Raw genomic sequence first — 70,674 nt, forward strand, 5'->3', positions numbered from 1 at the left:
CCCGTGCTGCCCAGCGCTGAATAAACATACCTACTTTACAATCTTACAGATTGTGGAGTCTGCTTTCCGCACGTCAGTTCTGGCGAGCCAGCCAGGAGGATCTCCACTCGGCTGCGGGACCGACTGCGGAGCGGACGCTCCTAGGCGCGCCCCGAGCATTTTACTCGGAGGAGTCTCCGCTGCTGGCTGATCACCGCGGGAGTGGACAACAGCCTCTTGAAGCTGCGGATTTAACGGTATGTTTAACGAAGGGACTTGAGTGTACGCACATTCGGGGCTGCTGATAAATCGCGCAGAGACGTCTGGCGTGCAGCATAGTGCCCGTGGGTTGGGTACCTATAGGGTTTGGGACTGCAATTGGGAAACTCGCTGGCCAATAGAGCGGCCGGTAGCGATCTCGGGGATAGATCGACTGAGTTCGAGGTAACCAGGAGAAGCAGGAGAGGGGTAAGCGGACCTCTGGTAATTCACAAAATATTTACAGCTGCTAAAAGGTTGTTAACTGGAGCGATGCTATGTTGATTTCTTTTGGTATTGATTTTGGTTATGGCAATAAGGCATTTGGAATAGACTACCAATTTGAATTTGTCGAACCATAGTGTTTGTGTGAAGTGATGTGTGTGTGATTTTCTCTGAGTGCATGGACGTCCGTGAGAGTGGAATTGAGTGAGAATAAGTGAGAGTGTGGCTGACAGGCGTGAAAAGAGAATTTAAAAGTCAGTTTAAATTCCTTAAGAGTATATTGAAAATGGGTAACACCCAAGGAGGGATACTAAAAAAGAGTCCTCTGGGTTGTATACTCGCCCATTGGAAGGATATTGTTGGGAAGGGAAGCACAGAAAGTAAAAAGACCCTCATTAAATATTGTAATCAGTGGTGGCCATTGTATAAGTTAGAGGGCGAAGTTAAGTGGCCATTTAATGGAACATTGGATTATAATACTTTGTTACATGCAGGAGCGGGCTGGAAACTAGGACCATGCGTGGCAATCGGTTAGCTGAGGGGAATGTGCTCGAGCTTGTCTAGACAACAATTAACATGAGGCACGTTTGCAGAGCACAGGGGAGGGGGAGACGGATGGCGCCAAGGAAAGGTAACACCTTGCTGTTAATTGCTGGTAGTTAACCACCAATCAGGGATTGCCTAGTATGCAAGGCTTAGCTTCAAAACCAATCTGTTTCAAACGCGCAGCTTCTGAAAACCTCGTGCTTCTGTACAATAAATTGACATTTGCTTGCATCAAGCTGCGTCCCGTCTCTTCATTCGCCGCAAATTGGTGACCCCGACGTGATGCGTTTAAGGATCTGACGTGAAGGGCTCTCGAATCGCCTATCTGAGCGACATGCAGCGAATCCCACAGAACTTTGAATGATCTGCTGAAAGGAAGCAGGAGCCGGCCAGAAATCCCTCCGGAGTTGAGAGGTGAGCTGTGGGAAATCCGTAACGGGGAATCAGGCTTCGTCCCCAGAAAGACGTATATGGACTCATGAAGGGTCTTCTAGTCAGATCAGGGAGTCCGTGCCTCAGTCTCCTCAAATGGTGACCCCTATGGTGGTGTTCCGAAGCCTTGGAAGAATAAGGACGGAACTGGTCGATAAAAAAGACAGCTCGTGGAAGAGGGCTGCGTTCCGGAGGAGACGGCTTGGCTGAACGATCGTCTGGCTGGCTGGACCAGGCGGACAACCTAAACCCCGAGGATAACACCTGTATTCATCGAGACAGGTGAGCAGCCAAGAAACTTTAGAGACTCTGAAAGAATGAAAGTGTGTACATACAGCAGCCAATTGTATGATGCTGCCGCGGAGGGGAACTCCGTGTTGGGAATGCATTTAGCACCTTGGTGGCAAATTCTGACTACTCTTTGTGAAGTGTGGACTAATTCCACTAATGGTGCTAAACCAGAGGAAGCTGTAAATTCCACCGACAGCGCGACTCTTCTCAAGACACCGTCAGTGATGGCGATTCCGTCCACACCTCCTCTGCCCCCAAAGCTTCTGTCACTGATTGCAGCGACCCTCACAACACAGGACCAAGCATGGGAACAGGACAACTCGGACAATGATTTTATTGACACTGATAAACCTTTTGATCCAGGTCCTATAGATCTGGAAAAGGAGCTAGACCTTTCCCCCACCCCCTTGTCTCTCCTGATGCATTGATTGTATTTTTGAGGAGGGTGAAAGGGAGTCTGAGGGATTGGTGGCAGGAATGCAAGTGGGAAACACTTCAGTGATGGGTTTTGGGAGTCGCTATGGCATGTTCAGTATTTTGTCAGACAAATCAACCTGCAGAGTGGCAGCCTGTGCAATACGAGGCTGTTAAAGAGTTAAGCAAAGCAGTGCGGGAAGGGAGGATTCATAATACATTTGCTATGTTCCTTCTTGAAGTGATGGCAGAGCCTTATACGCTCACACTGCATGATTGGAAGTTATTGCTTTGTATGGTACTAACTGATACAGTATATGATGTGGTTATCTGATTTTTGTGAGCTACGTGTAGTGGCCTTGACTGAAAACCTTAATCGGGGAATTGCTGTTAACTATGAGCAGTTGGCTGGAGAAATTAATTGTGCCGATTCTGTGACTCAGGCAAGGTATCCCAGGGACAACTGTTTGCAAATGAAGGAATGGCTATTAAGGCAGTCCGGATGCGGGAGTCTTGCCACAGTCTTGCCGGGTCCTAGAGAGTCACTAACTTTAATACTAACTTGATTGATTGGCTTCAGAATATTTTGCAGCAAGTTGAACATCAGGAAGCTCAAGGGTTGCTTTTAAAACAACTAGCTGTGATAATGTCAATGAAAATTGTAAACGGACAACTTTCACAATTGCAACCCCAACATGTGTCAAATGATTGTAACGCAGAGCTCACAGCAGACTGTAATTCTCAGGCTGAGTTCTGGAATGCAGCATAACAGATTTTTGCTTCTCTAATCTCTTCTGTAAGAATAGTACACGCTTTTAACTTGCTTAGTAAATTAGGCTGCTAGCTTGCTAAACAAAGTAATACTACAAATACTGTTCTTTTTTTTCTGGCTTATTAACAGATGTTGATTCTGTCCATCATACGTTGCTACAGAACCGAGTTGCTATTGATTTTTATTATTAGCACAGGGACACAAGTGGGAAGACTTTGATAGGATGTGTTACGTGAATCTGAGTGACCACTGTGAATTAATTTACAAAAGTATACAAAACTCAAAAGCCTTAAAACAAAGATCTGCAACAGAGCCAGGGGCGGGATGCCTTTGGTCTCTTCTCACGGCTGGGAAACTTTGGGCCATGACTCAAAAGTATTACACGATTTATTATAATTACCTTTAACCACCTTATTGATGTTTGCCTTATGTCTCCCATATGGGGTTTTTTTTTCTGTATTCAGTGTTTAGTTGACTGTAAAATAAAGCAGGTCATGGTCACCCAGCTACACACCCCCTTTGCCTCCTCGCAATTAACTAGCAAAAAAGAAGTTAGAGAATATCTGAAGAGAGAGACAGGAGAGGAAACTGGAGAATATTTTGACCTAACAAGAGATGAGAGAACAGCTAGGTATTGTGAAGGAGGATAGGAAAGATAAACATGGTTATTTAGTGTTTAATAGGTGTCTGCACGCTTGTAGAGATATATAGCTGTGTAACGGCATGAATGATTCCTGCCCTGAGCCTGGTGGCGCATACAGCTGCGGTTTGTGTCCGGGCTCAGAGATGTAAATAGGGGCTTCTCTGTTTTGGTGGAAGTGTTTCTCTTTGCATAAAAAAAGAGGGAACGAAGGGAATGACCCCAGAGGTATGTTCAGAGAAGGCATGCTATGTTTCGAACTTTTTGACTGAACCAGTTCTTGTTTGGTGTGCCCTTCCACCTACGTATAATGTTAATCCAAAAGAAGATGATACTGTTTACACTTTGAATGTCGATCATTGTCTTTCTGTAGATGCTAATGTAGTAGGAGGCTATGATGGGAACGTGTCGCAGCGGTTCTTCTCTTATCCGGAATAACAGCAGGGAAAGCATTAAAGAGTTAAATCACCTTGTTTGGTAGGCAGTTAAGCATGTGAGTCAAAATTGCCACTGCTTTTTGTTGTTGGTTCAAGGACATGGCTGTGAGGATTTGGATGGTATGTGCTGCGTGGATTTTAGGCGCCCCATTGCAGCAACACGGTATCAAAATCTGAGAAAATTTCAGTCTTTTTTGGCATCCATTCACTCAACTGGCAGTATTGTTTGTTTGCTGTTACCTTGGTTGCTGTCATGTTTGCAAGGGCCCTGCAGAACATGGCAAACCTGGTCCTAGCTGTTCAAAAACAAAAAGGGGAAATTGTAAAATGGTATGGAACAGAGACAGTGGGATATTTTGACATTGATAATATGTCTCAGTTGGTTTTTTATTTGTTCTATTACTTATACCTTGTTTTTACTCGTTCGGTTTCAAAGGTTCTTTTTGTGCAACAGGAAGGGGGAGATGCAGGAGCGGGCTGGAAACTAGGACCATGCGTGGCAATCCGTTTGCTGAGGGGAATGTGCTCGAGCTTGTCTGGACAACAATTAACATGATGAGATGTTTACAGAGCACAGGGGAGTGGGGGGCGGATGGCGCCAAGGAAAGGTAACACCTTGCTGTTAATTGATGGCAGCTAACCACCAATCAGGGATTGCCTAGTATGCAAGGCTTAGCTTCAAGAACCAATCTGTTTCAAACGCGCAGCTTCTGAAAGTCTATAAAACCTCGTGCTTCTGTACAATAAATTGACATTGGCTTGCATCAAGCTGCGTCCCGTCTCTTCATTCGCCGCAGTTACAGCTTATGCTGTTCTTGAGAAGAGAAGGGAAATGGGATGAAGTGTCATATGCAGATATGTTTTTCACGCTGCGAAACCATCCGGAGTGGCAAAGGGACTGTGGGGTAACACCCCCACAGGACCCTATGGTACTCGCATTGGAGCGAGAAAATAAAGGGGGTAGAAGTAAACTGAAAAGATGCTGTTCTTCCTGCAGCATTGGGCAGAGGTGTACAAAGGCAGACAAAGTCCACCAAGCCCCAGAACAAGACTTAAATGACTTGTTTAAACCTCCCCCCCGGGCACGGGACCAGGATGCAGACTCGGAAGGAGCTTCAAATCCTCCTGATAGCCCTGTATCTTCCCACACTCGGCAGAAGTCTATTTTACAAGCACCCCTCCGAGAGGCGGTGGGGCCAGATGGTGGAACAATGCTAATTAAAGTGCCTTTCTCCACTGCTGATTTGGGAGAGTGGAGAAAGATTGCAAAGGATTATAGAAGTGACCCGATAAGTGTAGCCAGGCATTTCCAATTTATCGTAAAACAACACAATCCCGATTGGAATGATATACAATTAGTATTGGAATATTTGACTGAAACTGAAAAACAGCTAGTTTTGAAAACAGCAGGAAATTTGGCCGAAGACCATTATAAAATTACAGGAGGGGATGTTAAGGAACATTTCCCCCTCCAAGACCCAAAGTGGGATGCTAATAGATCGGCACATATGCAAAGATTACAGGAATATCAGGAATGGATTTCGAAGGGAATGGAGAGAGCAATTCCCAAAACTTTAAACTGGTCAGCTTTATATGCAGTTAAGCAAACTCCTTCTGAGTCCCCGTCTGAGTTCTTGGATCGGCTGAGGGATGTGATGCGCCGTAACACGCCGCTGGACCCTGGGTCTGAGGTAGGGATCCAGCAATTAGTTTCTTTATTCCTGGGTCAATCTGCAGGGGACATAAGGCGAAAACTTCAAAAGCTGCGTTCTACAGAAGGTAGAAATTTGGAAATATTGTTGGATGAAGCATGGAGGGTGTTTAGAAATAGAGAAGAAGAATATCGGCGGGGACAAAAGAAATTGATAGCTGCCATTCAAGAAAAAGGGGAACGGAGAGGTGGTAGGCGAGATTCGTCTCGATTAGAAAAGGATCAGTGCGCTATATGCAGGGGCTTTGGTCATTGGAAAAGGGAATGTCCTAGAAACAGGGAAGGGGGTCGGAAAACCTCGGCGAATGTGAAGATAGCCAATGCAATAGAAGACTGACGGGAACCTGGGGAATCTACTCTAGCGGATCCACTGGTTATAATTAAGCTAGGGGAAAAGCAGCAACAAGTGGAGTTTTTGATAGATACAGGAGCGACATATTCGGTTTTGAATCAAGCCTTAATGCCTTTAGGAGATGATTACGTTGTAGTACAAGGAGCAACTGGTCAAAGTGAAAAGGCGTATTTTTGCAAACCTTTGAAGTATAAATTGGGAAAACAATGGGGCATCCACAAGTTCTTATACATGCCCAACTCCCCAAAGGCACTTTTGGGGAGAGATTTGTTGGAACAATTAGGAGCAAAGATCACGTTTGAAAAAGGGGAAATTACTCTGGAGGTAAAGGATCGACAATATACACAGGCATTAAGTCTAGTCCTAACTAGTCTCCCCTCGGAAGGGAAAATTGATGAGGAAATTCTGAACCAAGTGTATCCAGGAGTCTGGGCTACTGATGTGCCTGGAAGAGCGAAAAATGCTCCACCTGTTGAAGTTAAGATAAAGGAAGGTCAACGACCGGTAAGGATTAAACAATATCCTCTAAAGAAAGAGGACAGGGAGGGAATCCGGCCAGTGATAGAAAAATTTTTGCAGCTAGGACTATTAAAGGAATGTGAGTCTGAATTCAATACCCCTATATTACCTATTCAGAAGTCCGATGGGTCATATAGGGTGGTTCAAGACTTGCGCGCAGTGAACAGGATTACTGAGGATCTCTACCCAGTCGCGGCAAACCCGTATACCCTACTGACTGCATTGGCACCTGAATTAATCTGGTTTACTGTTCTAGATTTAAGGGATGCTTTCTTTTGCCTCCCTCTCCACGAAGCCAGTCAAAAGTTGTTTGCATTCGAGTGGGAAAATCCTAAAAGAGGTCGAAAGACCCAGCTCACTTGGACGGTGTTGCCGCAAGGATTTAAGAATAGTCCTACCATCTTCGGCAATCAGCTTGCGAGAGACCTGGAATCCTGGGAAGCCCCGTCCGAGAAAGGAAAATCGTTACAGTATGTGGATGACACCCTGATCGCTACCAACACAGGAAGATTGTATGGCGTGGACGGTGAGTCTGTTGAATTTCTTAGGGCTTCAAGGATACAGGGTGTCCAAGAAGAAGGCCCAGGTAATGCAGCGTAAAGTGAATTATTTGGGCTATGAGATCAGTGCGGGACAGAGAACTTTGGGGCAGGCCCGCAAAGAGGTGATATGACAAACTAAAAAACCCCAGACGGTAAAGGAATTGCGAACCTTTCTGGGAATGACAGGGTGGTGTCGATTGTGGATCTACAATTATGGACTGCTTGTTAAACCATTATATGCGCTGACAGCGACTGAGCAGAAACACCTCGAATGGAATAAAGAGGCTGAACAAGCTTTTGAACAACTAAAGAAGGCTCTGATGTCAGCCCCGGCTTTAGGACTCCCGGATGTGGGTAAGCCGTTCCTCCTTTTTTCTCACGAGAAACAGGGCATTGCCCTAGGAATATTGGTACAGGAGCTAGGTCCGTATCGTCGGGCAGGTGGCTACCTCTCTAAACAGTTAGACGCGACTGCAAAGGGCTGGCCTGGATGCCTAAGGGCAGTTGCGGCTGTGATACTAAATATACAGGAAGCCCGAAAATTCACCCTGGGCCAGAAAATGACTGGTTTTGTGTCCCATGCAGTGTCGGCAGTATTGGAAGCAAAGGGTGGACACTGGCTATCTCCACAAAGATTCCTGCGATATCAAGCTGTAATAGTGGAACAGGATGATGTGGAAATCGTGGTTACTAACATTGTCAACCCAGCTTCTTTTCTCAGCGGAAACACAGGAGAACCAGTGCATCATGACTGCTTGGAAACTATTGAAGCGACATACGCAAGTCGCCCAGACTTAAAGGATAGCCCCATAGAAAACGGAGAAAACTGGTTCACAGACGGGAGCAGCTATGTCCCGAATGGCAATCGACACGCAGGACACGCCATCACCACCAGTCAAGAGGTAATAGAGTCAGGACCTTTGCCCATGAACACCCCCGCACAAAAGGCAGAAATAATTGCCCTAACTCGAACCCTGGAGTTGGCTCAGAGCAAAACTGTAAACATTTACACAGACACAAAATATGCCTTTGGAGTTGTACACGCACATGGAGCAATTTGAAAAGAAAGACGTTTATTGAACTCCCAAGGAAAGAATATCAAACATGCAGAAGAAATTCTGAAGTTACTAGAAGCTGTCCAACTCCCTGAGAAAGTGGCAATTATGCATATTAAGGCACACCAGAAAGTGAGCTCAGATTTGGAAAAAGGGAATGAACTGGCGGACAGAGAGGCAAAACAAGTAGCCAAAACAAAAATAAAAGTAGCAGGGGCTTTAATCCCCGATAGGCATATTTCCCTACAAGATAAACCAAAATACACTAGGGAAGATCAGAAACTTATTTCAGACTTAGAAGGATCATATAATAAAGAGGGATGGGCTTATACCCCACAGGGAAAGTTAATTGTCCCCTCATATTTACTGTGGCACTTAATACGGGAAGAACATAGGAAGAGACATTGGGGAATGGAGGCTCTGTATAAACATCTGATAAAAGATATTGTAGCTAGAAACTTATATACCACAGTGAGACAGGTGACTCAACAGTGTGACCTTTGCCTCCAGACTAATCCAAAGAATACTCCCAAATTAGAAATGGGCCAGATTGGAAAGGGTAATGGGCCTGGACAACAATGGCAGGTTGATTTCACAGAACTTCCAAGAAAAGGGGGGTATCGATACTTGCTGGTATTAACTGATACCTTTTCAGGTTGGCCAGAAGCATTCCCAACCAGAACTGCCAAGGCTCGGGAGGTAACTAAAATACTAATACAAGAAATAATACCGCGTTTTGGGGTTCCAGCAACCATATCCTCTGACAGAGGACCACACTTTGTTTCAAAAATAGTGCAACAAACCAGCCACCATTTAGGTATAGATTGGCAACTTCACACCCCATATCGCCCTCAGTCGAGTGGCCAAGTGGAGAAAATGAACCACTTAATCAAACAGCAAATTGTAAAGTTGGGACAAGAAGCAAACTTGCCATGACCTCAGTCTCTCCCTTTAGCCCTTTTGTGTATACGGACAAGACCGAGGGCGAGGGAAGGACTGAGCCCTTTTGAAATTCTGTATGGACGCCCCTATGGAATACAAAAGGGGACATCAATGCAAATTGGGGATGAAATTATGACTTCCTATATGGTGGCATTGAGCAAGCAGCTCAATACAACTGGAAAACATGTAACTGGGACCCGAGGAAGGGGTCTGGATGGGCCTGTACATGATATCCAACCTGGAGATTATGTATATGTAAAGTCTCTTGCAGAAAAAACCTTGAAACCACAGTGGGAAGGACCATACCAAGTACTCCTCACCTCCTTCACAGCAGTCAAAATTAAAGAACAGAATGCCTGGATTCATCATACCCGTGTAAAGAAGTCGCCACAAAAGCTTTGGACATCAGAAATTCAAGGGCCGTTAAAGCTCAAGCTAAAAAGATAGGATGTGGGTTAAATTTAATATGATTCTGATAATTTCACAGGTGATAGACACAGCGGCCTGGCGAGAGAACTGGTATGTTCAGGCGATTCAAAACATCACCAAAATTTTAAATAAGACAGATTGTTGGATCTGTACCCAAATGCCAAGACATTCTGGTTATGAGATACCGTTAATAGGCATCCCACTGCCAGTTCCCCTGACGAACCGCCAAGACGGCTCCTTTTGGGGAAATACAATCTGGAGCACAGACCCTCAGGTTAAGTGGGGACGAGAATTAAAAATCACTGTCGAAGAGACCAGCACACTGGGGGATAACTGCCTGGTAAGTTCGGGAAAAGGACTGTTCGTGGGAGAACACCCAAATTGTAACCAAAGTCATACATTAAATATGACAGGTAGAGATTTGGGATTTTTGAAATTGAACTATACCGGTCTCCCGACCCCACGAAGGACAGGGTGGTATTGGTTGTGCGGCACAATGGCTCGTAAAGTCTTGCCCATAGGATGGCGAGGAGCATGCACTCTGGGAGGTCTGGTCCCCAATATTACTATCATTGACGGGTCAACACGACCCCCCATAAGGAAAAAACGGAACATCGTAAATAACCCCCTCATAAACAGACCAACGAGTTTCCACAGTTTTGCGCGATGGTTCATTCCGTTTTTAGGGGTTAGTGAGTTGGAAAAGGCAATAATAAACATCTCAGCTATAATAGAAACAGTGGAAAATAGGACAGTTGATGCTCTCCTGGCACTTCAGAAGGAAGTTACTGACTTATCAAAAATAGTGTCACAGAATCGTATGGCTTTAGATTTGCTATTAGCCTTCCAAGGGGGGGTATGCACTGTGATCAATGTAGATTGTTGCATGTATGCAGATCAAAGCGGGCGAATTACAGAGGACCTCCAAGAAATTAGGAAACAAGTAAATATTCTACATAAAGTGACACAAGATAACACTTCTTGGGGCTTTTCTGAATTATGGGAGAAATTGACATCCTGGTTGCCCAATCTAACATGGTTAAAACAATTATTTGTAATGATCATTGTGATTGTCTTTCTACTTTTAATTATTGGTATAGCTATCCGTTGTGGATTTTGGTGGCTTAAGGGAACTGGAAATTCCTATAGTGAATGGAAGAGAAATCAACTGCGACAAAAATTAGAATCTAATCAATACTTCGAGTCTGAGTAAAAGAATTTACTAATTTCTTTGAAAAGGGGGGACTGAGAGAGAAGGGGTTAAGTGACAGAGTAAAGTTTAACGATTATTATGATAGTCTGCTTAGCTGTTTAGGGTAATGATAGTCTGCTTGGCCGTTTAGGGTAAAGTTTTAACGATTATAATAGTCTGCTTAGCTGTTTGCCAGATCTTACATGGTTTGTTTGGGTGTTGTGATAAGGTATACGGGAGTAAAGAGCCTTATGACCTTATAAGTCCAGCTTTATGACCATATAAGTCAGAAGAACAATTACAACCTTGCAAGAACAAGCTAAAGCCAGTTCTGCGGTTTGGACAAAAACCAGGACGCTACTGAGCCTGCGCCAGATGTGGGGGTAACTAGCAAGACTCGCCTGCCTTCATCCTCAGGACCCCTGACGACCACCACCAGGGGACACTGCGCAAACTCAGTCGAGAAAAAAATACGGAAATGGCTCGCAGAAATAATTTTAATATGAAGCGGGGATAGGTAATGCATATGTATAGGCGCATTACAACACATTATGAATATGTAATGAGATGCCTTTCAAAGGACACTACAAAAAAATAACATTTAAGACAAAAGGCAGTGTAGCAGCAAACGGAATTAAAAGGAGTCCTAGAAAGTAAATCTTTCAGTAATAAGCAAGCAAGGCTAATAACAATCTAGGGCATAGAAAAGATTAGCTCAGCACCAGGATGCACAGCAGACAGGAGAGCAAATTAGTTCCCTCTTACCAAAATGTAAATGGAGGGGGGGGGGGGGGAGGAATTCAGTACTTAGTGTTTCTCTTTATTTTTCCTGCATCTAATTTTTAACTGTTAAGAGAAATAACACAAAAGCTTTATTTTTGCTAATGCCAGGCAACCAGAATCTGGAATTTAAATTAATCCTTTACACACTGCCATCTGGGGATCATTTCTACCAGATCCAACAAGGATACAAGGGATAGGACAAGAGGAAATGGCCTCAGGTTGCCCCAGGGGAGGTTTAGATTGGACATTAGGAAAAAATTCTTCACTGAAAGGGTTGTCAAGGACTGGAACCAGCTGCCCAGGGAAGTTTCAGGGTGGCCTCACCATCCCTGGAGGCATTTCAAAGATGTGTAGATGTGGTGCTCAAGGACACAGTTTAGTGATGGACTTGGCAGTGTCAGGTTAATGGCTGGACTCAATGATCTTAAAGGACTTTTCCAACCTAAATGATTCTATGATTCTATGCTGTTCAAAACGACCTACAGTCTTCCTTCAAAAAAGAGGGGGTATACTGCTGTTTCAATTGTACTGGGTATCGGGTAATCCAGCCTCACAGCACTCTTTAAATTAAAGTTTACAAGCACCGAGATATTCCCCAGTGACTGCACTTTAGCTAGTTTGATATTAAGCTATACATTTTTCTTAACGTGATTAGAGCATATCTCAAGCTATGTTTGAACATATTCTTAGGTGAATGGGAGATACTACCAGCTTTTCATTAGACAGAACACATGAGTATTTTAAAAAGCCAAGCTCTAACAGAATACACAGCACAAGCATGTGTTTCTGCCAAGATATTTTCTATTAAGCAAATCAAATGCATATGTTCATTCTCTCCCTCTTCTGTCCATACTTAAAATCCAGGCAAATTTGCAGAACAGCGCAAAGAGCAAGGTGTTAGAACTTACAGAGAAGTCCCACAACCGCTCTCGCACACGCAAAGCTACGTGCTTACCTTTGCACTCCCATTTGTTACACAACACACTTTGGTGCCTGGGAATTTGATTGATTTAGATTCGCCCTGACAGAAGGAAGCCTTTTTTTTTAACCGTTTGACCTTGTTTCACTTCTAACTGGAAGATCAGTCCGGCCAGGAAGGAGAGGTGAAACCTCACGACAGCTAGAGGGTGAATAATCTCTCTTCAAACTCTCAAACTCTGCGTATGAAGTTTCCTTTACAATTTGTACTCCACCGGGCTATTAAAGATGTACGAAAAGCACAGCAAGAAATCAAGCCGCCCGTCAGTACAGAAGGTGCCAGCAGCTCCTCCTCGTTTCGCGAAAATCCAGCCCTCACACTGAGGCTGCGGGACCAAATCCTGTGCAGCTGGAAGCGGCAGCGAGCCCTGGCCCCGGGGAAGGGCAGCTCAGCACCCTGCAAGGACGAGGCGCATCGCTCCGCTCCCCGCCACCCCGGGATGCCACACAGCCCCGACGCCGGGCAGCGGCGGCAGCACGGGCTCGCTGACGGTAACGGCGACCCTCCTGCCTCCCCCGAACGCGTAACGAGAGGCGAAAGCACCGTCCGGGCCGGCGGGCAAAGCACCTGGAGCCGCATCTCCCACCCCGGCAGGCCCGCCACCCGCCGCGCCGCCACCCCCCTCGCACCCAGACGGGGGGCGAGCCCCGGGAAGGGACATGTCGCACCGGGACGTCGCGCAGCCCCTCCGAGCGCCGAGGCCGGCCGGGGCTGGCAGCGACCGTCTCCTCGGGACCTGATGCTGCTGTCGAATGGCCGGATCCCATCGCCCGCCGCGCAACGGATCGAGCACCCGCACGGCCGAGGGACCAGGCACGCGTCTCTGCGGGGACGGGAGCTGGGGGGCAAACCCACAAAGCTAGCACAGCTCGTCGCGACAGGAAAATACTTTATACACCTGGAAAAACCGTTTACGATGACCTTTAGTCACACTTAATCCTCACTGGGTCTTACGAGCCTCGTCCCCATTTAAAGGCACAGCGGTCTTAACTTTCACTCAAGTGTGATATGGAGAAATAGTGTGAAATGGGGACGCTTAACACCGACTGTGATTGTATATGTCTGCTCAAGGAATGTGGGTATGGTGACTAGTCATGGGTGCGGTGTCTGGTCACATAGGCACACAGCTCTGAGGAGACAACTACAGTTTTTGAGGAGACGCCTGCCCCTCTTCCTCTAACAAAGGGGAGATGGGGAGACGCCTGCCCTTCTTTCTCTAACAAAAGGGGCTATTTAAAAGAGAATGAGAGAAGATGAGAGACATTCAAATGCTATCTAGAGGAAGGGAGTGCCAAGTCTCCTTGCTGGAGAAGATCGGATGGTCACAAGAACATGAATCACCTACAAACCTGCAAGACCACCACATTCCAGGAAACGGACTGATAAGCTAATTAACATACGAAGCGGGGTTTAGGTAACGAATATGTATAGGCGTTAATTGAATATTCATTTGTTTCATTGTATAAATGTGGGATGGTTCCTCACTTCGGGTATGCACGCTTGTGGAGGAGCGATCCCCCGTGCATCTGCGCGCAATAAACATACCTACTTTATAACTTTCGAGTTATAGAGTCTAATTCCGCACGTCAGTTTTGGCGAGCCAGCCAGGAGGATTTCTGCTCGGCTGAGGGACCAGCTGCGGAGCGGACGCTCCTAGGCGCGCCCTGGGAGATTTCCTCGGAGGAGCCTCCTCTTCTCAGCTGTTCACCCGGGAGCAGAAGAGAACCCCTGGATCCGCGGATAAACGGTATGTTTAGTAACGGGGCGGCTGGTGAGACGCACGGAGACGTCCGGCGCGCAGCGTAGTCCCCAGGAGGAAAGGTACCTTGGGAGGGGGTTTGCTGACCAAGGGGTGGCCGCTAGCGATCTTGAGGGCAGATCGAGCAAACACGAGGTTACTGCCATTCCTAAAAGCCCGGAGGCCTTGTGACGGAAAGCGGGGGGCGGGACGGAATAAGGCGGAATCTCACAGGAACAAGAGGGACCTCATAGCAAAAGTAAAAGGGAAACTTTTGCGTAGGAAAAAAGGGGGAAGCTAAAAACTTCCATTGGGTTGTCTTAAGAATTGGGGAATTCCTAGAATATAACAACTGAAATAGCGCTCTGTGTCTTGTTTGTTCTGTGTGTTGCCTTGTTACATGTTCAAAACTTGGAGTTATGAAATGTATGTTGAAAAATAATAATATTCTGGTAATTTGTGGCAAATAGCGGAAAACTTAACACTCTGCTTAAGACCAGGAAAAATGTGGTTTTTTGTTTGTTGTTTGTTTTTTGGCAATTGTTCATTGAAATGCATACTTTGTGAACTGTCAGTGTTCCTAAAAGATGTACATAAGTGCACGGTACCGTATAACATACTGCTTGTGTGACTGAGGGCTGCCCGGAGAGTGTGAATGGTGTGATTGAGATGCGCATTTTGATTTTCCGTGTATAGCTTAATTATTTTGACTGAGTGTGAGTGCAAGAGTGCTTGAGACACGCGTTCGAGTGCAATACGAGTAAGGAGCTCTATCGGCGTTTCCGACCTTGGGTGGCTAAGGCGGCCGGAGAAAAACAAAGTAATTAAAATTGTAAAATGGGAAGTGGAAGGAGTAAGCCCTGTGAAAAATCGCCCTTGGGTTGTATATTAAAACATTGGAGTGATATCGTAGGATATGGTGGTACCGAAAATAGAAGAAAATTGATTAAATATTGTAATCAGTGGTGGCCTTTGTATAAATTGGAGAGTGATGCGAAATGGCCTCAGGAAGGAGGAACGTTAGATTATAACACTCTCCTGCAATTAATGTTGTTTTTGAGGAGAGAGGGAAAGTGGGATGAAGTATCGTATGCAGACATGTTCTTCGTTCTCCGGGACAAACCTGAGTGGCAAAAGGACTGCGGCTTAGTACCCCCTCGGGATCCTATGGTACTAGCACTAGAAAGAGAGGATAGGAGGGAGCGTAAAGGAAAGTTGAAAAGATGTTGCTCAGCATGTAGTATTGGACAAAGGTGTATCAAATTAAACGGAGAACAAGAGCCCGAATTAAATGATTTATTTAATCCATCTTATAGAGTGGAGAGACAAGGTTCGGCCGGGGCTCCCAGTCCACCCCCAGGCGAACAAGAGGAAGAAATTCCACAAGTTATTTATAAAGAAAGCCAAACACCCGCTGCCACACAAGGAAACACAAAAACTGCCATTACGGCTCCAAATAGTCCGGTGTCTTCACGCACCAGACAGAAGTCTGTTTTACAGGCACCCCTCCGAGAAGCCGTGAATCCGGACGGAGGAACAATGAAAATAAAAGTTCCATTCACGGGCGCTGATCTGAGAGAATGGAAAGAGGCTGCCCGAGAATACCGTAATGATCCAATAAAGACGGCACAGAATTTTAAATTTCTAATAAAACAGCACAATCCGGACTGGAGTGATATACAATTATTATTGGATTGTTTGACTGAAACTGAAAAGCAATTGGTCATAAAAACAGCGGGGGATCTCGCAAAGGAACACTATAATATAAAGGGAGATAATTATAGAGAATGGTTTCCTTTGTTGGACCCGGAATGGGACCCAAACCGCGCCGCTGAAATGGGAAGATTACAGGCATACCAGGAATGGATATTCAGAGGAATGGAGAAAGCAATTCCTAAAACAATAAATTGGGCAGCGTTATATGAGGTTAGACAGGGTCCCTCTGAAACACCTTCAGAATTCTTAGACAGGATAAGAGATGCAATGCGCCGGCACACGTCTCTGGACCCAAATTCGGAGGTGGGCGCACAGCAACTAATATCCCTCTTTTTAGGACAATCACAGGGGGATATTAGGCGCAAGCTGCAAAAATTGAGACCTCCTGAAAATAGAGACTTGGAAAAATTAGTAGAGGAAGCATGGAGAATATTTAGTAATCGAGAAGAAGGTTACAAGCAGGACCAAAAGAAAATATTAGCAGTAGTAAGAGAAAATGAGAATCAAAAATCTAAAGTTAAATCAAGGCGTGGGCTAACACCCCTGGGTAGGAATCAGTGTGCAATATGCAAAAGGACAGGACACTGGAAAAACGAATGCCCTGAACGCCGACATCAAGAAAATACTAAATGGCGCAGCAATCAAGGGAAAACAATAGCTCACATGGAAGAAGAAAATTGACTAGCCGACCCATTAGTAAAAATAAAATTAGGAGAAGAACAGGAGGAGGTGGAATTTTTAATAGACACAGGAGCTACCTATTCGGTTTTGAACCAAGCTTTAATGCCTTTGGATAATGATTATGTTTCAGTACAGGGTGCAACTGGCCAAACTGAAAAGGCTTATTTTTGTAAACCTTTAAAATATAAGTTGGGAAAACAAATGGGGATCCATAAATTTTTATTTATGCCAAATTCCCCAAAGGCCCTTCTTGGTAGGGACTTATTAGAACAATTGGAGGCAACAATCAAATTTAAAAAAGGGGAAGTTACTCTGGAGGTAAATGATCATCAATACATACAGGTTATGAGCCTATCTTTGGCCAGTACTCCTATAAAAAGGGAAATTGATACCAGAATTATTGATCAGGTATATCCCGGAGTATGGGCAACTGACATGCCGGGACGTGCCAAGAATGCATCACCTGTTATAGTAAAATTAAAGGAAGGACAGGGTGCGATAAGAATTAAACAATACCCACTGAAAAGGGAAGATAGGGAAGGAATTCGTCCAAATATAGAGCGATTCATAGAATTAAAACTACTAAAAGAATGTGAGTCAGAATTTAACACACCTATCCTCCCAGTTAAAAAACCTGATGGGTCTTATAGGATAGTTCAGGATTTAAGGGCCATTAACAAAATAACAGAGGATCTGTATCCTGTAGTAGCTAACCCCTATACCTTACTAACCACCCTGACACCTGACCTAGCTTGGTTCACAGTTTTAGACTTAAAAGATGCCTTCTTTTGCCTCCCTCTCCATGAAGCCAGCCAAAGAATTTTTGCTTTTGAATTGGAAAATCCCAGAAGCGGTCGAAAGACCCAGCTCACATGGACGGTGTTGCCACAGAGGTTTAAAATAGCCCCACAATTTTTGGAAACCAATTAGCAAAGGATTTGGAGTTATGGGAACCACCATCAGGAGAAGGGAAAGTGTTACAATATGTAGACGATCTTCTTATTGCAACCAGAACCGAAGAATCTTGTATTATTTGGACTGTGAGCCTGCTGAACTTTCTGGGACTACAAGGATATCGGGTTTCTAAGAAGAAGGCACAGGTGGTGTTACAACAAGTCACATACCTAGGGTACGAGATCAGTGCCGGACAACGGGTCCTAGGGAAGGCCCGAAAAGAAGCCATATGCCAAGCGCCCCGACCACGAACTGTAAAGGAACCGCAGACATTTCTGGGAATGACAGGATGGTGCAGGCTTTGGATATGTAATTATGGCTTGCTTGTTAAACCATTATATTCCCTGATAGCAGCTAATCAGAAGGATCTTCAGTGGGATGCTGAATCAGACAGAGCTTTCCATGAACTGAAGAAAGCCTTGATGTCGGCACCAGCACTAGGACTTCCTGATGTGAGTAAGCCATTTTTCCTATTTTCCCATGAGAAACAGGGAATGGCATTAGGAATACTGGCACAAGATTTGGGACCATACAGACGGGCAGTGGCATACTTCTCTGAACAGCTGGATGCCACTGCAAAAGGGTGGCCTGGTTGCCTGAGAGCAGTAGCAGCTGTCATCCTAAACATCCAGGAGGCCCGGAAGTTTACCTTGGGCCAGAAAATGACTGTCTTAGTATCCCACACAGTGTCTGCAGTCCTTGAAACAAAAGGGGGGCATTGGCTCTCCCCACAGAGATTCCTAAAATACCAGGCCATAATGGTGGAACAAGATGATGTTGAGATCGTGACTACAAACATCGTCAATCCGGCCTCGTTTCTTAATGGGAATGTTGGCGAATCAGTCGATCATGACTGTCTAGAAACAATCGAAGCCACTTATTCTAGTAGGACAGATCTCAAGGATGTTCCTATTAATGGAGCTGAACATTGGTTCACAGATGGGAGCAGCTATATGCTGAATGGAAAGCGACATTCCGGATATGCTGTTACAACCTCTGAAGAAGTGATAGAATCGGGACCGCTACCAGCTGACACTTTGGCACAGAAGGCTGAAATCATAACCCTTACTCGAGCTCTGGAGAGAGCTCAGGGAAAACCTATAAATATTTGGACTGATTCTAAATATGCCTTTGGAGTGGTACATGCTCATGGAGCAATATGGAAAGAAAGGGGACTATTAAACTCCCAAGGAAAAATCATCAAACATGCAGAAGAAATTTTGAAACTCCTAAATGCAGTCCAGCTTCCTGAAAGGGTGGCAATTATGCACATCAAGGCACACCAGAAAGTGAGCACAGAATTAGAAAGAGGAAATGAACTGGCGGACAGGGAAGCAAAACAGGCAGCCAGAAAAGCAATCAAGGTAGAGGGTGCGCTAATACCCGATGGACAAATATCTCTAGAAGGTAAACCAGACTATACTAAAGAAGATCGCAAACTGATTTCTGACCTAGAGGGATCATATAATGAGGAAGGGTGGGCTGTAATCTCACATGGGAGAATAGTGATTCCTTCCTACATGGTATGGTCAGTAGTTCGGGAAGAACATAGAAAAAGGCACTGGGGGGCAGAAGCTCTCACTAAAAACATAATAGCACGAAACTCGTATACTCCTATTAGACAAGTAACCCAACAATGTGATCTTTGTCTCCAGACTAATCCTAAGATTACCAAGGGGCCAAAGTTGGGAAAAATTGGGAAAGGAAATGTTCCAGGGCAACATTGGCAGATTGATTTCTCGGAACTTCCTAAAAAAGGGGGGTATCGATATTTGTTGGTACTAACAGATACCTTTTCAGGTTGGCCAGAAGCCTTCCCGTGCAGAACTGCTAAAGCCCGGGAAGTGACCAAAATACTGCTCCAAGAGATAATACCTAGGTTTGGAGTCCCAGCGGTAATGTCCTCTGATAGAGGACCACATTTTGTGTCCAGAATAGTGCAACAGATCACAATCAAGTGGCCAGGTGGAAAAGATGAACCATCTAATCAAACAACAGATTGTCAAGCTAGGCCAAGAAACGAATCTAACTTGGCCCCAGTCTTTGCCATTAGCTCTTACACGGATTCGAACTAGACCAAGAGCAAAAGAGGGGCTTAGCCCATTTGAAATTTTATATGGACGACCCTATGGGGTACAAAAGGGGACGTCTTCACAGATTGGTGAAGAAACAATGACTTCCTATATGGTGGCACTAAACAAACAATTAATAAGAATTGAGAAGCATGTGATGGGAACACGCAGTAGGGGTCTGGATGGACCTGTTCACGATATACGACAAGGGGACTATGTATACATTAAGTGTTTTGCAGATAAAACCCTGGAACCACAGTGGACCGGACCTTTTCAAGTCCTACTCACCACCTACACCGCAATCAAGGTTGAGGGACAGAATTCTTGGATTCACCATACCCGGATCAAGAAAGCCCCTGCAACTTCGTGGAGAGTAACCCCAGATAAAAAAGAACTGAAACTCAAATTTACTCGGACAAATGGGAACAATGTGGGTGGCAAGTAAGTGAACCTGAGCGGTTGTGGATCCACTATATGGGAAGGGCACCACAACAAACAATACAGAACAGAAGAGTCTGGGACTAAGCCAGTGGCCAGTCTTTCCCAACTTGTTATCGGTAAGCCCCAACTCAAACAAAGATATTTTTGATCAAAACAGATTTTATATGTATATGAGGAACGTTTAGATTCTTAAAATGATCAATAGTGGGTTTAAACCATTTGTGGTTTTTTGTACCCTCTCTCTCGCCTACAACCAAGAGCCTGATAACTGGCCTTGGAACCATGCCCAGAAAAAACACACTGGAATAATGGGAAAGGTGGACCCAAAGACGAAACTAGCTATGGTGGTTTTTTCTGAAAATGAGGTGTACCAAAAGAATCAATGGGATCGGGAGGATGTACACAAAGTCGACCGATTATGGGGAAAATTAGGAGATAGGATAAAAGTAGGGTGTCAAACATATAATGAAAAAGATAACACCAAGATTTCAGGAGACACCCTGATTAATGTCAGAAAGGTAGATAAGGAATTTACCCTTCTAAATACAACCATGTGCTTTAATTCACGGGAATGTTGGCACAATTTTACCCTAACCGAGCCCATCTTTATAATATGCCTAGGAAAGGAATCCCCAAGAACAGCTCTGACTTATAAGATCAAAATAACAATCATGCTAACCACTGTTCCTACCACCACCACAGTTACAACAACCCCATTAACGCTTGATCTTAAGTTAACTAAACCAAATCCAAAAATTTATACAATTGGACCATATGTAATCAGAAATACAGGTCAGCAACAACACTTCGGGTATGCACGCTTGTGGAGGAGCGATCCCCCGTGCATCTGCGCGCAATAAACATACCTACTTTATAACTTTCGAGTTATAGAGTCTAATTCCGCATGTCAAGTGTTCATGCACGGTTCAAGTCATTTCTGTTTGGTCCCATTAACCAACTGGTTCTCCTTGACCTTACCTTATGCCCCAGCTTGACCCATGGCGTCTGTTCCCCCTCCCGAGGCCGTGTGCTGCCAAGCGCCTGCAACACGCTCTGTCCTCCGGACCCTCTCCTGTGCTTCGCTGCAGACACATCTTTTCTCTACGTCGCCACTTAAGGCGCAGAGCTGCCTTCTGCTGACCACCGATGTGCAAGCCGTCGGTCCGCAGCGCCTCCCGGGGCGCCGGGGGCTGCCTGCGGCGCGGCGCGGCGCGGGGCCGGGGGCGGCTCTGCGGGGGCTGCCTGCGGCTGAGGCGGAGCCGCGAGTGCGGAGCCGCAGCGCAGCCCCCGGGCTCGCCCCTGCGGAGGGCTGCCCGCTCCCTTCCCTGCGCGCTCCCCGGCGCTCGCCGCCTCGCTCTGGCCTCTCCCGGAAAAGGGGTCCGGTCTCCGGCTGGCAAACGCCTGCCCCGAGCCGGGCACGGCCAGCGCCGCCGTCGCAGGAGCGTGCCGGGGCGAGGGGCGGCGGCGAAACGTCTCGAACCTCGGCAGCGACAGCCCCGACCGCGCGGAGACCCGGCAGCGAGCCCGGGCCCCCCGCGGGAGGCGGCTCCGGCTGACCGGCACCTTCACGCCGCACTCGCGGCCTCTGCCGCGGCCGTTCCCGTCCTCCGCAACCGCTCGGGGGGCGCCCGTCACCCGCAGCTCCCCCGGCTCGCCCGCGCCGCTCCCGCAGCCGCCCCCGGGCAGGGCGGGGGGGGACGGCGGAGCCCTTCCCGGCTGCCGTGCGGGGTCTGCGGCCCGGGCACAGCGGCCCCGCCGGCGCACCCCGCAGCGAGCGCACCGCGGCGCGGGGGGGCGGGGGGCGGCCACCGGGTTCCAGCCGCCGGCTGTCCCCGAGGGAGGGGCGGGCGGGGTCGCTCCAGCCCGCGGCACCGCCTGCCGGACCGCCCGCCGGCCGGGAGGGGTGTCCCCTCGCCCCGGGTGGCCCCCCGCCCCCCGAGCCGCCCCCCTCTCGCAGCCCGGGCTGCTGCCAAGCTCCTCTGCCGAGAGCCCGAGGGAGATCGCTGCCCTCCGGGCCCCGGTGCCCCCCCGGGGCTGGAAAAGCGCAGCCCCCTGCAGCGTGCTTACAGGCACCGGGGGCTGGGGGCTGCCTCTGCCTGCCTGTGCGGGTATGCACACCGCATAACCTAGCGCTGACCCGAACTGCATGCACACGTGTGTGCGGTGGGCATGCCCGCTCGGCACGCGTGTGCCCACTGGAACACACTTCCTTGGCCGCAGCCGGGGCGGGGGCTGCAGCAGCCTCCCCTCTCTCCTGGGCTGGTACTGTAATAAGTAACTCAAGGTAATTTGCTGATCGACCAAGGCAAGCAAGAGGAACGAACCCGTCGTGGTGGTCTTAAGAACTTCCTGTTTAACAAGAAGAGACATGTCCACAATGTGATCTTGCTACACCAAACATGGGAACGTCCTGTCTGACAAGAAACCACCACAACAGAAGCAGCAGAGGGGCTACTGAGGGTGTCAGAAGTGACCTCGGGGAAGACAAAAAGAGCTGCTCAGCTTGCTTGAATTTGCGCGCCGTTGGTGGAGCAGGAGACTCCCCGGCTGCCCAGCGCTGTTTTGCTTACTTGTCGCTTGCTTTAATAAATCACATTTTCTAATTGGCCAGTCTCTGGCATTTCACTGGACAGCTAAACTATAACAATTTTGGTGCCGTGACTCGGATAAGGGCAATCTGCCCTGAGGTCCGTGGCAGGGGAGGCGCCCCGCTGGATAAGCGGCCCTTGTCGGGGTGCTTCTACGCCAAATCCTTTACCGACGAACCTCAAATGTGACAGTGAGCAAATAAAACCGGTTACCCCGTAATCTTTGTGCACGAAGCCCGAATGAAGACGCAGGACGCGTGAGTATAGGCCGGTGAACCGTTCGGTTGGGGTTGGGTATCCTGAAGCGTGCTTGTGTGAGACGCCCAGGGAGGGCGAAGTGAGTGCGGACCCTCAGTAGTGCGGTTTCCAGACCCCGCGAGGGGCTGCGCCACGAACCAGGGGAAGCGAGTGCGTGAGTGAAAGAAGGCGCCTCGGAAGACGGGACAGAGGAAAAGCAAAGCCCTCTGATCCCATGGGTGGTTCTGGGGTCCAGATTAGGCTCCCACAGATACCACCGGAGAGTCCGCTAGGACTAACGATAAAATTTTGGGATGCGTACCCTTCTAGGCAGGGTAAGAGTAAAGTAAGATTGATACACTACTGTATGGAAGTTTGGGGTGGGAAACAAATTAGGGGCGACCACCTCTACTGACCGGTCTTCGGGGCATCTGAAGACTGGATATGCCAGGCTTTGAATATATATGTGAATTCAAAAGACCCGTTTGCCTGGAGGAAAGTGAGTATGCTTCCTTATGGGTAGGGTCTGAAACTAGGGCCCTCGTGTTCCCGTTAAAAGAAAACAAGGGGGGAAAAAGAAGAAGAATAGAAGTGAGGATGAGATCCCTACCTCTCCCCCTCCGTATACACCTCCACCGCCCTCCTCCCCCCCAGCTCTTACCACCTCCCTCTCTCCCCTCCCGCTGCTATCTAGACCCTGTGAAAGTGTTAAAGTATTGGGGTGAGTTTGTACAAAGCCCCGTATCCCCTCGAAGGTGCGGCTGAGTCACGCTGGATGCATGGCAGGGTGTTTGCTGTTTGCCTGCGAAGGCTGATATGTAATAACACAGACTTAAAGCAACAAGTAGCAGATGTGCATTCAGGGTAAGAAAGAGTTAAAATAGAAGTGCTGCTGCAGAGGCAGGCTTGTGTAACCTGCAGAGCAGGAAGAGCATCTCCTGCCCCGAATCCTCCTGATGGTGGGGAGGAGGGGGTTGCTGTTGCTGACGATTGAGCAGAAGGACCTGACAATGTCACCCCGATTGCTGCAGCATTTGCAGCACAACAGGACCGGTAACGGCCCCTCTAGGGCAGGCAGTGGGTCTGAGGAGAGTAAAGGTGAATCTCTGATGGGGAAATTTAGATGTTTGAAAGTCAGTTGTGAATAGGACTGGATAAAGGTTCGAGTAGATTTTTAATAAGGTAATCGTGATGTAGAAAAGTTGGTGAATACAAAACCAACTTACTTGGTGTTAAACTTCAGCGAAAAGAATTTGTTACAGTTGTGGGAGCTGCTGGCCACCAGGAAAACATCCTGAAACCTTTAAAGTACAAACTAAGAAAACAAGTAAGAATGCCAAATTCACCAAAATCTTTGTTGGGAAGAGATTTATTAGAACACCTAGACGTTTAAAGAAGGGGAAATGAAACCAAAAGTTAAAAATGATCAATTAACTAAGATGTTGAGCTTATCTTTAATTCAACAGAAAAGTGGAAGAGAGGACCTCCCTGAAGTAAAAGAAATCTTTAACCAGGTATATCTGAAAGTAAACTCCAAGTAAAGGGAAAAATGCTTTCCCTGTTACAGTAAAAATGATAAACAGGAGGCCTGCCTAGTTCAGGTAAAACAATATCCCTTGGTCAGCAAGGCTGTGGGGAATATTGCATAAAAACTAAAATAAAATACACTCTGTAGTAGTTCTACTAATGTAAATCTGTGTTTTACCATGACTGTGACTTGTTATGGGATGCGCAGATGAAACTCTGCATTGACAACGAAGTACAAGGAATAAGGTTGGTCAAGTGCCTCCTACCACAATCAAGGGCAAGACTGGGTTGGCCTCTGTGTTTGCCACCAAGAAGGATCTTGAGCTCTGCTGCTGGCTGCAACCCAGTAGGCGTTGAGCGGTGGGGACATATGCCATGCCAGACCTTGATGTGAGGAAGGGCCCCCTCTGTTATAAGAGGGTCGTCCAGGAAGGAAAACATAAGATGGACCATTAAGGCACTGATTTGGAAATTGGAAACCGCCTGGCCGACCATGAAGCCATACAAGTAGCAGAAGAGGTAGGAAAGAAGGAATTATCCTTAATACCAGATGGTAAAATCCAAACTGTAAGTACAGATCAGGAGCCAAATTATTCTAAAGAAAACTTAAAGGTCATTCAGGACATGAATGATAAAATAAATAAGTGGACTTATTTGAGGGATGGTCGTATAGTGGTACCATCCAATTTAATATGGACCACAGCCGTAATAGAACATAATAGGATGCATTGGGGAGCTGATAATTTATATAAAAGTCTAAATCAGAAATTGATAGGGCAGAACTTGTATACTGTAATAAAACAGGTGACTCAGCGATGTGAAATGTGTTTGAAAATTAGCCAGGGCAACAATGGCAAGTTGATTTTTCCAGACTCCCAAGAATTGAGGGGGTACCAATATTTATTAAATGAATGGACACTCCAACGTATCATACAGTATTATAAACCTGCAACTTGGAATCCTAATGAACTTATTAACGGTGCTCGAGAACCTATCTACAACCTGAATCATATCATTCTTCTACAGGCTGTCTTGGAAATTATTACTAATCAAACAGCTAAAGCTTTTGACGTGAAATGCAACTTATCAACACAGGATGGTTCTCGATTACCTGCTAGCCGAAGAAAGAGGTGTTTGTGATAAAGTAAATGTTTCCAATTGTTGTTTGAAAGGTGATGACAATGGTGAGGTAGTTAAACAAATCACATCAGAGACAGGGAAGTTAGCCCATGTTCCCGTCGGAACTTGGAAAGACGAATATTGACTTGTTTTCCTGGCTTCTCGGGAGCCCCTGGGTAAAACGAATCCTATTTTATTTGTTATGTGGATTAGCCACCTTATTGTTTTTGCCATGTGCTGTTCCATGTTTTATAAGATTAATTCAACACGTTATAACTAACATGCAATTTGCTATTATGGTTTCACCCGATGGCGTTAAACAAATGCGAGTAGTATGACAAAATGTACACACAAAATAACATTTTAATAGCCAACAAGAATTTGGAAACAATTGACTCTTAACAATTCAGATAACAATGTAAGCTGAGTAAAAAAAAAAAAATAGAATAGCAACAAAAACAAGCGCCAGGAACGCAAAGACGAGGATATGGAAATGCCTTTTATACTTTTTCACCTCCGCCATAAGTTCTTGACGTGAGACAACAGAAAAACGCACCCTCTGCCTAAACAGCAACAGGAAAAAAAAAAAAAATATATATACAATTTTGATCTTCTTTCTAATGAACCATATAGGTTAAACGTTTTGAGAACACTCACCTTACAGAATGTTCAGAGGGCGAAATGTCCACTCTAGACCCTTCTTCCCTGGCAGGTGACGTGGTGGTCTGGTGGTAAGAAAACCTTACATTGAAAACAGGGACCTGTCATTTGGCCATAGTGCCATAAATGTTACCATTAACAGACTTACCGGAGTGGTAAGCTCGGGAAATGGGTTTGGGACTTCATCTGGGCACGCAGTAGCCATTGTTGATCACGCGAATGGTCCGTGTATACCTTTGAACATGCGCATGCGCGATTTTAAAGCCCCACAGAATGTGTTGGAAAAATCTGGAAAGACCGCACATGCGAAATCCCTATAGTCTAGCCATGATAGTGACGCATGTTAAAAAAAAAAAAAAAAAAAGGAATGTGTTAAGAAAAAGTGTTATTTTTAAGTTTTGGTTTTGTATGTTATTATTATATGTATTACCCAACTATGCCTATTGTAATTGTGACGTATTACCTTGTGAGTGTTATGATAAATGTTGGGATTGTGGAAAAAGGTTTACTTGCAGTGCCGAGAATGAAAGTAGCGTCTAATAAACAATAGGATAAAAAGAAAAAGGGGGGATTGTGAGAAACTATGGACTAGGGTATTGTTTATTAAGATTTATGTTAAGCTCAATGTAAAGTTTAGGCAACAAAATATATGAAAACGCTTATGCAAACAGCTACCAGACACTGCTTGTGAAAGATAAGATAACCGCCAGATGTCCAGGAACCGACAGAAACAAGACAGACAACCCCACATAAGGATATATGAGTGAAGGGTCAATACCTCCACTACTTCATGAACACGGGTAAAGATGTATAAAAAGGGACTGTTTGAACTGCTCAGGGCGGCAGTTGGTGGAGCGCAGACTCCCCTGCCGTCCAGCGCTGTCTTTGCTCATATTCTACTTGCTATAATTAATAAAATTTTAATTGGATTATGATCCGTTGTGGTCTCAATTTATAACAACGGGGGGGCTGCCGGGGTCTCCTGCGCCCAGCCTGCTGTGCTCCACAGGGGGCTGGGCGCTGGGTGCCCCATGGCGGGGCTGGGGGCTGTAATCCCCCGGTGCCTGGCCTGGGGCTGGCTCCTTGTGCTCCCGCTGGTGCCCGGGGGTCTCGAAAGGAGGGCTGGCGTTGCTCCTTGTTGGCGCCAATTAACAACAATTAAACACCAGGCCAGGGCGTTAAAGCCCCGCTTTGTGCCAGGGCACGTGCTGGGGGTGGCCGGGGGCACCGCAGCCGCTCTCAGCCCCTCGTGCGGGGGGTGCAGCGCTGGGGGCACCCCCAGCTCCGGGGGCCCGGCGGGGACTACACATCCCATCGTCCCGCGGGGGGGAGGGGCCGGGCCGGGCCGTGCCGTGCCGGGTGAGCCGCGGCCTTCCGGGGGCGGGTGTCCGGCGTGCTACCGGTGCGGGCTGGGGGGCTGCGGGCTCGGGGGGCTGGGGGTGAGGGGGCTGCGGGTTCGGGGGGCTGCGGGCTCGGCCCTGGGGGGCTGCGGGCTCGGGGTCTGGCGGGCGCTGGCGCGGGGCGCCGGGGTCAGGGGGCAGCGGGCGCCATGGCAACGGGATGCGCAGAGGCGGAGCCGGGGGGCGGTTGAGCGGTAAGTGGGGGGCTCCGCGCCTCCGGGCCGCGCACCCCTCGCCTCCAGCAGCGCTTTGCTTGTCCCAGGTCCCCGCGGGTGCCCCGGACCCAAGGGGGGGTGGGTGGGGGGGTTTCCCTCCCTCTGCCCCTGGCTGCTCCGCAGGCTCTGGGCTAAGCGGGACCCCCCGGGCTGTGCTGGGGTCGGGGGCGGCCGGAACCTTCACCCTCCCTGGTTCCCTGGGGGGGGTGTGATGTCCCCCTCGGGCTGCAGGAGCACGAAGCCGGTTTGGGGAGCGGGGGGGGGGGTGTTTTTCAGACTCAAATGGAGCCTTGTTGAGAGGGGCTCGGGGGGTGGGCGCGGCGCGGAGCCAGCCTGGCAGGCTGCAGCCCCCCGAGCCGGAGAGGGACATCTCTGTGGGAGAGGTGCCTCCGGCCGTGGTGGCACATCGGGGAACCCTCCTCTCCCTTCAGGCAGGAGGTTGGTGTGGATGTGACCAGTGGTGCCGGGTGCCCCTGCAACGTGGAAGAAGAATCCGTAAACGGACGCTGATGGTGAGCGTGGCCCTGCGGTGCGGGGCTGAGGCGGGGCTGGGAAATCCGGATCTGATGCTCTGGCAGCTCTGCCTGGAGGCAGAAGTGATCCCAAGGGCTGGAGGGTCCTGCCCAGCTGGCAGTCGGGAGGGGCTGTGCTCACCCGTGTCTCTGAAGTTGGAAATACCTTTGTAGTTCTGCATTTCACGTGTCATTTCCCAAACAGCACGGGCAGGAGGAGGGCCTCGCTGCTGTTTATGGGATGCTCTGGAGAAACCTGCCTCTGGCTTTAGTGTGTTTTGAGAAAGTCCAGGACAGACTTGCTTCATTTTCTAATGAGGGAATTTTTCTTTCTCCCCAGGCTACAAAACCCAAGAAAAGTTTAAGAGGTACGTACATATGCTGCAGGCTTTCCTTTTGCTGTCCGTAGGTGCTTCAATCTGCTGGGAATGCCTGGGGCGGGGGGGGGACACTCTCAGGTGGCAGTCCTGGCTACTGAAATGTTTCATGATCCTTGTCTGAAAGCTGCAGATGGTTGAGTGCATCATCATGTCGTTCCTGAACCAGAAATTTTCACCTGCCTCTCACATCAAGCGGATTTGTTTATTGAGGTCCCACATTCCTTTCTTGTGGGCTTTCCCAAATTCAGGGGAGAATATAAGCATTTGTTTCAGTTCTTCCCATCACCTTATCCCTGTTTGGAGGGATACTGTTTGGAGGCCTCTTGCAGCCCCTGATACTGAAGCAGTGCTTTTGGGGTTGCCCAGGGACTCGAGATCCTGCGGGGTGAGAGCTCACAGGTTAAGTGCTGCTTGTGGCCAGTGACTAACTGAATACAAAGCAGCTGGTTCATTTGATAAAGATACCCCATTTCTGGCTAAGTGAAGCTAAATTTTTTATCCACAAAATACTGATCAGGTCCTGGCAGTTCTCTCTAGACTGACAAGGAAGGCCTGACGCTGATGATGCTTAAGACCAAAACTTTATTCTAGCAGATTTCCAAAGAGCAAGCCATACTGAAACTGGGAGCTTTCCTATGCCTGCTTGGTGAGCTCACCTGCCTCAACAGCTTAATTTGTCTCATTTCAGGCTCCATCGATGATGTGCTTGGTGACCTCCTGGGCTATGATGGTAAAACGAACCTTCTTCTCAGCTGAAAGGGCAGCGTCCTTCTATTCTTACTCCCCTCCTGGGAGCAGGAGGTGCTGGTGCAACAGCCATTGATCTGCAAGGGGGCTCCAGCTGTGAGGAGGGGATGGAGCAGGGAGCAGGGCTTCTCGGAGTCAGAGGCCATTGAATAGGCTGGACATCAGCTTTTGGGGAGGCAAAGTGAAGTTCACCTCTGATTAAAAGCCTCTGTGGCCCCGGGGTAGACAGCAGATCCCCCTTTGGAGTGCCTAGGTCAGGAATATGCCCGTGTCCATCATCCTCATCTCTCCCTGTCTTGTTTCCAGATGAAACCTCTGTTAAATCTGCCAAAGCTTCCCAGCCGGCTGTGGGCAGCAGTAGGAGAGCCCAGGACACTGGCTTGCAGGCCAGAAAGAAGTGAGTGCCTTTCAGACACAGCCTCTCCTGTGAGAGATCTCACTTGAAGATCTCTTTGTCCTCCCCAAATCCTTCTGATCTGCCCCATCCTTGGCTTTTCCACCTCCCTCCCTGCCCCAACAGTGATTGCCTGGGAAGGCGAGTTATCTTCTGCGATGCCTTTGGGAACTGGGAGCCCAGAGCCCGAAGCTTTCCAGCAAGAGTTGGGTGTCCCCCAGCCTTGTACATCTTCTGTAAATCTGCTTTGTAACAGTTGCTTAAATAGAGCAGTCCCAGCACTGCCGTCCTTTATCCCAGTGCTATTTTAGCCTCATTTTCTGCGTTGTACGATGCGGCTGGTGTGGCAGCCCTGTGTGGTCTCCTCTGCCTCCCGCTGCCTGGCCTGGCTTGGCTGTCCCTGGACACACTGGCCGAGCTCACGTGTGGTGCTGCTAACCCCCGGGCTTGTGTCATAGGTCCATTTTAGAAGATGATTTCTTCGACAGACTCCCTGCGAAGGACATAAATTCTGCAGAGGTGAGTCCAAGGTTCAGGAAAGAGCCTGGGAGTCCCGAGGGCTGGGGCTGAGCCGGGCCAAGGTTGCGGCGGTATCACCCCGGCCAGGTCAGCAGTGGCGTGCCAGCGATGAGCTGTGATGTCTGGCTGAAGAGGTAACCCCTCTCCAGCATCCCAGTGGGGTGGGGAAGACAGGACAGGGCGGGGGTGGTGGTGGAAGAAGGGCTTCCTGGTGCCTTGGGTGAGATGGAGCAAAGCTGGGGGGCACGTGCTGCTGCAGCCCAGCCTTCCTGCGTGCACTTTGGGTAAAGTGTTGTAGGAAGGACCTTCACCCAGAGCAACGGCCTTGGGTTTTCCTGATGCTTCTCCTAGAGGCAGCAGGATCTCAGCAAAGGAATTGGGGCACAGGGGGTTTCCAGAGAGGAGGACACCAGGAGGAGTTGGGCATGTATTCTTCTATCTCATAAAATGGATATCAAGGGATATGGGGTAAGGGGTGAGGAGTTTCCAAAAATCTCTTCCCCTCTGATGTCTCCCCTCCCTGGCATGCAGGGATCCAGTGTCTCCGACACAGACCCACAAGCTGTGCTGCAGACCCTGAAGGCAAGTCCTTAAATCCCCTCCATCTCCATCCATCCCCTCCATCTCCATCCATCCCCTCCATCTCCATCCATCCCCTCCATCTCCATCCATCCCCTCCATCTCCATCCATCCCCTCCATCTCCGCCCCAGCGCGCTGCCATGGCCTCCAGCACCAGCCTCCGAAGGGAGAAGCAGCTCTCACCCTGCTCCCCATCCTTGTCCTCTTGCTTTCCAGGATATGGACGACATGGAAGCTGATCTCCTGGGAATCCCGAAACCCAGTTCTGGGCCAGGGAAGGCAACTGTGAAAGGTCCTGGGAAATGTGACTTCTTGGGAGGAGGAGTAAAAAACACAGGGAAGCTGGTAGCTCCTGAGGAAGGTAAAAAGGAGATTCTGCTATTCTTTTCACACCCTGATTGTAAACGAGCAGGGATATTTTCCTATCCTTATCTGGGATACGGAGCAAAAAGTGGATTTGTTCCCTAAAATGCTTTTCCTGGTTGCTTTTTGCAGGAGTGTTATTCTGGCCATGTGTTATCCCTTAGGAGATCCCTGGACGTCACTCACACCAGCAGCCGCTGCCACCTCCCACCAAACACCACTCGGCTGTTCCCTGGGGCGGTGCAAAGTGTTTCTGGTGGGGAGCCCCCTGCTCTGGGGGCAAGGAGAGCCAGAGGAGCTGCATTTCAGATCTGCCAGCCCCTAAAGTGCCCTGATCTTCCCCTGGCCCTTTTCTCCTCTGCTTGCAAGGAGACCCCTCCGGAGAGATGTGCACCTGGCAGGGCTGTGGGGGGGTCTGTCCATCACAGCGGGTGCTTTTAGGGGGCTGCCACCCAAAAAGCGACCCTTAGCTAGGGTGGGACCGGGGCATTTCTGCAGTACCTTGTCTCTGAGAGCCGTGGCCTCTCTTTCTAGGAGAGAAAGTGCCTGCGATGGAAAAGAAGGCGCTCTCATCCCCTGCCGCTCCCCGACACAACAAGAAATTTAACTTTGAAGGTGGGATCTCACTTCACGCGGCTGCGGGGGGGCACTGGGGGCTCTGCCCGTGCTCTTTGCCTCCTCGGTTAGCTGGAGGCTTGACTGGTTAATAAGATACGGAGTCCTTCACCCCTATGATGCTAGTGCAAATGTAATCCTTCAGAGGTGACCAAAGGGAAAAAAACCTCTGCATTCGAGGCCCTCCCCAGGACAGGACTGGGGGGTGATTCCTGGGGGCATTTGCATTTTTATATGTGCTTTGGTTTTTAATGATTGTAACACTTGGGAGCCCCTGTGTCAGGGGGGATTCTGTCCAGCTTCTGAACAGGGGAGTGGTTTCCTGGCACAGCTGAAATCTGGTTCTCAAAGCCTGTGCTTTAACAAAGATCAGGATCTGTTAAAATCTGTTAAAAAAAAAACAAAACAAAACAAAAACCCTAATGGGCTTTAGGTGATTTAGGTGGCCTTTCTCCCCTTTTTCTTTGCCTAAGCTGTGTTCAGGCATTAAAGCACCCAAATTTTTGAGTTATTTTCTTCCGGGAGGATGAAAACGTGGAAAAACTGAACGGAAATCTAAGTCTTTGAGTGTTTGAAGTTCAGGGAGACTCAAGGGTATCCCAGGTCCCTGCAGGACCCGCGCTCATGGCTTTGGGCAGATACACTCTGCTGTCCCCACGTGCACGTTGTGGGGAACAGTGGCTGGCGTAGTGCAGAGCTCTTCTTCTAAATAACGTTGCGTTTGTTTGTTTGTTTTGTTATTCTCTTTTCCTGTACCTGCTGGGTAATTCCCAGATTTAGATGATCCTTTGGCAGGACTTTTGTCTGATGAGGAGCAGGATGCTCCCAAGAAACCAGCTCCAACAGGCGCTAAAAGCAGCTCTGAGGAAAAACCAGAAGAGCAAAGAGAAAGGTAAGTGGGGTTGCTCAGTGCATCCTCTTTGTATTACATAAATCAGCAGCATGGATTAGTCTGTGTGAGATCCAAAATGATTACATTGAAAGCCACCTAGTCCTACCTCTTATTAGCCAGTAACGTAATTTATAGAGCAGCTTGGTAACAGGGTTAATTGTGCCACAGCTCACCAAGTGCTTGATACTTGCAGTGCGCCGCAGATTATGGAGCTGAGCTTTCCTTTCCAGGAATGGAGGCTCTGATCTTACCTTTGACCTCATCCAGCCCGTTCTGCACGCATTGCCAAATGAGAACAAATTTTCTGGGTCAGGATTTGCGTGTCTGAGAGCAGCACCAGTCCGTGCCACACCACAACTGGGGCACCTCTGGGTGGGATCCAGCTGTGGCTGTGTTACAGGCACTTGTCCCTCTTGTTCCTGCAGCAGGGATGCTAATGGGTCTGAGGGTCCCCTAAAATCACCTTTCACCCTGATAAATCTACTCTGGATGCAAGTAGCAGCTGGTGGGTTAGGGCAAGGTCTAAGGTGTGTTGGTAGAGAGGGACTTTAGGCAAAAGGGGACAGGAATTATCTGACTGGAAACTTTCAAAGCTAAAGAAGCTCCTGGCGTTATCCAGAGCTGGAAACCCCAGTGTCAGTGGCACCCAGCAGTGTCCCAGCAGTGGATGCATGGCTGCAGACCAGGCAGTAGTGCATTGCCGCTGTGTTACTTGCTGTGAGATCTGTTCGCTGATCTTAAAAATTACTTTTTAAATGGTCCTGAGAGATAAGAGCAGGCAGGGATGCTTTGATCTCCTGTTTAAAAAAAAAAAAAGCCCTGATCAAACCTTTACCATGTGTGATCCCATCCACAGAGCCACCTCCACCCCAGACGCCCCTGCACACCGTGGCCCCGGTCCAGAGGAGGGCTGAGCTCACTTTTGAAGATACTGATGACGACCTGATGCATGCGCTGGGACTTGGCAGTGGCTCAAAAGGAGCTGAGAAGCAGGGAAAGAAGGCAGAAAAGTAAGGGCAATGAAGAGGCAGTGAGAGTAAAGCAGGGGATGGCTTGTGCGTTGGGATGGTGCCAGCATGCTGGGGGGGGGGGGATGCTGGAGCTTCTGCCTGTGGGTCCCAGAAAGGGGCAAGAGCAGCCTCGTTTCACAGAGAAGAGCCAGAGCACCCTGGCAAGGCTGTGTGACAAGAAACAGCCCTGCCTCCCAGGGAAACCTATCTGCCACTGTGTCACCAACAGAGAGGTGCTCCGGCCAGCCCGCTCCAAGCTGGATGAGTTGCTGGGACAAAATTCTGTGGCCAAAATCCTGGAACAGCCAGGCACAGGAGAGCGCAGAGAGTTCAAACTGGATAAGAAGTACCAAAAGCAGCCAGGTGAGCGTGGCCAGGGATGCTGGGAAGGTCTGCAGAGGTGATGGCGTTGGCTTGGGAGGGCGAGATTGATTTCTAATGTCCTTGAAGGGGAAATACCCTTTCTGTAGTGGTCAGCAGGGTGGCTAATGGGCTCCCAGTCAGCTCTGGGGCAAAGATGACTGATGCAAAAGTGTTGTACCCTGCCTTCGAGGCAGCCTGGGGGCATTTGCACAGCAGCTGTAACTCAGTTGCCTTTGGACATGGACTGATTCTCAGCAAAGCAACTTTTCCCAGCCACGTGGAGGAGACACGTTGCTTGCAGGTTTCCAGGGAAGATGTTTCCAGCTGTGTCTTCCCAGAGGCAGCAATCGCAGTGGGAATTGCAGGGGAGGAGGAGGAGGGCTGGTGTCTTTGCAAACAGCCGCTCCTCTAGGCGCTGACTCAAAGCTGCTTGTCTGAACAGAGAAGGAAGACGGCTGGGACAAGGAGGATTTTGTCTTTGGAGCGTACCAGCCGACGGTGGCCTCCATGCCCAAGGGCCAGCCGGCGAGGAGGCAGCCTGTGAGGTATTGTGCTCTGCGTGTGGAGCTCCAGCCAGCAGCCACGCTGCCCCCGCGGCAGAGCGGGCAGGGTCCCCGGGCAGGGTCCCCGGGCAGGGTCCCCGGGGTCCTCTCACAGGCACGTATGTGACTGCTTCTCCTTGCAGCAGGTTTCCAGCCGAGAACAGCAGCGAACCAAAACCAGAACCCCGCTCCAAATCTCCTCCTTCAGCCAGGCACAGCCCTGTGCGGAGCAGCCGGACTCGAGGTGACTGGCTGGGCTTGAAAGATGAGGATTTTATGGATGCGAAGCCAACATCTGCAGCAAAAGCCAATCCTGCAGTGAGCTACCCCAGCCCTGGCACAGCCCAGCAGCCCGGCCCCACCAGCCAGCTCCCGGCTGCAGAGGCAGCGCTGGCTAAACCTGACCCGCTGGAGGAAGACAACTGGCTGAGCGCTGCCTTGTCTCGCAAGAAAGCCCAAGCACAGGCGAAGGCTCAGGAGCAAAGTGCCAAGCCCTTGGAGTCCCCAGAAGGAGGGCTGGATCCCCACGCTCCTGTCAGGTAAAAGCACAGCTGGTGGCCACAGGGCTCCCATCATGCAGCTGCTCCAACAGGACGTCTCAGAAATCCTCTGCTCGGATTTAAGAAATCCATTTTAAGTGCTCTCTTGCCTCGGGTTGGGTTAATAACGCAGAGGTTTCTCCCACTGGTGCAGCCTGCAGGGCCATCGCACCTCTGGGCTCTCCTTCTAGTCATGGCTGAGATTGCACGTGCTGCCCCAGGTCCTGTGGGATTGTCCTGGATCAGCATACCCCCACGAGCTCCACGCATGCTCCTCATTCCTGCCTTCTTTCCCCTTCGTTCCTCCTAGTTCCAGGAAAACCACCTCCTCCAGCTGAGTTGGCACAGACAGGTTCAGGCTTGTGCCATTGGGATGGGACTCAGAAGTGAATTGCAGAGAAGCAGCCGCGTGTGTCGTGGGCAGGGGCATGTTGCCCAGGGGAAGGGGGTGGATGCAGCAAGGAGGAACTGGTGTTCCTCCAGAGATGGAGGTTCTGAGGTGTCTTTGCTCCCTCTGAAGCCAACAGGTTGAATCCTGCCGCAGCTGAGTGGGATAGGTTTTCACCTGCAAGGCAGGAACTGGTGTTGAGGGAAAGGATCTTGTCTTTCCTTGCCTCCTGGGCTCTCCCCCATGGGATGTTTTTTGCTTGCAGCCAGCCAGCCAGCCCCACAGGAGCACCGCAGCAGGCAGCTGTCCCGCAGGACCAGGCAGCGAGTGCAGATGGCTCCAGGTGAGGCCTCCTTCACCTTTCAGACACCTCCACAAGGGAGAATTCCTGTGGGAAGCGGCTGCATGTGTAGGTGGGGGAGCGGGGAGGGCTGGTAGCCAGCCGTGACCACTTTGGTCTGGGACCTGTGTAACCGGGAAGGAAGGCAGCGCTGAAGGATCGTCGGGCCCTTGCCTGTTCGATCGCAGTGCGACAGCCAAGCTTTAAACTTGCAAAAATGCCAAGCGGGATAATGTCTGCGTGCCTCTCCCTGCGCTGTGACACTGCTGTGCGTCACTTGTGTCTCTGTGCCCATGCAGGCAGCCGGTCCCCTGGCTCAGCACCACGAAACAAGCCTCGGTTCAACCATCGGATCCTGCGAAGGGGCATCCCTCCAGAAATGCCAGTGCCTTGGGTGCGTTTCCTGTGGTTGTACGGTTCGGGCAGCAGAGATTTGTACAGTTTGGTATGCGGAGAAGGGTCTCCCTGCCCTGAAAAAAACCCAAAACCAACCCCCCAAAAAAAGGCAGGAACCACAGCACTTCCCTTGGCCACATGAATGCTGCCCAGGCTTTGACCAGCCATTGTCGGAGCAGGTTGCTGAGCTGCAGGATCCCACCATCCCCATGTCTGCTGGTGTGCTGGGGCACACTGAGCTCCGCAGTGCTGCCTTTGGGGTTTCGGAAGGCTGTGAGGGACTCGCTTTGCTGGAGCAATGGGTGTGCATAAGTTCACGCTGCCCCATCTGTCTTCCCTTTGCTGCCCCCACACTTGTCCCACCAGTGCTATGTGCTGGAAAGACCCCCTTCTGCTCTGGGCTGTGGCTGTGCGCCGGTTCAGAGGCCGCTGAAAGTGGCTTAGGGGACCCAGTCTCCTCCCTAGGTGATGGAGATGGAGGAGGAGCTGTGCTTTGTCCCTTGATTTACTCTGCAGAGCAGAGTCCCACCGTTGTGTGTGGAGTGGGGATGCAGACACGGACAAGCCTGTCTGACCCTCTGCCCTCATTGCCAGCTCCCAGAGCGGAGCGCGACCCTCATCGCTGTGCCCAGGAGACCCAGGCCCTCATCCTGCTGGGAGGGGATGGTTCCCATTGCTATATTCAAATCATGGACTTGTCCAATTTTCAGCCTCTACAGGCTCATTCCCAGGAAAGCAGGAGGCACCAGGCCCTGCCCCGCTCACTCAGGTAGGTGTGCTGGGTCCGTGCCCCGAGCGGTGCAGGATCAGGGCAGCGATCGCGAGCCCTCCGCTGCCGACTCGCCGCCATCCCGCTCTGTCCGTGCTCCCTCGGCCTGAGGAAGGATGTGCCCCACTTTGCATCTCTGGGAAGCCGTGTCCATGGAGGCAAAGAGTTTGGAGCTCCCCGAGGTGCCACAAGTTGCGTTTATCAGGCCAAAGCATGGGTGCTATGGATGCTTTGTAAATCATGTGTGTTTATAGCCCTGCATGGCCTGAGCAGCATTTACACAGTTCCCCAGGCATATATACATATTATATTAACTAGACAACAGAGGCTCCAGGTGATAAAGGACTTTTTCTTCAGTTGATTTTCCCCAGTATAGTGTTGAAGATGCTCTGAGATTATTTCTAGACAACTGAAGGAGAATTGAAGCCTTTCACAGAGAAGGCAGCTCTTGCTTGGTCTTTGAAGCCTCTCCTTCTCATCCAGCTGGGCTCCTCGCCCTGCCCTGGTGGTGGGACACATGTTGTCTCCCAGAGGGCTTGTGGTCTCAGCCTTGATTCTGCCCCCAGAGAAGGAAGAGCGCAGCATGCTTGTGTCTGGGGTGGGGGCTGCCGAGTGTCACCTGGGGAGAAGGGACCCACGCCAGCACGGGGATTGGGCTGGGGAGGGGGTGGGGGTGGTACTGCAGTAGGCTGGAGATGGATCGCCGTTTCCAGGCTAGGAGGAGATGTTCTCCCCAGGGCTTTACCTCCCTGAGAGCATCCCTGTGTCTCCGCAGGTTCCTGCACCCAGGGCACATGTCCAGGCTGCCCCGCAGCTGCAGGTAAGGCAGGTGCCTTCTTTTGGAGGCTGATGGCCGCACCACAAAGCCACTGATCCTGAAGGGCCTCGATCTTCTCTCTCCATCCTTGTAGGCAGAGTTCTCAGCCCCGGGCTTGCAGCATGAGACGAGGCAGGGGGCTCCCGCAGCCCAGCTCCATGAGGATGCATCAGGCTGCCAGGCAGCGCTGCTGAGCGCCCAGGCCCGTGTGGCAGAGCTGGAGCGCCAGGTGAGCCCCATTGCCTGCTGAATGGGGGACCACGGGTGACCCAGAGGGAGGAGAAGGAGCCATATCCTGTCCCAATAGCATCAGGGTGACAGGGGAGAGAGGTGAAACCTCCCTGTCCAGAGACGCCTATGGCCACCAAGTGCTGCTGTGGGAGTTCTGTCCCCAGGGCAGCACAAGGACTTTCTCTCCGGGTGCCTGGCAGGTCCGAATGCTGGAGCTGGAGCGGACACAGCACAAACTGTTGCTGGAAAATCTCCAGCAGCGGCACCAGGAGGAACTGAATCTCCTTGAGAGCACCCACAGGTACCAGCCTCTCACCTGTGCTTCCCTCCTCGCCTACAGCTCTGTCTCTCCTGGGGTGGGAGTGCTGGGATGCTTCCCAAATCCGCCCCTGGGGCAGGTGGGCGCAGAGCCATGTCGATGTGGACGTGGTGGGGGCAGAGAGCAGCCCCACAGGTGAGCCAACATGGGAGTCCACTCTCACCACCACTGTCCCCTGGGTGACAAGGAGGAGGGGTTGGTCCCATTGCCAGCGCACCCCCAACCAGGCAGCACAGTGGGCAGTAGCAGGAGGGTTCAAGGCTCAGGTCTGCGTGTTTCGCCATGCACACAGCAACACTGATCTGCTCGCAAACCCCTGTGTGCGCTCTGCGGGGGGGGGGGGGGGGGAGTGCTGGGTATTGCTGTGGAAGCAACACTTCTTCCTGGCTGTGACCTCTCGGGGCAGGAACCAGGTGAAGGTGGTGGAGGACACCTACGGGCAGCGGGAGGAGAGGCTGCGGCTGGAGAAGGAGCAGCTGATGGCTCAGCTCCTGCTGCAGAGCCAGGATGCGGAGCGGGCACGGGCAGAGCTGCTGGCGCAGCACCAGCAGCGCCTGGCCACGCTGGAGCAGCAGAACAAGCTGGAGATGGAGCGTCTGCAAGAGCTGCAGAGGTGAGAGTGGCACGAGTGGCACACACGTGTGGCTGGTACCCACAGTCTCAGCGAAGGAACCAGGGAGTGGTTTGGGGACATGGTGAAAGGAGAAACCAGACTCCAGAAGCACTGGGTTGTGGGCAGCTTGGTGCCTTTTGGAACGGGGATTTGCTTTGTAGGTGGACACAGGGAGATCTGACTGGAGACGTGGTTTCAGAGTGAATGCATTGTATTTTGAAAGATGCTGAACCCAATGTTTTATCTTCCCCCAAATCTCTTTTATTCAGGTCAGTGAGTTCAGTGAGTCACTGATGTCCACATAGTTTGGGTCAATGACAAATCAGTTTTTGGTAGAGGAGCTCATAACCCCAAAATTGGGCCCATCCCAAATGTGGATGCCTGTCGGTGGAATGCCCCAGGACAGACCCCCATGCCAGCTCAGCTCCTGGCACCTGATTCTCAGCCCCACAACCAAGCCTCTCCCACAATGCCTATCATGGGGAGCACTGGTTTGTGCCAGCCTGTGGCAGGCTCCTTCCCCATGTCCCGCAGGGTGTCTGTCCAGGAGATGCGCAAAGACCACGAAGAGCAGCTCCAGCGGCTGAAGCGGCTGAAAGACCAGGAGATCGATGCAGTGACCAGCGCCACATCGTACACCAGGTACTGACAGTTGTGTTCCCACATTGGTCCCTGGCCACAGCATTCCCTGTCCTACACGAACCAGGCTTGGACCATGGCAACAGGGGCCATCCCCTCTCCCACCCACTGCCTGCGGGGATGCTGAGCTGTGTAATACCCGTCAGTGCCCCCCGGAAGCAGGAGCTGCATCTTCCTAGTGCTCTGCTGTGACCCAGAGAGGTTCAGGGCAGGGCTGCCCGGCCTTTGGGCCACCAAATATCCCCCTCTCCATTGCAGTGAGATGAAGTGTGTCCCACAGGGGTGACCCTCCCCTCACTTCTCTCTGCAGGTCTCTGAATGGCATCATCGAGCGGATGGAGAAGTTCTCCAGCAACTTGCATGACCTCTCGCGAAAGGTGGAGGCCACACACCACACCACCTCCCAGGAGCTGGCCATGGGGGTACGGCAGCGGGACGAGCAGCTCAAGGGTATGTCTGCTGTTCCTCTGTGCCGGAACGGCTGCGGGGTCTCCACCGGAGCTGGGGGTACCCAGAAAACAAGGAGAAGTTGCTCTGAGTCAGCCAGAGGCTGGGAGCTGAGGCTGGCAAAGCCTTGCCTGCCTTGGTCACTGGACATCTCGGGGTCTTCCCTTTACAAAGCGGTGTCCTGGGGATGTGCCAGGGGTGATGAGCACAAACACACACAGTTTTTCTGTGAACATGGTGTGGATAGAAGGGAAGAACTTCCCGCCTCATGCTGCTCGTGCCTCTCCCCAAGTGCTCCAGGACAGGCTATCGCAGCAGCAGAGGGACATGGAGGAGGAGCGGAGCCGACTCCAGGAGGTGATCGCTAAAATGGAGGCCAGGCTGAGTGAGCAGACTCGGCTGCTGGAGCAGGTGAGCCCACACTGTGTCCTCTGCCCGGGTCGGCCCTCCTGTCTGGGTATGGGGTATGTGTCTCACCAACTGGAGGTTCCTGGCCTGGAGGTTGTGAATAGCATCTGTCACCTCTGTGTCTGAACGCAGGAGCGATGGAGGGCAACGGCAGAGCAATCCAAAGTGGAATTACTGCAGCACTCACTGGAGGAGCAGCGGCGAGTCATGACCCAGCAGCTGTCCATGGAGCGAGCAGAGCTGGAGAGGGCGAAGGTGAGGTGGGGCAGACATCTCCAGGGCTGCACTGCATTGTGTGGTGGAGGCAAGAGCTGGGTGCTGGGCTGCAGCATCCTTCTGCAGCTCTCTGCCTCCTCAGCCTCACACAGGGGGAATCGCAGTCAGGCCAGCCCTCTGGCTCACGGATGCAGGAGGCCGCGGTGTGTGCGCATGGCACGTGCTGGTTCTTGAGGAACACGGGACCAGAGCTCACGGTGACAGGGTTCACACCAGGCACCGTGGGCTTGAACCAGCCCCTAGATGTTGCACGGCAGAGATGGGTTAAAGGAGAAAAATCCTGTGGCGAATGGGACTTAGTGCTTCTTCTCTCCCTCTCTGGCAACGCTCCCCAGAGTGCTCTGCTGGAAGAGCAGAAGTCCGTGATGCAGAAGTGCTCGCAGGAGCAACGGAAGCTGGCAGCCGAGTGGGCTGAATTTCACACCCAGCAGCAGCTGAGGAAGGAGCAGATGGAGCGCAACATGGACCGAGCCCTGAAGATGGACTCACAGAGAGAGGGCACCATCATGAGCCTGGCCAAGGTACCACAGTAGAGCCCCTCTCCATGGCCTCCAGCACCACCTGGCAGCTCACGGATGGGTCCTGCCCACCGGGGAGATGTTCAGCCCTGCCTTCAGGTGTTTAAAACAAGTTTTAAGAGACATCACTGCGGTGGTGAGAATCGGGCTGTTCCAGGAGCAGCCTCCACCAGCCTGTTTTAGATGTTGACTGAAGCATCAGTCACCTCTGTCTCTCCCCTTTGCCTGTGAGGAGTTTGGGCAGCCAGACCAGGCACAGCCGCCTCCATTGTAAGTCTGGTGAGAGGAAACCCCCATGGTGGGTTAAACAGAACCTCCCCATGCCATGGGGACATGTTTGGAGCCAGTTCTCCCCCCTGGAGCTGTCCAGAGGAGATATGTGGCACAGACTGTGGCAGGGCTGCATTTCTGAGGGCTACCAGGGTGGAAAATAACCATTCAGGCTGGGTGTTTCCACTGCTGACAAACTGCCAAGCCTTGAGCATGTTTTAGAGTGTGTAGCGTGGGTGAGGGGCTCCGTCCTTTCTGGGGAAGGAGTGTGTGTGTGTGTGTGTGTGCCTGTACAATCCCAGCTCTGCCAACCCTGGTGCCCAAGGGTGGGTGGATGAGAGCATTGGTTGGGTACCTGGTGGTGTTGCTCTGCACCCCAAACTGGCAAACACAAGAAGGAAAACAGGGGCAGATCTCTCCCATCACTTGGGGGGACATGAGATAGTGTCCAGGATAGGGCAGGTAGTGCATTGATTTTCCCCATGCCCATCCTAGGAGCAGGCAGAGCTGAAGATCTGGAGCCATGAGCTGAAAACCAGGGAGGAGCAGCTGGTGAGGGACAGGGAGCTGCTGGACAAGTCCTGGCAGGAGCTGAGGCTGGAGAAGGAGAAGGTGGACAGGGCCACACTGCGCATCCAGCAGCAGGAGGAGCAGATTAAAAGCACGACCAAGGTAAGTGAAGCATCTGCGCTGCAATTCACAGCTGGGGTTTCACATCCCTCCTTGAGTGCTGAATCCCAGCGCTGTCCTGGGAGGGGAACAGGGGGTGCACAAAGGAGCCCTGCCCCAGGGCAGCGAGGGTCCCTGTCCCCAGCCTCCTCAGCTGCTCTGCCTTGCAGCTCTCATCCCAGAAGTACAAGGAAGGGGAGCAAGCCCTGCAAGAGGCATGCAGGATAGAGTCCGAGCACCAGAGGAGGCTGCAGGTCATGGAGCAGCAGCTGGAGCAGCTGAAGCAGCAGGAACAGCGTCTTCACGAGGCAAAGACTCCCTTGCCTTTCCTTCTTGGCCTGGGGCCGCTGTGCCAAGGGCCTGAACCTTTGCCAACAGTTTCTCTCTCTTTCTCCCGGGGATGGGGCAGGAGCGGCTGAGCATGGCTCGCCAGAGGAGACAGCTCGAACAGATACGTGAGGAACTGCCCACCAACTCTGCGATGCTGCTGAACACAAACCAGGGCCTCAGTGCCCCTAGGAGAGGCCTCTCCAGCACACCGTGTAAGGCTTCCTGCACGCTGCTGGGGGAGGGGGGGGACGGGACATGCTGGGGGCCAGTTGCACTTGTATTCCACTTCTCAGGAGGCTTGGGATGTTCCTGGGGGCTCATCACACACTCAGATGTGAGTTGGCCTCCTCACATCCTCTGAAGGAGCTCAGCAGAGACCTCTGAGCCAGGGCAGTGCCAGGAGGGGGCAGAGGGGGCAGGAAGGGAGAGGCAGGTGGATTAAAGGCCGTTTGCAGTGGGAGGTTGGGGAGGACCCTGCTGCAGGGGCATGCAGGCAGCAAAAAAAGGGACACTTGTCCGTCTGCTGTACCTCTAACGGCAGCGGTACCACACGGTTGGGCTCTTGTTCCAGGTTTTCCACTTCCCACCAGCACGCTCCCTTGGCATAGCCCAGGGGGTAGCAGGGACACTGGGGCTGGCCCCACCGAGCTCTACGCCACATTGTTGCTGCTGAAGCACAGGGCCCAGCAGGTGAGGTGGTGGGAAACCAGGGCTGGAAAGGGCTTCAGACCAGCTGGGTGGGAGCAGGGCTGGGTGAAGCCTGGGTTGAGCCTGACGGCCACAGGGTGGGTGTGAGATCGTTGCTGGGCTGGGTGGGCTCGCAGAAGCCGTGGGCACCTAGAAGAGTGATACCAGCAGCAAGGGTTGGTGCGTCCTCACGGCTTGTTTCAGGCTGGTTGATAACATCCTTGGCTTGATGGCGTTGCCCCATCCCTGGGTGGCAGAAGCCAGCTCTGCTGGGCTCTGGCTTCATGATGTCCCCATCCTCAGCCCCCTCCTTCCCTGCTGGGTCCTTCCCCAGGCAGGGATGCTCTTTGAGCCTTCCTCTGTGGGCCTCACTCGGTGTGAGGTTATGGGCTCTGTGGGGAGCCCATACACCCGGGGGGCTACCACAGATGGGTACCTGCCCGCTGCTCGCCGCACGGAGGAGGGTTTGGGATACTCCCATCACTCGTGAGCAGCACCCTGGCCTGTGACCCCATTTCTGTGGCACTCTGATATCCGTGCCATCTATCCCTCTCTTAGGACCATGATTTCTTAGAGAAGGAGCAGTTCTTCCTGGACACCCTGAAGAAAGCAACCTACGACACTTCATCTCTGTCAGGCTGAGGAGGTGGCATCCCCACGCACCCCAAGGGATGGCTGTGCCTGTCCCCGCAGGAGGCTGCTGTGGAGGAAAACAAACAATAAATAATCCCAGTTCTCTGCTGAGGAAGTGTCCTCTTTAAAAGCAACCTCGGAGTGTTCAGAGCGTGAAATCCATCCCTGGGCTGGGAAGTCTGGCCTCCATCCCTCAGGGCCAGTGTCCCTGGCCACCTGGCAGGCACTGCTGGGAGGCAGTGGCCACCGTGGGTGTGAGAAACTATGGACTAGGGTATTGTTTATTAAGACTTATGTTAAGCTCAATGTAAAGTTTAGGCAACAAAATATATGAAAACGCTTATGCAAACAGCTACCAGACACTGCTTGTGAAAGATAAGATAACCGCCAGATGTCCAGGAACTGACAGAAACAAGACAGACAACCCCACATAAGGATATATGAGTGAAGGGTCAATACCTCCACTACTTCATGAACACGGGTAAAGATGTATAAAAAGGGACTGTTTGAACTGCTCAGGGCGGCAGTTGGTGGAGCGCAGACTCCCCTGCCGTCCAGCGCTGTCTTTGCTCATATTCTACTTGCTATAATTAATAAAATTTTAATTGGATTATGATCCGTTGTGGTCTCAATTTATAACAATTCCTGGTGCCGTGACTCGGATAAGGAACAGTGGGCTTTGGTCCTCCGGGGAGGCGCCCCGCGACATTTCGCGGCCCCGCGACCAACAGCTTACTCCAACCTTACCGACGAACCTAAATTCTAGAATAATGAGCAAAGGAGAAACCGGTAAAATCCCATAAAAATTCTGTGCACGGGAGTCCGGACGAAGACGCAGGACGCGTAAGTATATTGCGAAGTTGTTCGCAAGGTTTGCCGTTCGGGCGGGATTGGGTTTCCTGGAATATAACGAGTGAGAGGTTCGATATACTGAACCAAGCGAGTGCAGACTCTTAAGTACTGCGTTTCCCATCTCCCGCGAGGGACTGGGCCAGGAACAAGGGGAGCGAGTGAGTGTATGTTTGTGGATATTCCAGAAGATGGGGGCGAAGGGCAGCAAGCCTTCGAATCCCATGGGAAGGGTACCCACTGTACCTAAGAATACCCCTCTGGCATATATCTTGGACAATTGGAGATATTTCCCTGGAACCCTAGGGAAAAGATAAGCAGAAAGTGATAGAATATTGTACTAAGATATGGGGAGGGAAGAAGATTTCTAAAAATGTCTTTTGGCCAGTCTATGGGTCAGAAGAAGATTGGGTAAGACAGCAATTAAACCTCTGGGTTAATAATAAAAAAAACCCCTTAACCCGGAGGAGAGTCAATATGCGGAGGTGTGGCTAAAAAACCGGGAGCTAGACTTTACCCGCTGAATGAAATAAAAAAACTAAACAAAAGAAAAAGAAGGGAGAGTTAGACGAAACCCTTCTAACCCCCCCTCCTTACATTCCTCCTCCTGCTCCTGCAGAGGTCCCCAGAGCGCCCACTCCCCCACCAGAGTCGGAACAAGGGTCTCCCCCTCTTCCTAAACGCGTAACTAGAAGTCAAAAAGGGGCAGCTCAAATATACCCCCTAAGAGAAAAGCCCATGGGGGGACCTCAACCTGTGATCGGATATATTTCTGTGCCTCTAAATTCGGCTGACCTACGAGATTTTAAAAGGACCGAGATGGGACACTTAATTGAGGACCCACTCGGAGTGGCAGAAAGATTAGATCAATTTCTGGGACCAAATCTTTATACTTGGGATAAGATGCAATCTATCCTTTGTCAATTATTTACTACCGAGGAAACCCAGGGACCCCAAGCAGATATTAAATGGCCACTCCAAAGACCTAATTGGGATAATCAGGATCCGGCGCATAGAACTCATATGCAGGACCTGAGAACTATAGTAATTCAGGGGATTAGAGAAGCAGTACCCCGTGGCCAGAATATCAATAAAGCATTTAACGAAATGCAAAAGAAAGATGAGAGCCCCACTGAGTGGCTGGAACGACTGAGGAAAGCCCTTCAGCTGTACTCTGGGGTAAATCCAGACAACCCTTTAGGGCAAGCGCTCCTCAAAACTCAGTTTGTGGCAAAATCATGGGAAAAACTTTAGCGGAACACTTCAGCAGGAGAGGACAGATAAGGGTGAAAGAAATAATTAAGCAAGAAAAGCAGATGGCCAGCAAGGGCATAAATTACCTTAGACTGATAAGAACACTGCAAATGAGCAAAAGGTGAAAAGTACACCATGAGGAAGACCTACAGCCTTCCTCCCATAGACCACTGCACACATTCTAAAGACCCCGGCCCACAATTTTTGGAAGAATCTGCGCAAGCGTGAAAGACTGATAAGCTAATTTGCATACGAAGCGAGGGTAGGCGGGTTCAGGTAATGAATATGTATAGGCGTTAATGGAATATTCATTGTTTCAAGCTTATTTGCTGCAGTGTTGCTTATTTTGGTTACCGGATTTATGGAATGTGGAATTTGACTTTGATAATTGTTACTGTGATTTTGGCTATATTTTTGATAATAATAGTGAGCTCTTGGTGTTGCTGTAGAAAGATACCTGTGTGTTGCATTTTGTAAGTAGTAATTCTGTAAGTGATAAGTGTGTTCTGTGAGTGTAAGCTGGGAAAAATGGGAGGAAAGCAGAGTGGTGGGATTTTAAAGAAAAATCCGCTAGGGTGTGTTTTGAGTCATTGGAAGGATGTTGGAGGATCCGCTGGTGGAAATGTGAATAGGAAAACATTGATAAAATATTGTAATCAATGGTGGCCGCTTTATAAGCTGGAATGTGGAGAAAAGTGGCCTTTTAATTAATAATTACAAGGTTATTAATAATTGTTATACTCATTTATGCTGGAAATGTGAGAACATTTCTGTATTCAGTATATTACAAGTGTTGGTATGTGGTTATTGTCTTGAACATCCGAGGGGTGAATGTGAACCTCTGTATGTTTTAAAGTGTATATGGTGTAAAGAATTATTATATGTATGGTGGCAACAAGAAATTGAATGCCCTGACTGTAAGGTTTGGACGCCTTGGGATAAGAGAGAGAGCTGTAAGTGAAATTAGAGTCTCTGTGGCTGGGATAGCGATTGAGATAATAGTAAGAAAGGTCACTGGAAGGAAATGGGGGGGGCAGCTGGGGGAAGCGTGAATAAGAGAACTTTGGCTAAGTACTGCAATCAGTGGTGGCCCCTGTATAAGTTAGGGGACAGAGAAAATGGCCCTTAAACGGCACACTGAATTATAATGTTTTGCTAAAATTAATGTTATTTTTAAGGCGAGAGGAAAAATGGGATGAAGTAATGTATGCTGGTATGTTTTTCACTCTGAGGAATCACCCAGAGTGGCAAAAGAGTGTGGTATTAACCTAGCTCCACAAGATCCCTTAATATTAGCAATGGAAAAGGATCAGAGGGGAGGTTGTGGTTCCTTCTATGGAGCAACCAGAATGAAACACGTTGTAAGATAAAAAACTTGTGCTAATGTATGTAAGATCTGAAGCCGGGGGGGTGGAGAGTCAAAAAACCCTGTGAAAGTGTTAAAGTATTGGGGTGAGTTTGTACAAAGCCCCGTATCCCCTCGAAGGTGCGGCTGAGTCACGCTGGATGCATGGCAGGGTGTTTGCTGTTTGCCTGCGAAGGCTGATATGTAATAACACAGACTTAAAGCAACAAGTAGCAGATTTGCATTCAGGGTAAGAAAGAGTTAAAACAGAAGTGCTGCTGCAGAGGCAGGCTTGTGTAACCTGCAGAGCAGGAAGAGCATCTCCTGCCCCGAATCCTCCTGATGGTGGGGAGGAGGGGGTTGCTGTTGCTGACGATTGAGCAGAAGGACCTGACAATGTCACCCCGATTGCTGCAGCATTTGCAGCACAACAGGACCGGTAACGGCCCCTCTAGGGCAGGCAGTGGGTCTGAGGAGAGTAAAGGTGAATCTCTGATGGGGAAATTTAGATGTTTGAAAGTCAGTTGTGAATAGGACTGGATAAAGGTTCGAGTTGATTTTTACTAAGGTAATCGTGATGTAGAAAAGTTGGTGAATACAAAACCAACTTATTTGGTGTTAAACTTCAGTGAAAAGAATTTGTTACAGTTGTGGGAGCTGCTGGCCACCAGGAAAACATCCTGAAACCTTTAAAGTACAAACTAAGAAAACAAGTAAGAATGCCAAATTCACCAAAATCTTTAAGTGGAAAAGAAATCTTTAACCAGGCATATCTGGAAATAAATCCCAGGTAAGGAAAAAATGCTTTACCTGTTACAGTAAAAATGATAAGGGGAAGGTCTGCCTAGTTCAGGTAAAACAATATCCCTTGCTCAGCAAGGCTATGGGGAATATTGGCAGAAAAACTCAAATAAAATACACTCTGTAGCAGTTCTACTAATGTAAATCTGTGTGTTTTACCATGACGGTGACTTGTTATGGGATGTGCAGATGACACTCTGCAGCAGCAGAGGAGGTAGGAAAGGAGGAATTATGCTTAATACCAGATGGTAAAATCCAAACTGTAAGTACAGATCAGGAGCCAAACTATTCTAATGATTCTCGATTACCTGCTAGCCGAAGAAGGAAGTGTTTGTGGTAAATTAAATGTTTCCAATTGTTATTTGAAAATTGATGGCAATGGTGAGGGAGTTAAACAAATCACATCAGAGACAGGGAAGTTAGCCCATGTTCCATCCGAACTCGGAAAGACTGGAATATTGACTTGTTTTCCTGGCTTCTCGGGAGCCCCTGGGTAAAACGAATCCTATTTTGTTATGTGGTTTAGCCACCTTATTGTTTTTGCCATGTGCTGTTCCATGTTTTATAAGATTAATTCAACACGTTGTAACTAACATGCAATTTGCTATTATGATTTCACCCAATGGCATTAAACAAATTCTAGTAGTACGCCGAAATGTACAGTCGACAATACAGATTATATAGTTAACACAATAACAATTTAACAGCAAACAGGAATCTGGGAATAATTAACTATTAACAATTCATACAACAATGTAGGCTGATGAAGAATACAAGTAGAATAGCAGAGAAAACAACCATCAGGAACGCACAGACGGGGATGTGGTAACATCTTTTATACTTTTCCACCTCCGCCATAAGTTCTTGACGTGTGACAGCAGAAAAACGCACCCTCTGCCTAAACAGCGAGGAAAAAAAAAAAAAGGGGGGGGGGTTTGATTCCCCTTTATAATGAACCATACAGGTTAGACGTTTAAAAAACACTCACCTTACGGGATGTTCAGAGGGGGAAATGCGCACTCCAGACCCTTCCTCCCTGGCAGGTGATGTGGCAGTCTGATGGTGAGAAAACATTGCATTGAAAGCAAGGACCTGTCATTTGGCCATAGTGCCATAAATGTTACCATTAACAAACTTACCGGAGTGGTAAGCTCGGGAAATGGGTCCAAGACTTCATCTGGACACTCAGCAGCCATCTTTTATCGTGTATGCCTTTGAACATGCGCATGCGCAATTTTAAACCCCACAGAATGTACTGGAACAATCTGGAAAGACCGCACATGTGAAATCCCTATAGTCTAGCCATGATAGTGACGCATATATGTATATATATATATATATATATATAAAAAATGCTTAAAGAAACTATAGTATTTATAGTTCATTTATTACTTAAGTGGAATGTATAGTTATAAGTGTTGTTTTTAGGTTTTGTTTTTGTAGGTTATTATTATATGTATTACCCAACCCTTTTGATTTATTTTGAAAACCGTGTGTTAGATGTAAAGTAAATTCAATGAATCATTTGACAGCCAGTAAACAACAAATAACAATTTCTTAACAAACATGAACTAGAAGTTGAATAACAGAATAACAGTCCAGCAAAGTCTCATGTGAGGTGGAAAACAGGCTTCTTCACTCGTGAGTCCAGCACGGTCCTGAATAATGTCGGGGTGGTAACTCCATCTGTTCCCTCCACGATAGTCTGTCTCTGGTCCTTGGTATTTTTCTTCACGAGGTAACGAAAATGAACAGAAACAAATAACAAGTCACATGGTAACTGCTGGAGGTCAACAGTTTTCTTTTGTTTATATAACAGTCTCTCGCACTCTGCTTTGGTATCCCATGGGTTCCACTTCTCGGGGCGGATTGCGAGGAAGAGATCGCACTCTTCTGTACCGGCGTGACCAAAAACACTCACAAAAGCACATACTGATGGTTACTGTAGTCACGATGGGACAAAGGCTGAACAGCAAAACCGTACAGACTGTGTCGTCTCCTGCTCCCATCTTTTCCAAAATGATAAGGATTGTTTGTGGCAAGACAAACGAATTGGTCTGTGACCCTCCTGGTCAAGATTCAGGCTAACGCCCTGACCAAAACTGCACAATGAAAATGCATGCGCAGCCTAACCTTAAAGGGGCATGAAAATTTACCCCTTTAAATGCCCACCTCTTGGCTCTTGATTCTTAACCCCCACAAGCAAACCTTATATATGCTAAGAAATGTTTTATTGTGCTTTGTTATGTCATCCTGTTATGATAATGTTTTGAAATTAGCTTATGACATGTTTGAGTTTTGAGTTGTTAGCTAACGTTTGTTAGGGATTTATAGTTCTTGTTAGTCATTTGTAGTTATTGCCTGTTATTGTTTATTGATAATGGTAAATGGGTTTAATGCTTAGATAAAGATTGTTAACCTCCTTTGTATAGTTGGCAGAATCTTTTCTCTGTCTCTATCTATGCCACCCACGGAGCAGCAATGTTGAGCCACGGGGCGGTGTGAAGGACGTTATTGGGACATCGCTATCTGTCTCACCGTTGCTGGCTGACCGCAAAACAACACAGAGACGGAGATACCCGAATCACCCAGAATAGGAGATGTCCGGGGAATACCCTGCTTAAAACACCCCACTTCCAGACATGTATGTTGGGTTGTTTGCCGATGTCTAAATTGTAATAGAGATTGGTCCTGTGTTTCATTTAAGAGACAACCTTACTGTATGAAATGTCACAATGATTCGATACGTACCAGGGGACCAGAGGATCAAGTGGAAATTCGTAAATTATTTTGTGGATGGGAACTGTCAGTACCTGAACTTTGGGAAGTACATGAAACAGACTGGTACAGAGTTTTAAGAAGTGTACTATAAGATTCGCCTGGAAACGGACACAACAACCAAACAGGTGGAAATATATTTAAGAGATAACTAACTCTTTAGACCTTGGAAATTATTGACAGGATAACAGCAAAATTCCCCTCAAGACTACCTGCTGCTGCCGAGAAGATACTGATATCCCGTTGCTCTCTGCAAAAGAGTAGACGAGGAAGGCAGAGAGGTACTGAACAGTGGGGAAATGAAAGCTAGTATCCTATTAATGGTATTGATTACCATGACTTTAAAAAAAAACAAAAAAAAATGAGCATTACTCTTCAATTGGACCTTAGGTTGATGGGAAGATTCAATCGAAGTTCAGTACAACGTGACAGCCGGATCCCCAAAATTCCAAGTTAAATTGGAAGATTTAGTCTTTTATGAACTAGACCCACCCAGTTGACGAGAAAGAACAATAAAACCTTTTTATCTCTGCCCCAGTTCGAATCCAGGGAAAAGCTACTGCAATTTCCCTAATCACTATTACTGTGCATATTGGGGATGTGAAACCATAGCTTCAAACTGGGACGTAGCCATTAAAAATAGATTCTTAACTATAACATGGGGACCCGGAGGATGCAATCCGCCAGCTCCTAGCTGGGACAGACACGTAGAGGACCCCCATCTTGGCAACTGTAAGCTTGTTATGTACTAGAAATCCTGCAGCCTAATGACCACGGATGGCTATTAGGACGAACCTGGGGAATAAGATATTGGGAACCTGGAGCTGCTAGAGGGGTCTCTTCTATCTAGTTCCCCCAGTCTCTCCCCAAAAGGCAAGTAGTCCTGCTCCTGGCAAAGTTTGATGGCCCTCCACTGAACTCGCTCACGGATGAAAGACCACTCTCTCTTGCACTGGGGCCTCAAAATTATACCCAGGGAGCTGGACACAACCCAGGGACTGCCAGGTAGCAGCGTACAATCCCCTTCCTCAGTCCCCTGGCTATGCTGCTCTTCATACAGCCCAGGACACCGTTAACCTTCTCAGCCGGCAGGGCACCCTGCTGGCTCATTCTCAGCTCACTTTCTGCCAAGACCCTCTGGCTATTCCCAGCAAAGCAGTTCTCCAGCCAGGCAGCTCCAGCACGTGCTGTAGCAAACGGTTGTTCCTCCTACTCTCCTTCCATGAAGGTACGCTTACCAGACTTCTTCTGTCACTTCACCAATGTTCACTCAGGTCACAAACAGAAAAATGCAGGCAGCTTCCTACCATGCAATTTGATATGCGCCATCACTCCCATCATGTAACATGGACACCACAATTTTGCTTAGAAGATAAGACTTAGATGTGGATGCAGGAGAGCTGTGACACCTCCCCTGTGCACAGCACAGGCTGAATGACCAGCTTTTCTGGTCAACTGTATCTGCCTGAAAGCTGGATATTTACTGCAGGTCGATACTTGAGCGTATTCAGGCGAGGGAACAGCTGGGGAAATGGTAGGTGAAGAACTAATTGCTTAGTGAAAAGGCTGCTTATTCCGTCTGACGTGCGGAATTAAACTCTGTAACTCGGGGTAAGTTATAAAGCGGGGTGTTTATTGCGGTGCCGGGTGCAAGGGGGGTCGCTCCTCCTAACTTGCACACGTAGTTTTACTCACGATACTTATTTACACAGTGAAGTTGGTTAGTTCTGCCCAAAGCCTACACCTACGAGATAATTATGGGTTAGTTGCCTTCTCGCTGCAGTTTAAAGGTAGAGTTCATTTTAAATTTCCTCCCCATGCTCCCCGGGCGGGGGGATTCACTCTCTTCGGGGGGCCATTTGAGTAGGAGGTCGGGATCTCCCCCACCACAGTGATTGTACCCCGGTGTCCTTGAGCCTTACCCCTTCAGCAGCCCGTTTTCTTCCAGCAGCTCGCAGGCCCCTGCCAGAGGCTCCGTATTCACAGGCCGGTGGGGCTCAGCTCCCCCTGCCCTGGCTGCCCCCCGAGGCGCTGAGCGGCCGAGCCCCAGCCCCTCTCTGCAGGCAGGGAGGCTCCTGCCCGCCTGCCGGTGGCTGCTGGCCCCGGGGCGGCTCCTGCCTGCAGCCCGGCTTTCGGGGGGCACCGCGCTGTCTGGGGTCGGGGGGGCACAGCCCTGAGCGCTACAGCTTGCCTACCGGCAGGCAGAGCCGCTCGGCGTTAAGGCCAGCGTAGTTTTTGCGTGTGTTTGGTCGTGATTTGGCTTCCGGAGAATAATGCTTTTGAGGTATGATGGCATGAAATCATGATTGAAACAGAGCAGGCATCTGCAGGAGAAATACCAGCTTGGGTGTAAGTCGGTGAACTGTATTGCCTCTCCCCAGCATTACCGTTGTTCGTTGTTGGAGGGAAATCGGTCGTGACAGAGGTATTGTTAGAGTTTAGCTGTCCAATGAAATGCCAGAGACTGGCCAATTAGAAAATGTGATTTATTAAAGCAAGCGACAAGTAAGCAAAACAGCGCTGGGCGGCCGGGGAGTCTCCTGCTCCACCAACGGCGCGCAAATTCAAGCAAGCTGAGCAAATTCAAGCAAGCTCTTTCACTCGCTCTTTGTTGCGGATGTCTTCAGTGAGCTGAAGGCTCTCCCTGTCATGGGCACTGTTGTTATGCTCCAAGGACACCGTGATTGTGGTGTTGATTGGTTCCGGCCCAAGCTCAACTATAAAGTGCCGACTCGAGGGAGGAAACTAGCTGTTAACTTGTCCTGCGATGGAGACATCAACAGAAGTGCCTCGGCTCCTCAGCATGTGACCTCTACTTGGGAGGACTATGTCTGGTTTCAAGCACCAGCGGCGCTCAAAGGCTTTCACGAATGACCCACACTCTGTAGAACTTCAATGGAATATCGAATAACCTTTGGTGCCGCTTTAAGCGATAACTTTATCAAATACAACTGTGTATTCTTGTCTGTCTGGATCCTTTATTCAGGGCGTCTACTACCTTCCTGTAGTTCAACCGTGTCCATCTGTTTTCATCTCCTGAATGGCTGTTGAAAGCAATTACCCTTTAAGGCACAGCTGCACAAAGATACAGTGATTCTTTGGGGACCTGAGTTATGGTACAGGAGACTAATTGGCGCGTTGGGAGTAAAACTTTCCTGCTGTGTACTTGCTGAACTGGCAAATACTGGATAAACCTTTTCCCTCCCGAGTTTTAATGCGGCCATTACTAAATTAGCTGATTGCTTGGGACTCTCTCTGGGTAATGTACATGACTATTAATACACTTGGCCTTTACTAAAAAGGCTATAGCCATTCTTACCCGTAAAAGGAGACCTTTGTAGTCTGATCAGGCTTGAGTGAGTACTCGAGTGTTTGCCTATCTATTTGATAAAATTAGACTTCTCTATAACTCAATTTCAGTTACTTAACAATCCAAACAAAGAGTGGGACTTCTGAGTAATTGGGAGGTCTTGTACTGGTGACAAAAAGAGATTGATTGGCCCTGTGGAAGTGGGGAAGCACGTCTTCCTATTTTTTTACTAACCTTTAGCCCAACAGCCTTGACGGTCAGTTAGATATACAGTTAGAACTAAAATCAAGTGGTTTCTGCTCTAACCCTCTTCAGAGGAAGTAGGACTGCGGCGAATGAAGAGACGGGACGCAGCTTGATGCAAGCAAATGTCAATTTATTGTACAGAAGCACGAGGTTTTATACACTTTCAGAAGCTGCGCGTTTGAAACAGATTGGTTCTTGAAGCTAAGCCTTGCATACTAGGCAATCCCCGATTGGTGGTTAGCTGCCATCAATTAACAGCAAGGTGTTACCTTTCCTTGGCGCCATCCGTCTCCCACTCCCCTGTGCTCTGCAAACATGCCTCATCATGTTAATCCTTGTCCAGACAAGCTCGAGCACATTCCCCTCAGCAAACGGATTGCCACGCATGGTCCTAGTTTCCAGCCCGCTCCTGCATCTCCCCCTTCCTGTTGCACAAAAAGAACCTTTGAAACCGAACGAGTAAAAACAAGGTATAAGTAATAGAACAAATAAAAAACCAACTGAGACATATTATCAGTGTCAAAATAACCCGCTGTCTCTGTTCCGTACAATTTGACAATTGCCCCTTTTTGTTTTTGAACAGCTAGGACCAGGTTTGCCATGTTCTGCAGGGCCCTTGCAAACATGACAGCAACCAAGGTAATAGCAAACAAACAATACTGCCAGTTGAGTGAATGGATGCCAAAAAAGACTGAAATTTTCTCAGATTTTGATACCATGTTGCTGCAATGGGGCGCCTAAAATCCCCGCAGCACATACCATCCAAATCCTCACAGCCATGTCCTTGAACCAACAACAAAAAGCAGTGGCAATTTTGACTCACATGCTTAACTGCCTACCAAACAAGGTGATTTAACTCTTTAATGCTTTCCCTGCTGTTACTCTGGGTAAGATAAGAACCGCTGTGACACGTTCCCATCACAGCCTCCTACTACATATAGCATCTACAGAAAGACAATGATCGACATTCAAAGTGTAAACAGTATCATCTTCTTTTGGATTAACATTATACATAGGTGGAAGGGCACACCAAAAAAGAACTGGTTCAGTCAAAAAGTTCGAAACATAGTGTGCCTTCTCTGAACATACCTCTGGGGTCATTCCCTTCATTCCCTCTTTTTTTATGCAAAGAGAAACACTTCCACCAAAACAGAGAAGCCCCTATTTACATCTCTGAGCCCGGACACAAACCGCAGCTGTGTGCTCCACCAGGCTCAGGGCAGGAATCATTCATGCCGTTGCACAGCTATATATCTCTACAAGCGTGCAGACACCTATTAAACACTAGATAACCATGTTTATCTTTCCTATTCTCCTTCACAATACCTAGCTGTTTCTCCCATTAGTTTCCAGCCCGCTCCTGCATAGGACTCCTGCCCCAATATGCTAGCTTGTTCTCACTTAAGACAGCAACAATAAAAGTCAGTTTCTTGCTTGCTTTTACTTCTAAGTCTTAGACTCTTCAATGTTTATGAAATGTGAAGAGGCGGTGAGGCGAGTGTGATCAAGTTCAGCACTATCTTTACTTGTCAAACTCCTGTTCAAAGTCAGAAGGTATTACTTGGGAGCAGAACTTGAGCCCTTTCTTCTAGCCTGGTGTCTAGTGCAGAATGGGAGAAGGAGGGAGGGTGAGAAACACTTGAGAGCTTTGAACAGTGTGTCAAAACTAGGTGTCTGCTGGACTTAACCTTCAGTCAGCTACTTAGAAGTGTCTGTAATGTAGTGAGCTTAACAGCTCCAAACAGCCCTATCCCATTTGAAGAGAAACTCGAGCCTACTGGTAGCAAGGTTGCTTGCAGCTTCTTGCTAGCAAAAATTGCACGATGGTGTGATAAGAATCGTTTGAAATGAGGGTAAAGGTTGAAGTAACCTGCTACGCTTGGTGCATATTTTAACTTTACCATTTGGAATGGAATGATAAAGAACGAAGAGGAAATTAAGTTGGTATTTTTGAGCTTGGAGCACACTAGGAACGCTGTCTCTGCCTTGTTATCCATTAAACATCTGTTTACATAGTGTAGTAGCTGCTAAAGCTAGCCGTAGGGGGAAAACCTGTTAGAATGAAGAAAGCTGCCTTGTGTGCAGCTGCCCACTTGAATATGTAATTCCTGGTCTCTTGAATGAAACATAACTTGAACGTAGGAGTGTTTGTGCTCAGGAGATCAAAACCCTTTACACTTCCACCAAAGCTGCTTGTGATGCATATTTCAGACGCTAGCACTCGAGTGTTTAAAGAAGCTTTTAAACAGAAGCCTTCGTTCTAAGGATCAAGGGGCTGGTTTCTTTCTACTCTCTTCCCCAGATGAGTGCAGTGTTACTGCAGTAAACCGTTCATGTATTCTGTTACACTTGAACTATGAGTGCAGCAATGATACGGTGCCGGGAGTGAAAGAAGACAAGTTGCTTACTTTGGGGTTTTTTCTTTTATTCTTTAGAAAAGCTTTAGAGCTTCATTAACAATTTTAGTACTGTAATGATTATCAAAATGAAATGTTGTTTTCTCTATGTGATTACATTGGATTTATTTGATCCCTCAAAGTAAAGGTTCTGCTGGTGGCAGAACAACTTGCTTCTGTTCTATATATGTATCTAAAGTGCATGTTCACAGCTGTTCCACCTTTCTGACAAAGTGCATGATGTCTTGTGCCAGAAGCTTTGGTCCCTCAAAGGCAGCAAAATGCCCTCCACGTGGCATGTAAGAGTAAGTGATGATGTTCTTGAAGACCTCCTTTGCCCAGACCCGTGGTGTATGTACTAGCTCCTGAGGAAAAAGCTGCAGTCCCTGTGGGAACATACACTGCAAACCTAGAGGACATTAACTAAGTGCCTTTTTGAAAAAAGTCCTGGGGAAATTCTATAAAAACCTCCTGACTCTAGTAATTGCCACAGTCAGCTGGCAGAGCTTCACCGCAGCGACACATTTTGTGGTTTGTACTCTGCTGAAAAGCTTTGCTTGTATTTGAGTCTCCTTGAGTATGAGAATATTATACCCAAAAACGTAAAGTAGAGCCAACTTCGCACACGGTTCAATCTTGAAACGTTTCCTATTTTTAAACTTGCCTTGTTTTACAGTTTTGCGATAAATGGCAAGACGCATCACCTCTTTGTGACAGTCAGAAATGAGCCTGCTCAAGTTTACTTTAGAATTTATAGTACCAGCGTAACGAATGAGTTGAGGAAAGGTAAGCTGGCTCGGTCTACAAAGGAAAAGACTCTTCTATTTGTTTGTGTGATCAATCACATGGAATTCCGTTCTGCAGCATTTTCTGGTCAGCCTCTCTTATAGTCATCTTAAAGTCAGTGGCTGTTAGAAGGTGCTTGGTTTGTTAGAAGGTACTGCTCTCCAGATTGCTTCCCCAAGTTTGTGCTTAACACTTGTAGTCGTTAGTTTTATCCACCACTAAGCCGTATGCTTCCTAATTCAGTTTAAACGTCTCTCTTGGAAATGCTCCTGATTTTCTGTTTTGTTTTAACTGAACTGAGCCAGAGATCACATTTGTTTGGTGACTAAGTATATAGACCTGTAGTTTGAACACAAGACTGAATATAGTTTGATATGTCCGCTGCATTGTCTTGGCTACAAGCTACTTTGTGTGAATTACAGGTTCAAAAGAAAAATGACTCAACATCAAAAGAAAATAAGAACTTAGATTATTTTTTTTAACAACTTAAGTTTGCTGTTTTAAAGTAATCTAAATGTTTATACAGGCAAACGTGTTTCAATCTCATTTGCAAATCTTTCTTACACCTACCACTTCATTACCTGGCATCATCTGTTAGACCAGGGTCCTTGGAGATGTTCTCCTTGTAGAATCGCATTGAGGACACAATGGAGGATGTCACCCAATAAATCATCACATTGGCCAAAAGCTCATCAAGAGTGTATTTGCTATTGATAGAAAAAGATGAAGACGTTTCATTGGAAGCTGTTTCTCAATACGCTATATTGGGCTCATGCCCTGAAGAACAGTTGTTCTTGTTCTCCACTTGTTTTCAAGCAGCAAATTAATTGGCACCCATGTGCCCAGAGCAAAACTGCCCGGTGCTGAAGCAGTAGTTTGCAGGCAGTCTGCTGTGAGTTTACACTACTACTTGTCGTGTGTAACCTTTCATGCTCAAAATTCAGCTTTGGCCAGTCTTTTACCTATCTCCTCATTAGTTACCATTGCTCATTCTTTTAATGAGTCCTCTCATGGAAGAGCACCTGTTTTCTTACCTTTCCAAGCCTCCATCATCTTTATGCAGAAATGATTTATCTCTCCAGGTAGAGAATTTTTCCAATATATATGCAGCAAGCCCCACAGGGGAGTCATTCAGTCCACAACCTAATTCAAGAGAAGAAGAGAACCATTGCAGTTGCCTGGCATTGCAAATACTTCAGTGGGAGTTAAACTGGACTTACATCAATTCTTCAGAGTTTTCTATGAGAATTCAGTAAAGAGTGCGTTTTACTAGCCCTGGTAGTACTTTATTCTTGAAAAGTTCACCCCAATGGAATTTTGGCTATAACTGACAGCACTATAAAGTTGAGCAATTCCTATACAAAAGAAAATAGGAGTTAAGAAAATCCTCTGGGCTTCTTGGTAATGTGTGGCAGAAAGAGCAAATTCAGATGTAAAGGGATTACACTCTGAAAAGAAATTTCAGATAAACTGTTTGGGAGCGCTGTCCTGCTTAGGATGGCTAACTGGGACCCTGAGTGCTGTTCACTTTCTATGTAATTTAAACAACAGTGGAGTGTTGTGTATCTGCTATCTGCTCCTGCCTTTGGGGAATGCTAACAAACATTATAAACACAGCATATTATATCTGTGTTTTAACCTGTAAAACGGGTGGGGATTCCTTCAGCAGTGGTAGAGCTTGCCTTGGGAAAATTCCTGTACCACACTCCAGGCTGTAGTTTTACAGTATCCTTAGAATTGCCTACTCTCAAGTGTATTTTAGTGTGACTTTAGCACTGAATGACTGCATAGAAGATGATGCACAATGTGATTTCAATTTAATAGTGGACATAGTTAATGCAAAGTAAGTTTGTGCATTGGCACAACAGTTTCCCTGTGCTGTCAGGCCTAAAGTGATTTGCTACACATCAAAGTCATGTAAATGCTTTGACCAGCAAAGGTAGGGCAGGCTAAAATGTGCCAGCTAACATATGACCCGTCTGGAGGTGAGCATTTTCTGAGCTGAAAGCTGTCTCCGAATCACTGTATTCAACTTTCATGGACTGGATGCTCAGAAATACCAGTCTTGTTTGCAGCTTACTAATGATTCAACCTGTACACATCTTAGGTACCACAGCTTCTGGTGAGTGAAAATACTGTAGCTTTGCTTTAAACCTGCCTAATGAGAACTAAACTGATAATATAGATATTTTTTGAGACTAAGCAGGGAATATGTATTTTTTCCCCCTATTTATTTTCTGCCTTTCACAGTGTGCTACAAAATCCCTGCTCTTCTTTTTTTCCAGGTTAAAGAGTCCTAGACTATGTACAGTGCTTGTAGGGAAGCTGCTTGGTCACTTTAGGGTTCTTTTTCTCCCCTTCTTGTATTCTTTTGATTATAAAATATATTAATGAAACAGGGGTGGAACAGATTCTAAATATCATGGATTTAGTGTTTTGTCTTACTCTCTTTTTGCTTTCTTTAAGAGTTTGTAAGATTCTCTTAAAGTCTGAGCTGGCTGACGTTTCAAAGCACTGTCCTTGACTCTTGGATTCTCTCACATAGCAGCAACCAAACTAGAGCCCATCGTGATTTTCTTCCTCTGCTTAAATTGCTTTGGACTTTGTTGACATCAGTTTTTATTGGCCAGTTTAATCAACCAGTCACTTAACTGCAGAGAGTTACAAAACCATTTATCTTTAGATTAAACCAAACCCTGGATAGGTGTCAGATTTTCACTTAACCATTCACTTTTATCTGTAGAGAAATTAAGATCATATTGAAAGGTACGGGTGCCAGCACAGATTTTTGTGATACTCTCTCTCCCCTGGAACTTGCTTACTTATTTATATTCATGAATTCTCATGTTAACTAGTTATTAACCCATGAACTTAATCTTTTTCTTAAGGCAGTTTAATGTCTTTAAGAACACTGGGGGAAGGAACCTCAACAAAACTTTTTTTGGAAAATAAATATGTTCCATTACTAGGTCCACAGCTTCTTGATCCTGCCAGAGCTCTGATATTTGAAGCGTGATTTCCCTGTGATATTATCACCTGTAAATGAATTCTCCTTTTAAAAACATTTCTGCTAGTTTTCTGATCAGACACTAGACATACTGGTCTTTGTTTTTCTGGGGGCTGTCTTCATTGTTTGGCTTTTGAAAAGAAAACCCAAAAAACCCCAACCTGGTATCTGGTTTGTCTCCTTTTATTTCTCTGATATTGCAATCAGTTCAAGCAACAGACTAGGCATTAGCTGACGTTTCACTTTGAGTTTCCTCTTTTCCAGTTAAATGCCAGGATGGGGTGCTATTCCTTCTATGGTCTCCGTACCTGATGCCAGTCTGAGACAGCTCTGCTGTCTTTCCTGATGAGGGTTTATTTCAATAAAGGAATACCCCATAATCTTTGATAATATTATACAAATAAATCATGTAACTTTTCTGAGATGGCCATACCTTTCTTCAGACTCCTTATCTACTGGTCCCACTACATCATGCTTCTGGCTTCAGGTATTATGGCTGTGTCTACCTTTCTGCAAGTTTCACATTGCACTTGCTTATGGTATTTTTCTTGTTTTCACCCACATTTATTTCTAGAATCTTCAATGTCAGGGTCCCGTGCTTTACTTTAAGAGGCTTTTTGCAAAGGGTTTCTTTGCCATAGAGAAGTGGTATGCCATTTAACAGACCTTGAAAAGTGATATTTGTAGTCTCCGTCTTTTTTTAAGCGGTTCCTTTTCACTTCCTTTTACACAGCTCTTGTCCCCATGTCTTGCATTCAGTCACCAGAATTCACTGCTTCTCAAACATGGTTGGCTTTTGTTCAACTATGTGTTTATACGCCTTAAGCAGTCAGTATACAAAGTTCATAGTGATATAGAGAAGGTTCATTACCTGCAGTGTCTGGTTTGGTGGCTTGGATGTGTAAGTATCCAGACTCTCGCAATAGTTCATGTATATTCTTCTGGATGAAAGGATACATACGTCGAACATCTTCCCTAGTAAAGCCTATGAGCCATGGTATATAAGCCCCAAGCATCACGGAAATCATCCTTCTCAAACCTTCTCTGCCAGCGAAGATAAGATTCACAGATCTGAAATCAAGTTAATGAATAGAAGGTTAAATCAAGCCATTTTCTGTTTCCAAATTTTCTAGAAAATAAGTCTGACGGGAGCTGTAATAGAAGCATTTCACTAAGCCAAATACATAAGCCCTTCACATTTATCGTGATTTCCAAAAAAATTTGGGAGAGTTAAAAATGGTACAGCTGGTGCCATCTCCATCCAGGAAAGTCCTATGCTTCGTGGTACTGATCAGCTGCTGAAAGGCTGAGCTCCTTCCTTTTCTCCCTGCCAATTTTAAATTTATCTCCTTCCTGATTTAGAATGATGATCCTTGAGGTCTCAAATCAAAATGCAGCAGAGCTCACTTCCATGCCTAGTGAAAGAGAAGCCAAACAGCACTCCATTTTTCTCTGTACAACTCTTCCCTAGATAAGGGAGGCCAACAGCGTCCCGGCTTGTGTCAGAAATTGCGTGGCCAGCAGGACAAGGGCAGTGATGCTGTACCCAGCACTGGTGTGGCTGCACCTCGAATACTGTGTTCGGTTTTGGGCCTCTCACTACAAGAAAGATGTGTCCAAAGAAGAGCAACGGAGCTGGTGAAGGGTCTAGAGAACAAGTCCTATGAGAAACAGCTGAGGCAACTGGGCTTGTTTAGTCTGGAGGAAAGGGGGCTTGGGGGAGACCTTCTTGCTCTCTAAAACTACAGGAAAGGAGGTTGTAACAAGGTGGGTGTTGGTCACTTTTTCCCAGGTAACAAGTGATAGGATGAGAGGAAATGGCCTCAAGTCGTGCCAGGGGAGGTTCAGATGGGATATCAGGAAAAATTTCTTCACTAAAAGGTTTGTCAAGCATTGGAACAGGCTGCCCAGGGAAGTGGTAGAGGTATTTAAAAGGTGTGTAGATGTGGCACTTAGGGACCTGGTTTAGCAGTGGACTTGGCAGTGTTAGGTTTATGGTTGGACTCAATGATCTTAAAGGTCTTTTCCAACCTAAATGCTTCTATGATTCTATGAAATTTAGAAAGCGTGAGAATGCAAATACCACTGTCAATGCAAAGCACGTGAATATGACTGAATGCACAGGGGTGGGGATACCCCTGGAGAAAACAAAGCAGAAGGCGATGAGAGGCAGGGCAAACAGAAGGCAGGACCCGGACCGTGGAGCCAGAAGGTAGGGTAAGAACTGGAGAAACCTTCTCTGCACTGATTCCCTTTGCTACTCACTGTGGCAGAATCTGGGCCATGTTTGTGGTAATAAGAGATCCCCAGTCTTCTCCCTGTAGGTAGTATTCTTTGGAGCCCAATCTATTCATCAGCTTATGAAATTTCCGAGCAGTTGCTTTGCTGACCTTTCTGTGCTCTAGGATATGGGTACTGCTGTGCTGCGTGCTAGGAGTGTTAATCCTGGAACGTAATGTGAAGGATAGCCCTTTTGGGCTTGGACACACTGTGGAGTTTTGGTAGGTGAGTGTGGTGGAGGCTTGCAGGCTTGGCTTAGCTAACCCAGGTGCCCAGCAGACGTGAGGAATTTCTTATACAGAAGGGAACTGCATACAATCAGTACAGATAGAACTTTCAACTCTGCTCAGTTATCCCATTTTTGTTGTTTTACAATCTTAGGATTGCATTGCATATCTCCTGCAACCATTGCTCCAAGCCATGTAAAATTATCATCTTGCAAAGAAAGCAAGAATCATTTTTTTAAAAAAAGGATGCAGCTGACCAAAGGTACTTGAGAGAGGGACTAGTCTTAAGATTTGTAGGACAATATAGATATAAATGTCTTATGGAAAAGAATATGCTGGGTGATTTGTCATTAATGTAGTGAAGAAGCATTGGTGGCAGAAACAAAGGCCTTATCTTCAACAAAGGGCTGCATATAAATTAGTATGTGTAGAGGGTCTATACTCAATGATGTATTTAGTTTAACAAAAAATCTCTAAAAAAGCAGTTAACAGCAAGTATTTGGCTGAGGCAGAAAGAAATGCTAGAGAACGATCTCCATCCTTCTCAATAACAATGATTGCTGCTGAGGATCCTGTAACAGCAGCTATTACGACAGGCCAGATCCCAAGCTGCTTTTCTCCATCCTTACCCTGGAAAACTCCTGTTCTTGCTTTCGGTGGGCATGAGTGCGCAGTGGCTGCGAGGGGTAGCTGTGTTGCAGAGTGGGGTGGGTTGTCTCTGTCCCACCGCTCTGCTGGAGCTCTGCACAGCCACCTTCCTGAAACTAGCTCTTACAACGAAGGGCTTCGGAGGGAAAGGGCGAAGCCCAAATCTAAGCATGGGTTTTGCAGTGCCATCAGCTGAGCATTAGGCGCTCACGGAGCTCCCACAGTCGGTATGGCAGGCAGCTGAAGGGCTGCTGGAGTGTGTGAGCTCCCCTTTGCAGGCCTGAAGAAACATGCAAGAAGAGATCTGTTTTTGAGACGTTGGTCTCATGATGTATTCAGTTCACTGGAAATTTTGGAGAGTTTTCTGCAATGATCCTGTGCGTTATTACCTCCCTTTTGGGGAACTGTGTTAGCTGTTTGGAAGTATTTGTGGCCTTCTTCCCAAATTATTTATTTCTCTATGGTTTTTCCTACTGTCCATTATTAGTTGTTATGCCTACACTGTATAACAACAACAACAACAGTAATATGAGGAGACTCATCAGGTCCAGAGGCATTAAGAGAATGAAGACTGAATCAGCTGAACTTCTGACATAAGGATATGATTTTCATTTTTCATTAAAAACATCTAGTCTGGAAAACGAGGGACGTTTGAGTATAATGTAGTAACAGCACTGCAGATATCTCACCTAAAGAAAGCAGCACTATGGACCTTGAGCATTATATCAGGACCCACAAATACAATTGGGAAAATAATTAGGTATTGTATTTTAAGATATTGGTCTGAATATGGTAAACAAGATTCTATCAACAAATCTGTAAGTGTAATTTTTTTTTCTCCTCCAGCTTTTCAGCATTCTTGGAAAGACTTCTCTAAGCAAAATCCCAGATACGTAACTGACTGGCCCTTCCCAAAGGTACAAGGATAAAGCCCTTTGCAAGTGGCTGTTAAGAAAACTGGGCAGCAACAGCTGCAGGATTAATCCTTGCCTAAGATTAATAAGCAGTTCCACAAGCAGTGTAACTAATGAAGCCTTGTTTCCTACATGTATTTGCAAAATACAGCTACTATTTGCAAATACAAAGAATTTATATTTTGCAAGTACAAACACAAAAACTTTCTAACAATTGAATTGTTCTAAGATTTTGTTTCCTTTAGGTATGTTTATAAAATCACTCCTGCACTTCCAAAGAAATCACTTTTCATGAAATGTGTAGAAACACCTTTCAGAACTAATTTTGAAATGTCTGCTTGCTGAAGTTGGTGAAATCAGCAAACAGATCAAAAAGGTACTGAGAGGACACATCTATAGACATACCCAGTGATTGCACTAGCACTGGTTCTGCAGGAAGCAAGGAACAAAAATGAAGTTGTGAAAGAAAACATAGGAGAAAGCACCTATTTTTTAGCAGTGTTGCAGTGAGAGGAGTTGCAAGGCTCGCAGAAGGAACGTCCCCCATGATCAGTGCTGAGACATATGGTAGCCAAGAATGATCGAGTCCAGCTCATTTGGTTTTAATGGTGAAATCTTCAGTGCCATTGACGAGACCACCGCTTGCTTTTGCACCGCATCCAGAGGATGAAGTGTTTAGTGAGGCAGCCAAATCTATGTAAGATAGAGAACGACTGGGAAAAACTTCAAAAGCCCCTAGTAAAGGCTGCTGCTCTGAAATCTAATTCATGTTTTGGCATTTGCCTTCAGTGGGAGCAGGAATGAACCAAAAGTTGGGTAAGTGGCACAAAGTGATTGCAGATGGAGCTCTCTGTATGCCAATATAAGTTAAGGGAAGCTGGAAAAAATATTTCACTGACCTAATATTTAAATGAAATATTCTGAGTTAGAGCTGATTTCAGGGAAAAACTCCAGGCACCTCTGTGGACAGCACAGTGCTGAGAGAGAAAACTCAGTGCAGAGCAAAGCAAAGCCAAAATAAGATGTCGTGTATTAAATAGGTCAGGAATGTATATATCACCGTAACAATTCCAAAATAAATCAGCTATGCATCCCCACTTTGAAATCAGTGTTAAGTAGGGTCACTTCCATAACAAAAGGGCAGAGAGGAATAGAAAAGGCAGAAAAAACCTGGCACCATAATCACTGGGACAGTGGAGGCTGTAACAGGAGAAAGGAATGAGTGAGCAGGACAGTTTAGCTTTATGAAGAGTTGAGTCAGGGGAGAGACTAACATAATGAATATCTAATTTGACCTTTAATAAAGTCTCTTGTCACCTGCTGAACACGCTTCATGACTTGACATGGATTATAATCTGGGAGTTACACAACACCTGATGTAATAAAGAAAGGAAATGTAATTTTATGGTGCATAGAATTCTGAGATAAAAAGAATTGCTGAAAAATGTCACCAAGGCAAGTAGCTGTAATCATAAAATTAGTATTAATAAAGTTGGTGATGGTGAAAATCCGTCAGTTCTTGTGCCTCTTGTTTTAGGATTTCCATTCAGGTTTGTGTGGCTCACTGAAGCTGAGATGATTCCTGCTGCTCTTTAAGCACAGCAGCATCCACATGGTGAAACACACTTTAAACACGGAGAGTTAGAGCTCAGGATGGAGAGCCAGAAAAAGCCAGTGTAATCCTGGTTTCTGGCACAAAGGCATCACTTAAAAGAGTGCAGAGTTATCCATTCCACAGCTCTCATGCGGTTGCAAATCTCTGTCCTGAAGACACTGGATGGTTTCTTTAAAGCTGCATCTTCTCTCTGGAGTAACCACCTGAGGGCAACATCACAGACGCAACGGGACACACAGGGTTCCTGTGCCTGGAATATTGCGCTCACTTTGAGTGACCCCATTACCAGAAAAATTGTGATGACTGGGAAACAGCTCAAAGAACAGCAACAAAGATGATTAGGAGGCTGGAGCTACTATGCAGAAAAAACGTTACAAAAGCAAAATCTAGTTTGCCTAAGGGATGACTGACTAGGAGCAGGATCCTGGCCTTCAAATGTTTGAGGAGTGAAGAGAAATTATGTAGCGTAATAAAGGGAGATAGAACTACCAGTAACTGGTGGAAATGAGGCAAGGAAAATGTGCCTGCTCTTCCTCTTACATTTTTCCTACCTGTGAGATACTGGGTTGTGAATTGGAAGTATTCATATTCTGACTCTCTAATGAAAGATCAGGGTGAGGACAGTGCGGGCCAGGAGCACAGACCCTTGCTCATGGAGATCAGCTCACAGTCTACGTGACAGTCAGGAGATGACTAGTGAGTAAAGCAGACCACTGTTGGGTGGGCAGGAAGATAGGGGTACCACGAAGTAAGAAATGATTTACAAAAGAGAAGTCATTCCTTCAAGAAAGTCCCAAGAAATCCAAGCTGTTCTCCCCCATCCACAACTTTCAAAACACATATGGCCCCAAGAAGGATCTTTCTTCTTTGCCAGCCTGCGACGTATTTGTGGGGGTGCTCTAGAGCAATACTGATTTCAGGACAGGGATACTTCACCTTCTCATGCCTTTCCAAGGAAGCAGGTGTTGGGGCCCTTGATCAGGCATGACAGTGGTTGGAGGCAGCCAGTGGGACACATCACCATACGCTCTGATTCTGGACAATTATTTTTCTGGTGGAGAGGGTAGTGGAGGCATCCTGCCCTGTGCAAACGCTGAGCTGGTGCTTAGAACACGGAGTGGAAGGGAGCGCTGAATTTATAGTATCGATGTGAAATGCCACCTACGTGTGCAGAGAGGTCTAGAGAGGAGACAGGAGTCCTGCCTGCCCTGCAGTCCGGGTTTGGCTTCTTCACTGCATGGGTTTGTGTACCATAGCACAGCACTGGCAGAGCCTCATGGCAGTGGCTGATGAGGTGTCCAGGTGAACCAGGAGCAAGCTGTGGGCTGGAAGGGCTTTGCTGGAGGGACCCAAGGGGACTGGGAACTGGGCACTGTGCAGCGTGCACACAGCTGAGCACCTCCAATGGTCCACAGGATGGCCATGATGGAAGTCGTCCAGCCTGGTCCCTCCTCGGGGCAAGCAGCCCTCCCCAGCTGCCTGACCAGGTGGGAGGGAGGCACAAGGAGTCACAGCAAGGGGCTGAGAGGGATAAGGCAGGGTGAGCTGGATGCACTGGGCAAGCTAGCAGAGCTGTGACACTGCAAGCCCTGGTGCTGCCTGAGCCTCTTCAAAGAGCGGCTTTAGCAACCTGAGAACATACATAGTCGGCAGGATCATGCTGTGCCAGGGCTGAAGGCAGAGCTGAGCTGCAGAGCTAAAGCTGTGGCACTTGGGCGTAGGTTAGTATCCGTTCTTTGCTCGGGAAGGGAAAAGCTTAACGCAGTGTTCAGGGGGAGGGGAGGCTCTGGGTGTTCCTGTAAGCACAACGCGAGGAAATGGTGCTAAGACAGAGGCATGACCCATCATTTGGTAGGAGGTGCCAGCCTGCCCAGGTTAGCAGTGCTCAGTAAAGCAAGTGTGACAAACCAGGGCAGTACAGGGGTGGCACCTCCTGTCTGCTCGTCCAAGCCCAGCCCGTACTTCTGCCATATCCTTCTCCCGTGTGGCACCAAGTGGGTGTTTTTGTGCAGGTTTTGCAGTTGCTAACTCTTACCGCACCAGCTTTCCTGCTCTGTTCCCCTCTCAGTATCCCTTGCTGGTGAGGTCTGAGGGACACTGGTATAGCTGAGAGACATCTCTTCCCCTACTTTTCCCTCTGCCAGCTGTCAATCACCCACCTGGCACTCAAATTCAAACCTCCCCATATCAGGCTCTCCTTTTCTTCCCTTTCTGTCCCTCCATCTACCTCCTTTAGCCAGTGATGGGACCACACCAGGCCCTGGAACATGCCAGCATGAAAATGAGCTTTTTGTGCAGAGCTCCCTGCGTGGGTTTGGGTTTCATTTGCTTAAAAAGCACAGAGCCAAAAACTTCAGGGTGATCTGGGGCCACTGGAGAGCCCTGGAAAAGGAGCAGTTCTGGACCTGTCCAGCATGTGGAGTGCCCTGTTACACATCAGGACTTTGCAGAAGGATCCACAAGATGTTTCTTATTTAAAATGCAATTGGAGAAGGGAATGCTACACCAGCAGACTCATCGAGCTCCAAGTCATTGGGATGCCAGCTGCAGTGTGGTCTAACAAGCTTGCTCAAGCCCCTGACTAGACTTGACTGGCCTTCCTGAAGTCTGTCTTGCTGTTACTTCATCCTTGTTAAGAGTTTAAATACAGTTGCTACGCTGCAGTTTAACACTGATGCTGTGGTAGGCATGCCCTGAGTGTGATGGAGCCTGAAAATTTGGGAAGCAAATCAAGCTCAAGTAACTACTCCAAACGGAATGCAATAAAAGACAGCAACTCCTCCTTCCCTTCACAGATCCCCTACTTAAGAAAGAAAATCCAAATTCTTCTAACAGTCCCATTATAGGACTGAACTGCACCAATGATGACAGGCCTTTAAAAAAAAAAAAAAAAGATTGGCAAATCTATTGTCTCCTCTTAGAAGGCTTATTTGTAAATATGGCTAACCAGATCCTTTTCCTACAGTCTGCAGCAATATTTTTCCCTGAGATCGAGGAGTTAACACTCAAATACATCAGCCTATCTCAGACCCTGGAGGCAGACTAATGCACCATCTCTGCTAGAGCATTATCCCTACCATCCACTGTTTTCAGGTTCCTGTTAAAGATTAATGATCAAAGAGCAAACAGCTTTTGCTTTGACTAATTCTGATTCAAGCCTGGATCTCTGTTTAAGCAAAAGCAAACCAAGCAAGTGTTCATTTGTTTTGAGAACCACTGGTTCCCAGGAAAGAGGACAAATTTCTCTTTCTGTCTTCTGGGTAGTTGGTGCGGGCAGCTCTGTGCCTCAAAGGCTTTCCTGCCTCCATGGCACAGCAGCTGGGAGCCGGCGGAGCACATAAACCCGTAAGACAGGTCCCTATCCTGCAAAGTGAGAAGATGTTAGGAAAAAAAAAAAGTGATTTTCCAATAGAGGGCACTAACTCATGGCTTTTGTGGCAACATAAAGCCCTATCTGTTCTTTACCAGCACCCTCTGCAGGCTCCCAAACGGGGTATGTCTGAGTTGAGGATGAGAAGGGGAAAGGAGACCAGTACTGAAGTGCTTATGGCGCCGTGTTGGTTTCTAGTATCTTCTACTCATAGGTTCCACTGTTGCAAAGCAACATACAAAGGGTATCTGGCAATGCATTCAAGTACCTGACCTGTGCAGTGACATGAAGAGGGAGATACAAACTATTTTGTTATGGAAGGCATGGCAGAGGCTTCCCTAGCTGGAGGGGAAGTCACTGCTAGGAGACTGTTTTGTTTTTTCCTGGCAGTTCCTTCCTGGCTTTGTAGGGTCCTTGCCCATAGGCTGTTTTCCTGGGAGAAGCAGTCAGTGAGGTTCGTTTGATTTCATCACATCCTGTTTTCAGGGCTTCTGGAAAATAAAGCTGTTGTGAGGCTGAAAGAAAAAAAAGGATCGCGTCCTTGAACAATGACCTGTGGAACAGCAATAGCTTCCACACCTGTATGTGCTCCCCAGCCATAACAACCCCCCCCCGCTGCACAGACCCTGAGGGAGGAGGTGTGAGAAAGTCCAGAATCCTCCCTCTAGCACAGAGATGGGGACAGGAAAAGGTGTCCAAATATCCACTGGTGCATCACCAACAGGTCACGGCCATTGCTGGCTCCTGCCTCTTGGACGCATGAGCAGGTGCCGTGGTTTAACCTCTGCTGGCAGCT

At 48.1% G+C, this 70,674-nt stretch overlaps 2 protein-coding genes and 2 long non-coding RNA genes across 4 annotated transcripts; 3 read left to right on the plus strand and 1 right to left on the minus strand.

Moving 5' to 3' along the window:
- Positions 1–5,649: 5,649 nt before the first annotated feature.
- LOC308057979 (fas-binding factor 1 homolog) lies at positions 5,650–44,163 on the plus strand (the record flags this gene model as incomplete). The annotated part of the gene is made up of 26 exons (XM_080411983.1): positions 5,650–5,685; positions 6,964–7,102; positions 29,427–29,468; positions 29,792–29,882; positions 30,338–30,398; positions 30,930–30,980; positions 31,195–31,339; positions 31,876–31,956; positions 33,615–33,858; positions 34,088–34,221; positions 34,664–34,766; positions 34,907–35,302; positions 35,956–36,033; positions 36,330–36,475; positions 38,244–38,544; positions 38,969–39,175; positions 39,710–39,817; positions 40,125–40,264; positions 40,554–40,672; positions 40,802–40,924; positions 41,281–41,466; positions 42,229–42,405; positions 42,573–42,710; positions 42,812–42,944; positions 43,304–43,422; positions 43,978–44,163. 26 exons carry the CDS (start codon positions 5,650–5,652, stop codon positions 44,059–44,061), a joined length of 3,582 nt encoding a protein of 1,193 aa, XP_080268109.1. The 3' UTR covers positions 44,062–44,163.
- LOC308057980 (fas-binding factor 1 homolog) lies at positions 28,110–32,833 on the plus strand. Its single transcript, XM_080411984.1, has 8 exons — positions 28,110–28,358; positions 28,699–28,726; positions 29,427–29,468; positions 29,792–29,882; positions 30,338–30,398; positions 30,930–31,339; positions 31,876–31,956; positions 32,731–32,833. Exons 1-6 carry the CDS (start codon positions 28,356–28,358, stop codon positions 30,990–30,992), a joined length of 288 nt encoding a protein of 95 aa, XP_080268110.1. The 5' UTR covers positions 28,110–28,355; the 3' UTR covers positions 30,993–31,339; positions 31,876–31,956; positions 32,731–32,833.
- On the plus strand, positions 36,749–38,235 carry LOC308057981. The gene is made up of 3 exons (XR_013925575.1): positions 36,749–37,195; positions 37,971–38,015; positions 38,107–38,235. It is a non-coding gene; the product is annotated as an uncharacterized lncRNA (long non-coding RNA).
- A 14,257-nt stretch (positions 44,164–58,420) lies between the features above and the next one.
- On the minus strand, positions 58,421–62,222 carry LOC308057982. The gene is made up of 3 exons (XR_013925576.1): positions 61,696–62,222; positions 58,852–58,960; positions 58,421–58,524 (listed from the first exon to the last, which is right to left on the minus strand). It is a non-coding gene; the product is annotated as an uncharacterized lncRNA (long non-coding RNA).
- Positions 62,223–70,674: the final 8,452 nt, after the last annotated feature.

This window comes from Falco punctatus (assembly GCF_963210335.1).
Source record: "Falco punctatus genome assembly, contig: scaffold_57, whole genome shotgun sequence".
Lineage (NCBI taxonomy): Eukaryota > Metazoa > Chordata > Aves > Falconiformes > Falconidae > Falco > Falco punctatus.

Excerpts from the sequence above, each read along its gene's own strand:
- LOC308057980 (XM_080411984.1), top strand. Across the intron at positions 28,727-29,426 it reads ACCCAAGAAAAGTTTAAGAG|GCTCCATCGATGATGTGCTT; the intron begins GTACGTACATAT and ends GTCTCATTTCAG. Across the intron at positions 29,469-29,791 it reads TGACCTCCTGGGCTATGATG|ATGAAACCTCTGTTAAATCT; the intron begins GTAAAACGAACC and ends TCTTGTTTCCAG.